Source organism: Capricornis sumatraensis, chromosome 2 (genome assembly GCF_032405125.1).
Source record: "Capricornis sumatraensis isolate serow.1 chromosome 2, serow.2, whole genome shotgun sequence".
In the NCBI taxonomy this organism is placed as follows: Eukaryota; Metazoa; Chordata; class Mammalia; order Artiodactyla; family Bovidae; genus Capricornis; species Capricornis sumatraensis.
In genome coordinates, this window is record NC_091070.1 from 158,131,099 (window position 1) to 158,203,187 (window position 72,089).

The following is a 72,089-nucleotide window of genomic DNA, read 5'->3' on the forward strand; positions in this document are numbered from 1 at the left end:
TAAATGCTTCACGGAAATAAAGGGGGGGTATAAACATGTATATAAATGAAGGAAGCTGACCTAGGCTGCAGGAATCATTTTGAGATTCCTGAGGTCAGAAATGTGTTTTGTTCTTAAAGTGATATTTATCTATAAAAAATTATGCACAGATTTGCTTCTAGCTGGAAAATTGTTTGCAGACCATTCTGTTTCACCCTTGGGTTATAATTAGATTTTAAAATATGTATTAAAATTAAAAATATATAGTAACATTTAAAATAAATATTAATTTAACTTTTGGAATAAGTACTCATTGATCTGGCTTCAATATTAACAAGTATACAAAAAGTATATAGCTAAGATTTTCCCTTACATTCTTGACCTCAGTCAACCTGTTCCTGTAGTCCCTCGGAGGGTGCCCATTTTTACTGGTTTCTTATCCTTGACAAGGATTTTTATTTATATGCATGCCAATAAGATTATATATTATTATTTTCCTTGTTCTTTTAAAGTACAGATGATAACATACTATATACATTTTACTGCTTCTTCTTTCACTTAATGTAGCTTAGAGGCCTTTTGATATAATATATTGATATAAAATATATTTTTCACACAGAACTATATGATTCCATTTTATAGATGTATTATTAGTGTACTTAATCAGTCCCCAATAGGTAAGTGTTTAGGTTGTTGTCAGTATGTTGATTCAGTGCTTAAATAGATAATATTAAACTGTCATTTTATTACTCTGTGTTTGTATCTATAGGATAAATTCCTAGCCCATTTGGGATTTATCTTAGGTTATAATTTAAGGTATAGATCAGGCCATATTTTTTCTCCACATGGCTTCCTGGTTATTTCCAGAGGATTCATTGATGGTACCTCTTTTCTTCGCTGCTTTGAGGTATCATATTTATTATAGACTAAAGCTGTATTTGTATTTAGTTCTCTTTCTGACTATATTCTCTTACATTTGTCTGTTTAACTATTCATGTGTCAGTAATTTAGTTTATTAGCACTGAGGCTTTATCTGACAAAGAAAATCTCACATTAGTATTCTTCTTTTGCAGAGATTCTTGACTTTTCTTTTGTATTTCCATATAAATGTTAAAAATCACTTATTTAGTTCTGAAAAAGTAAAACCTAGACTTTACTCTTATTCCAACCACATTAAATTTACAAATTAAACTAGGGAGGGTTGACATCCTTATGATGTTGAGTGTTCCTATTCAAAATGCCCTTCCATTAATTTAAGAATTCCTTTTGTCTTTCAAAGAATGTTTTAATACGTTTTTCTTTACAGTATTAGGTGTTGAGCATTTCTTTTAGCCCTTTTACCTGGGAATAGGGTCTTTCATTGTATTCTTAATTCCTATTGAGTATATGAACTTTTTGTATGTTAATTTTGCACCTTCTAATTTACTGAATTTTTTGTTGTTGTTTTGTGTGTCGCAGTGTTTCAGTTGACTTTCTTGGGTTTTGTAGATGTGTTGTGCGATCTACGTGTAGTGATAGTCTTATCTCCTTGTTAGTATTCACATATCTAATTTTTTTCTCTTGTGTAACTGCATTGGTTAGTACTTCTGGTAATGAGTCAAATAACAGTGGTGACAGGACCATTCTTGCTTGTTCCTATGTGAGGTGCTCTTGAGTTTCTCCCTTAAATATAGTACTGACTTTGGCTGAAATAAAAAATCTTAATATTTAAAGAAGTCTCTATTGATACTTTCTTAAGAATTTTGTCAAGAATGCATCTTGAATTTGGTCAGATGCCTTTATAGTGTATAAAAAGATTATATGATTCTCTTTATGCCTACTAACTGATGGATTGGAACAATAGACTAATAGATTTTCTGATATTGAACTTCCTTTGCAGACATAACAAATCCTGCTGGGAAATGATGCATTATTATTTTTAATGCTGGACTTTATTTAGGAGTCTTGTTCAGTATTCACACATGAGATTGGAGATAGGTTTCTCTCACATGTGCTTTGTCAGATTTCACCACCAGTGTCCTACCTGTTTCAAAACAGAATCTGAAATTCTTTTTCTGCACTCTAAAATAGTTTTAAATAGCATTGGGAATATCTGTATTTTGAAGGTTTTATAGAATTCCCATGAGAAATCATGTCTACCGGGTGTTTCAACTGGGGAAAATGGGCAATAGGCAGTAGTAGGTCTTTGAATTTCACTTTTTCTTTTATGGAAAATTTTCTATTTAGGTTGATCTCTTTTCTGAGGTCAATTCTGGTATTTTTATTTTTGAGAAAACAGTCCAATTTATTAAAATTTTGCCTTTTTTTCATTTTTGTCATTATTTCTCCCTTATCACTTAGTTTATTAGCCCATTAAAAGTTCTTTTCCTGACTAAGTTATTTAACAGTGTATCCTTTTAATTGACTCTTTTCAAAGCACCAGGTTTTTAGTTCTCATTCTCCAACTTCTTAAGTTCTGCTTTTATCTTTATTGATTCTGTCCTTTGGCTTTCATTTATTTTGTGTTGATTCTTTTCTAACTTCTTAAAATGAAGGCCAAATTTATGTATTTTCAGTCTCATATTTATAGTAGAACTATTTTAAGGCTGTGGTTTTCCTCTCAAAATTGCATTAGTAATGTATGGTTTTATGTTTTTAGATGTTCTCCAATTTTAGCTTCAAATTTTCCTCTTGGATTCAAGAATATTTTAAGGGAATTTTTAAAAATTCCAGTAGATACAGGCTTTCTATCTTCTGATTTTATTGTTAATTTGTAGATTTGCATATTGATCAGAGAATTATTCCTTCTGTTTAAGTGCCCATGAGACATTCACAGAAACTGAGGACATAGTAATCAAAAAAAATTTTCAGTACATTTCAAAAAGTGGAAACAGTACAAATAACATTCTCTGCTGCAGTCCATGGGACTGCAAAGAGTCAGACATGACTGAGTGACTGAGCTGAACTGAGTTGAGAGTTTCTATATCATATTCCTAATTTTTTCCTCTTTTGATCAATCATGGCCTGAGAGAGGTGAATTAAAGTTTCCTATTGTTAATAAGGTTTTTTCCTCCTTGTGTATCCTCTAATTACTTGTTACATGCTGCTGCTGCTGCTAAGTCGCTTCAGTCATGTCTGACTCTATGCAACCCCATGGACGGCAGCCCACCAGGCTCCCCCGTCCCTGGGATTCTCCAAGCAAGAATACTAGAGTTGGTTGCCATTTCCTTCTCCAATGCATGAAAGTGAAAAGTGAAAGTGAAGTCGCTCAGTCATGTCCAACTCTTTGCAACCCCCAAGCCTACCAGGCTCCTCCATCCATGGGATTTTCCAGGCAAGAGTACTGGAGTGGGTTGCCATTGCCTTCTCCGACTTGTTACATAAGTAGTCATAAATGTTATGTCTTTACTGTGAATTACCCTTGGTTTTATAAAGTTATAAAGTTTCCTTCTTTGCCTTATTTAGTGCTTTTTAACCTAAGTGTTCTACCTTGTCTGATTTTAGATTGAATCTTTTCTTTTCTTCCCTTCCTTCCTCTCCTCTCCCCTACCCTTCATTTCTCAGAGTGTATCAGTCTTCTGTTGTATTTTCTCCGGCCCCAGCAATGTGTCTTCACCCAGCTTGTGCTATAACTGAGTCTTCAAAAGCTTATTCCACCCTTTTATCAGGCCAGCTGCTTTAGGATGGTGGGGAACATAGTTAAGAATAGTGGATTTCATGAGCATGTTTCCATTGCTTCACTTCTTTTGCTGTGAAATGAGTTTCTTGATCAGAAGCAGTGCTGTGCGCAATACCGTGGATTGTAGTTTTGGCAGAAGTATTGCATGCAGGAAAGGCAAATCCATATCAAGAATAAATATCTATTCCAGTGAGAACAAAACACTATCCCTTCAGAAGGGATGTCATACAGTGTAATCAACCTGCCACCAAATAGCGGGCTCATCACCCCAGGAAGTGGTACCATTTTGGGGAGCTCAGGGTTAGTCTCTGCTGCCAACTAATGGGGTAATCAGCAGTGGCCATAGCCAGGTTGGCCTTGGTGAGTAGAAGTCTGTGATGCTGAGCGGATGCATAACCTCCATCCTTGCCACCACTGCCACCTTGCTCCTGAGTCCACTGGGCAGTGGCACTAGTGGCTGGGGAAAGAGATTGGTGTCTGTAAAATGGGTCCTCTTATCCACTTGATTATTATAATTTTTCTCTGCTGAGGTCTCCCTTTGGTAAGTGTTCACATGGGACACAACTATTATCATGGGGATTTTTGTTCCTTTAGAGAGATCTATCCATATACCCTTTCCACCAGCTTTCCTTGTTTCCTGTTTTCCAGTCATGTTCTTATCAAGTTTCTGACCAATCAGCCAGCCCATGAATTTGTGTGCAATTGCACATCTGACCATTTCCCCTTCCAAGGAACATGAACAACCAGAGGCACAGCTCAAAGTTCCGCTCCCTGGGAAGATTTCTATTTACTGCTGTCCTTCAGGGATGTCTCAGAGAAGGGCTGTATTGCTGTAACTGTCCACTTTTAGGTGGTGCTTGTGTAATATTCAGAACCATCTTTCTGCCGGGCCTGAGGTTTCTCATCCTCTGTCCGCTGATTGTAGGGAAGCATAGGTACAGGCTGGGGAGAGAGAAAGCAGTGGAGCAGGAGGCTTGTTTTCTGTTTCCTTCATTTTGCTTTCTCTGTGTGATTTAGCTGGGATTAAGAAAGGTTTGCTGTTATGTTTTATGATAATACTTTGGTGATGATAGCTTCATATCTTATTTTTGGTTCCTCATAAACGTAGACATCGTTTATTAGTCCTGTTTTATGAGCAATGATAAAATTAAAATCTTTCCTATTTTTCCTTCTTTCCCTAGCCTGTCTCTGTACCTCGCTTTAAAATTTACCTTTGTATTCTTAAATATTAGTATAGATATTGCATAACATGTCATCTTTAAATGATATCCGTTCACAACAGATACTACACGACAGAATATATGCACCTTTTCTCCCATTGTGTGCTGTCACTTCAGTCATGTCTTTCACTCAAGTGAGCCAAGCTGCTTCACTCTTTGTGACCCTATGGACAGTACCCTGCGGGCTCCTCTGTCCATGGGATTCTCAAGGCAAGGATGCTGGAGTGGGTTTCCATGCCCTTCGGGGATCTTCCTGACCCAGGGATTGAACCTGTGTCTCTTACATCTTCTGCATTGGCAGGCAGGTTCTTGACCACTAGCACCATCTGGGAAGCCCTTTCCTCCCACATTTTCCTCCATTTTCTTCCAATTTTTTGTTGTTGTTCAGTTGCTAAATCATGTCTGACCCCATGGATTGTAGCCTGCCAGGCTCCTCTGTTAAGACCTACAGTATCCAAGTTCTCTTCTGTCACCCTAATCTTTCCACACTTGTTTGAGTTCTACAGTTCTCTGGGTTAAAACTCATGGCCAGTCCTTTGTCTTTAGAAGTTTATGCAAGAAACGATGGGAACAGTATTCTCTAAATTCTTTCATGTTATAATTTGTTGTCTGTAAAGTTAAAGCCCAATCTGATTTGATATTAAATTCTCAGTTCTTTCCTTCTTTCCTTCAGTATTTTCTAGGCTTTGTTACATTTTCTGGTGATAAATATTGCTCTGAAGAAATTTAAGATCACTCTGATGTTTTAATTCTATATAATCTATTTGATCTTTTTGCCAAAAGAATTCTTTCTTCATCTTTGAAGACAGGTAAATATACTAGATTATGTCTCTACGTTTACTATTTTGGATAAATTAACACAAAATGGTGCAGGCACAGTCTGCGGCCTTTCATTGTGTAGTGTTTACTTGAATTATGTCTTTAACTGTTTGTTCGGTCCCATCATTTAGATTTTCCATAGGGATTGCAGTTATGTGTATGTTGGGTCTCCCATACCTGGCATCTATAGCTCTCATTTTCTCTCAGTCCTTCTCAAGTCTTCCTTTATTTTTATTTTTCTCTATTTCCTCTTTTTATCTTCTATATCCCTTTTATATTTCCTATAATATGCTGCTCTTCACCTTTTCTTAAAGTCTTATTCTAATTTCTGTGGTGGTTTTATTTTCTTTCTTTACTTCCCCCCTCAGTTCTTACAGCTCATGCTTCGTCCTTTTCAACATTTCTTTCTTAAGATCTTTCAGTTTTGTTTTGGGGCTATTTCTCATAGAGGGGATTGTTTTTATTAACTCATAGCAACCCTTTACTATGTGGAGCACAACAAACTGGAAAATTCTTAAACAGATGAGAATACCAGACCACCTGACCTGCCTCCTGAGAAATCTGTATGCAGGTCAGGAAGCAACAGTTAGAACTGGACATGGAACAGCAGACTGGTTCCAAATTGGGAAAGGAGTATGTCAAGGCTGTATATTGTCACCCTGCTTATTTAACTTTTATGCAGAGTACATCATGAGAAACGCTGGGCTGGAGGAAGCACAAGCTGGAATCAAGATTGCTGCAAGACATATCAATAAACCTCAGATATGCAGATGACACCACACTTATGCCAGAAGGTGAAGAACTAAAGAGCCTCTTGATGAAAGTGAAAGAGGAGAGTGAAAAAGTTGGCTTAAAGCTCAACATTCAGAAAACGAAGACCATGGCATCCAATCCCATCACTTCACGGCAAGTAGATGGGGAAACAGTGACAGACTTTATATTTTTGGGCTCCAAAATCACTGCAGATGAAGACTTCAGCCATGAAATTAAAAGATGCTTGCTCCTTGGAAGAAAAGCTATGATCAACCTAGCCAGCATATTAAAAAGCAGAGACATTACTTTGCCAACAAAGGTCTGTCTAGTCAAGGCTATGGTTTTTTCAGTAGTCATGTATGGATGTGAGAGTTGGACTATAAAGAAGCTGAGCACCAAAGAATTGATGCTTTTGAACTGTGGTGTTGGAGAAGACTCTTGAGAGTCCCTTGGACTGCAAAGGAGATCAAACCAGTCCATGCTAAAGGAAATTAGTCCTGAGCATTCATTAGAAGGACTGATGCTGAAGCTGAAACTCCAATACTTTGGCCACCAGATGCGAAGCACTGACTCATTTGAAAAGACCCTGATGCTGGGAAAGATTGAAGGCAGGAGGAGAAGGGGACAACAGAGGATGAGATGGTTGGATGGCATCACCAACTCAATGGACATGGGTTTGAGTAAACTCTGGGAGTTGGTGATGGACAGGGAGGCCTGGCATGCTGCAGTCAATTGGGTTGCAAAGAGTTGGACATGACTGAGCAGCTGAACTGAACTGAAACCTTTGCATTCACTTTACCTGTTCTGTGGCAGTGTTGCTCTGGTGAGTGGCTTTCTCTGTTAATAAATTTGCCACTTAATCCCTTGTTTGTATAGCATCTTTGTATTGATGCTGTGTTTTTTATTAAATTTTCCTATTGAATGTATTGAATTTTGATTCATACACATACGAAGTTTTGTATTGTACAAGGATACATTCTTCATGAATTTTCTTGTATCAGCTCTTTGTAGAACTTTCCTAAGGTGGAAAGAAACCAAGGTGATCTTCAACACTAAATGATTTTAACAAAAGAGTCTTCACTTATTAGCTGACAGTGTTTCCTGCAAATATAGCTTATCTGTATGGCTTGTAGCTCTTCTTGATTCCTCCATTTCTCTGAATCAATCAGGTTCAAGGGGGCTTCTTTCAATATTCAATTCATCTCTGTTCTTGCATCTTCTGGGTTCAGACAAAGGATATAGTTCCTGCCTCTTAGAATGTATCTCTGAACTTCAGGAACTGTTTTTGTTTGTTTATTGTAAATTTCTGATATTTGCCACTGCTGTGCTGTCTGTCTCCTGGGCTTTATTCTGCTTCCCTCCTTGCGGTTTCTCTGCAAACTCAGTTGCTTTTGGCAGAATTTACAAATATTTTGGAGTCTAACTTCCCAGTTCCTTCAAATATAGATTTGAATTTTGTTTCCTGTTCTTTCTGCTGCCTTTGCATGTGTTACAGGAATAAAAAGGGACCTCTGAGTATATGCAACTCTATTCCTATAGGATCTCAGAATTCCTTTTTAAATTGCTCTGGAATCTAGTGATTTTGACATCAATTGGAGATTTTTTATATAAACCTATTTTCCTGCCATGTATTGAGTCATTTATGGATGAGGTTATGAGAATAATTTGTAGGCATCCAGTTATATGTGCTTTAAGCAAAATTAAGTAAAAACATCAGGAAATTATAAAGTCAATAAAAGAAGACTGAGCTCATGAATCCAATGTTTTCAAAAGAAAGATGAATTAAAACATTTTTTTGGCACTAGCTCTTTTCATTTGGTCTTTCATGTTCTCTTTCCAGAATGCAAAAAAAAAAAAAAAGAGCAACCAAGAAATCAAAAAACAGCTATACAGTATCATCAAATCCATGTTAAATCCACATATGGTTTGGAAGTATTTGAGACCTATAAGCAAAGGCAGATGCTGAACTTTTTTTTTCCCTTAGTTGACAGTATGAGCATTATTAACTTTGTTGGATGATATTAGAAGTACTCCTGGTTCCAGCCACTAGAATATATCCTTGTACTTTAATCCAGTGCCCCAGAATTGACATTCAATTTTCCTTTCAGATCCCAAGAATTAGCCCACAGTCCACTGGTCTTGAGGAGTGGGCTTCTGAAGCTCATTCCAATTCAGATCTTGTTCCTTGGTACCTCTGCAGCTGGTCTGGCAATCAGTGGTGTGAGCCAAAGGTCTCCAGATGTTTGTTGAGTCCCAGAGTGGCCCTAATTTTGTGGCTGTTCTGATATTGGGGCACTTCAAGAGGAAGTTCTGGGTGTATTTCTATGTGTTAACCACTACATTTTTGTATAGGTCACTTTACCTTTCTCACCTCTTAAAATATGAAGAGTAATGCTTTTCTTGCTATTTTCGCAAATTCCATTTTATGTGGATGTGAGGGTTAAATGAGCAATGCATGTGAAAGTACTTTGTAAACTTTACGATTTAGACAATCAGGAATAGCATTATCTGATTTTGTTTGGCAGTAGGTAGAAGTGGGGAGGTGGGGCTTCCCAGGTGACGGTAGTGGTAAAGAATCTGCCTGCCACAGCAGGAGACGCAACAGACGCGAGTTCCATTCCTGGGTCCAGGGGAAGAGCCCCTAGAGGAGGAAATGGCAACCCCCTCCAGTATTCTTGCCTGGAAAATTCCATGGACAGAGGATCCTGGTGGGCTACAGTCCATGGAGTCACAAAGAGTCAGACACGGTTGAAGCGACTGAGCAGACACATGCAGACGTAAGGGGGAAGGTAGCACAAAACCACGTGTCCTGTAATGTCGGTGATGGAAGCCAGTGGAAGGGAGCACGTGATAAGCTTCTAAAAATTGTGCTTAATTGTTTTTTACTCAATTATGTGCTTCCAAGTGCTAAATCTCCTAGTCTCTCCTAATTATGCATCAGAACTGGCAGTGTTGCTTGACATTTGATCTGCACACCTGGCCTGAAGAGAATATCAATCCCAACTATATTCTTAGACTTGCTTTCCTGAATGATTTTTTGTCAACACATTTGCACCAGCTGTGGCTACAAAACCATATAAAACAGCCATATTTAAATGCTTTAAACTCTAGTGAATAGAGTTTTTATTGGACCTAATAAAAACTTGCCAAATGGGATGTGTGATAACAAGACAAACTTCTGAACTAATTTTTGAATGGAATGTGTGGTAGAAGCTTTTTTTTATCTTGTGAATTTTAATAATTTGATCAGTGTGTCCTTGGCATCTTGATTCTGATTTTCAGAACCAACTGTGTTATAATTCAAATAAGCCTAACATGTGGGTAAAATGTTCCTTTGGCACCAGACTTGGGCTACACTGATTTGGCTTTGAATCTCCCCTAAGTTTCTGAGAAGATGCTTCTAATAGACAGGCCTCTATTCCCTGTTAAGGGTGTGTGTGTATTTGCACGCTCAGTCATGTCCGACTCTTTGCTACCCTGTGGACTGTAGCCACCAGGTTCCCAAGTCCATAGCATTTTCCAGGCAAGAATACTGGAGTGGGCTGCCATTTCTTTCTCCAGAGGATCTTCCCAACCCAGGAATCGAACCCATGACTCCTGTGTCTCCTGAATTGCAGGCAGATTCTTTACCACTGAGCTATCGGGGAAGCCATTAAAGGTACTCTGCAACATGTTTTAGAAACAGCGTTGACTTTCTCAAATTAGGACACAAGCAGAATCCTAAACTTGTAAGTTTCTCCTGAGATCATGGGGTGAGATGAGAGTGGACCAATAAATCTCGTTTTCAAGACATGCAAGGCTTTAAACTACCAGAAATCCCCTCGAATCACACACAAAGGTGACAAAAACCACTCAAACTGAGTATTCAGTCATTCATTTTCTAGAATTAAAATTATTGATAAGGATTTTTGATAACACTACATTTACTATGATGAGTCAAGCAGTGTACTAAGTACTTGGCTTATGTTATCTTATATAACAACCCTGTGAAGTAATTATCCCAAAGCTTAGGCGACTGTTAAGGTCTAGCCACAGAACTGATTTTCTTAATCATGATGTTCCCCTGTTCTTTCATCTAAGCATACCACCTATTATATTCATTTAGGCTTTGTAATATTGTGTCACGGCAGGGATTCATTACTTTTCTTTCAAAAATTTAAGAAGTATAAAATTTTAAGTAAATACGTATGAACGATGTGGACATTTGGAGAACAAATGTTGACTTTTAAACTGTTGGTATTTAACTTGAACAATTCATCTGAGATATATATATATATATATAAATGTACATTCTAATGTTCTCTTCTGAGAGATATATATATATATATGATGTTAGGCCAATGTTGATATCTCTTAACTCCCGGTGGATGACAACATTTCACAAACATCCGTTTGACACACAAACATCCGTTTGACACACAAACAAGCTGAACTCAGGATAATATCTAAGACAAAATAAATGTGTACAAGAGCCACCCTAGGTTAGTGCTTATGCAAGGCTGTTGTTTATTGTCATCTCATCTAATGAAACTCATTGCTTGTGGAAATGCAATCAGTTCTTTAGGTGAAAAGAATTTCAGAATCCTGTATTTGCACAGCAGCAGCCTCTCAAGGATAGAAATCTCAGTTTGCTTACAACTCATGCAGTGGTGGTTCCGTCTCTGAATGAGCTTAGCCACTTCCCGTCTTGGTATATTGAGGGTAACTTGCGTTTGAAAACCAGTCAGCTTTAATGATTTTATATTTGAAAGGAGCATGAGCTGGTTATAAATGTTTTATTAATTTTTTAATCTTAAAGAGTTGATATGGTCCTGCATGTAATCTAGTTGACTTGAAATAATATTTCCTGTATGTGTTGGGTTGGCCATAGAGTTCATTAGGGTTTTTCTATAACATTTTATTAACCCAATATTTAATTTTATTTGATATACTGTTTATTTTCAGTTTAACGTGGACATCTGTTGAAAGTCACTAGTCACATGGGTATATGCAGACATATTCTTGCCTAGAGCTGGGCATATGTGAAAGTCAGGGAGTGGCTTAATAAACTGTGGTGCAAACCACCAGGTGACTTCTTTCCTGAAGTGGATTTGTGAGGGCATTTCTGTGTTCTATTACTACATACATGTTAAATGTAAGGCTCGTATGACATGGAGACAAAAGGTCTTACTAACAAACTGTGATTGCATGTCAATGGATATTTTCTATTCTCTTTGTCATAAATAATATTTTTGATTACACATTTGATAGGAATTATCCATTTGCCTCCATAACTGACTTGGGAAATGTAAGGGATTGGGTCATTTAAAAATATAGGGGGAATAACTGAACTCCTATGTGTTTAAAAAGTTACAGTGTTTTTGTCTTAGGCAAAACATACACACTTTTGTATGTGAGAAGCAGTTCTTACAATATGCAGTGTCTGTATATTCCAAAGGCAATACAGGAATACCTTGTTTTATCATGCTTCACTTTATTTCACTTTTCAGATACTACATTTTTTACATATTAAATTTTGTAGCAATCCTGTATCAAGCAAGCTTGTCGGTGTCATTTTCCCAGCAGCATTTTCTTAATGTGTCTGTATCACATTTTGGTGACACAGTATTTTTTTTTTATTTTTATGTAAAATCATTATTATATTTGTTAGGATTTTCTGTGATCAGTGATCTTCAATATTACTACTATAATTGTTTTGGGATGCCATGAGCCACTATACTCATAAAGGTGGCGAACTTAATCATGTGTTCTATCCGCTCCACCGATGGGCTATTTTCTTATCTCTCTCCCTCTTCTTGGGCCTCCCTATTCCCTGAGATATGATAATATTGAAAATTAGACCAATTAATAGCCCTAAAATCACCTCTGAGTGTTCAAGTGAAAGGAAGAGTCACAAATCTCTTACTCTAAGTCAAAGCCAAAAATGATTAAGCTTAGTGAGGAAGGCATGTCAAAAGCTGAAACAGGCCAAAAGCTAGGCCTCTTGCACTGAACAGATAACCAAGTTTTGAATGCAAAGGAAACATTTTTGAGAAAAATGAAAAGTGCTACTGCAGTAAATGTGCAAAAATTATAAGAGAATAAAAGAGTCTTACTACTGCTATGGAAAAAGTTTCAGTGGTCTGCAAAGAGGACCAAACCAGCTAGGATATTCCCTTAGTCTAAAGTCTCATCCAAAACCAGACCCTAACTCTCTTCGGTCCTGTGATGGCTGAGACAAGTGTGGAAGCTGCAGAAAAAAGTTGAAGCTAGCAGAGGTTGGTTCATGAGATTTAAGGGAAACGGCCACCTCCATTACACAGCATGCAAGGTGAAGCAGCAAGTGCTGATGTAGAAGCTACAGTAAGTTATCCTAATTTCTAGTTCAGATAATTAATGATTTTGGCTTCATTAAACAACAGAATTTCAGTGTATATGAAGCAGCCTTGTATTAGTAGAAGATACCATCTGAGACTCATAGCTGGCTAGGATAAAGTCAATGCCTGGCTTCAAAGTTTCAAACTACAAGTTGACTCTCTTTTTAGGGGCTAAAGCAGCTGGTGACTTTCAGTTGAAGCCAATGCTCATTTGCCATTCCAAAAGTCTTAGGATCCTTAAGAAGTAGGCTAAATCTGCTCTGCCCATAATCTATAAATGGAACAGCAAGTGCTGTCCTGGATGATATGACATTACAACATGATTTACAGAATATTTTAAGCCCCCTGTTGTGGGAATTCCCTGTCAGTCCAGTGGTTAGGATTTGATGCTTTCACTGCCATGGCTGAAGTGTTTCAATCCCTGCTCAGGGAACTAAGATCCTGAAAGCCAACTGGTGTGGCAAAACACAAATTAACAAAAGACAAGGCCCCCCAAAGCCAACTCACTGTTGAGACCTACTGCTCAGAAGAAAAAAAAAAGATTCCTTTCAAAATATCGTTAAATATTTTGAATATTCAACATGCACCTCATCACCTAAGACCTCTAATGGAGATGTAAATGAAATTAATGTTGTTTTCATGCCTGCTAACATAGCATCCATTCTGCAGCCCATGGATTAAGGGATTTCGACTGCGAAGTTTTATATTGAAGAAATATGTTTCATAAGGCTTTGGCTACCGTAGATGATGACTCCTGCGATGGATCTAAGCAAAGTAAATTGAAAACCTCCTGGAAAGGATTCACCATTCTAGATGCCATCAAGAATACTTGTGACTAATGGGAAGAGGTCAAAATATCAATGTGAATAGGAGTCTGGAAGAAGTTAATTTCAGTCCTCATGGATGATTTTGAGGGATTCAAGACTTCAGGAGAGGAAGTAACTGCCGAAGTGGTAGAAAGAGCAGGAGACCTAGAATCAGAAGTGGAGCCTGAAGAGGTGACTGAATTACTGCAGTCTTATGCTATACCTAAGAGACGAGGAGGTGCTTTTTATGGGTGAGCAAAGAAACTGGTTTCTTTAGATAAAATCTGCTCCTATTGAAGATGCCATGAAGATGAAATGACAACAGAGAATTTAGAATATTATATAAACTGAGTTGACCAAGCAGCAGGAGAGAATTTACTCCAATATTGAAAGAAGTTCTACTGTGGGTAAAATGCTCTCAGCTCTGCATACCACAGACAAACTGTTCATGAAAGGAAGAGTCAATTGATGTGGCAAATTTCACTGTTGTCTTATTTTAAGAAATTGCTGCCAAGACCCCAACCTTCAGGAACCACCACCCTGATCAGTAAGCAGCCATTAACATGGAGGTAGAGCCCTCCACTGGCAAAAAGATTATGAAGGCTCTGATGTCAGTGTTTTTTAGCAATAAGATATTCTTAAGATATGTACATTGTTTTTTAAGATATAATGCTGTTACACACTGAAATATGCTACAGTATAGCATAAACAAAAATTTTATATGCACTTGGAAACCAAAAATTTCATGTGATTTGTTTTATCTCAGTATGTTTTACTGGGTGGTATAGAAGCAAATCCACATATCTTCAAGTTTCATGAAACCAGGATTTTTGTTGCTGTTAAAAGACTTATCCCAATAAATTATTAATATCTGCAACTTTCCCTGCACCTCATACCCTTTTCAGAGGTTTAGGGGATTAGGAAGTGGGGCCTGTTAAGTAGGAAGCTGGCTACTTCCTAGAACTCAGGGGCATTGTAAGGAGTCTTGGTGCCAAGTACTGCCACCTGTTGAGAAGAACACTATCAACTAGCATTCTTTCTGAGCAAGACAAGGATGAGTTAAAACTATAGAAGCCCCATAGACCAGGCTTCTGTCCCTAGAATGTTTCAGAGAATTCCAGCTCAGATCAGTAGATCCTACTGGGAAGAACATTTCTAATCCTCAATAATTGTAAGAAGTTGTTGTTTAGTCACTAAGTCATGTCCAACTCTTTTGTGACCCCACGGATGGTAACCCTCTAGGATCTTCTCTCCTGGGGATTCTCCAGGCAAGAATACTGGGAGTGGATTACAATTTCTTTCTCCAGGAGACCTTCCTGACTCAGGGATTGAACCTGTGTCTCCTGCGATGGCAGGCAGGTTCTTTACTACTGAGCCACCTGGGAAGCCCTCTGTAAGAAGTATTAGAGGAGAAGAGCTTGGTGTCATTGACTGATTTAGAGCAAATTAAGCTCTAAGCCTCTGTTTCCTCTTCCAAATAATGATGTAGATGATACATAGGTATCATAGGACTGTTTGAGAGTTGAATGGAAAAAACATGCAGATACTTACCACAATGCCTAACATATATTAAGCCTTCACTAAATGACAACAATTCCTTGTATTTTACATAAAAACATACTTTGAATCAGCCATTTGTTGGTTTGTGAAATTCTTGTTCTTGCCAGAAGCAGTCAAACGGGAGTAATAATTTATTTCATTGAGTGTTAAATTTGCTGTAGGAAAAAAGTTTCAGAACACTGTACCAGTGCATCAGCAACCCCCCAGGCCAGAATACTGGAGTGGGTAGCCTTTCCCTTCTCCAGGGGATCTTCTCAACCCAGGGATCAAACCCAGGTCTCCTGTGTTGAGGGTGGATTCTTTACCAGCTGAGCCACAAGGGAAGCCCAAGACTACTGGAGTGGGTAGCCGAACCAGGGTCTCCTGCATTGCAGGCGGATTCTTTACCAACTGAGCTACCAGGGAAGGCCCTAAAAACAACCCAAAGAAGCAAAATGCACAAAATTTTCATTATCATGTTCATACTACCCTTGGAAAGTTTTTGCTCATATGGCCTATCTCCAATATTAGTTGAATTAATGTCATCTGTGCTGGAAAAAAATCATCTGTTTGCTATCCATAAATGTATTCATGATTTATCTTACTCTTCATTGCATTTTCTCTAGAGAATAGCTTCAGCAAATTGTTTTTTCTTTACAGTTCAGTTTCAGTTTATACTCTAAAACTGTTAACAGAGATACAAATGAAATAGTAAAGGTCCACAGCCCTACTCAGTGTATTTGGGTAAAAGAAACAATTGAGCAGTGGTAGCTGTGGTAATAATGAGGCAATGTGAAATGTATTTCTGTTTGCTTAAAGTCCACAGATTGCCAAGAATTTATGAGGAAACCAATAGTATTAATCTCTTTACTAATATTTCCTGAATTTTCAAGGGAGGTCTTCCATAATATATTATACCATGAAATCAATAGTTCTTTGTTAAGTATGGTACCTAATTTCACAGCACTGATTTCTGCTTACCTAAAATCTCAGACCACACTGAGGAGCAAGTCTCTAGAGCACTGTTTTTCAAATCGGCTTCATACAAATTGCCTGTGGAACTTCAAAAAATCTTGATGCCTCTGTCCTCCTTTTCTGGTGGGAAATTCCCATCCCACACAAGAATTTGGGAGCTTTTATTGTCATCCTCAGCCTTCCTGGCCTCAATCAGTAGGTGTCAGGAGAGACCCACATGCTTGGAATAAGACCACTCCTCTCCAGGGTTGGGGATTTCACGTGTTGCCTGAAACATGACGAAAAGCAAAGATGAAAGACAAGAATACGTGTGTCATCAGAATCATGCAGCCACTCCAGAAATATTCCAAGTATCCCTCCAAGTCACAAAATAAACCAAGATTCTGTGGTGTTTCCTAAGTATTTTTGAACAGCTTAAAAGAACTGAGTCTGTCTGCATTTTCCATACTGGATTATTATGTCTGTTTGTAACAATCTCTTCCTGGCACAGTGATATGTCTTAATTAATGTTAAGAATTATATTCACAAAAGATAAATATTGGAATGGGGAAGGAGGGAAATGAAAGCATGTCGATGACTTGTATCCCAGCTACTAAGATACTAACATAGAAGAGACAAAGGCCGATAATTGTCTGTAATCACATTTTTCCTTTTACATTTCATTTTGAAAAAATACAACTCTTCAGAAAAGTTGAAAAATTGGTGCAGTAGAACCCATATGCCTTTCATATACGGTCATCACTTTTACATATTTTGTTTCCTCCTCCCATTTGTTGTTGCTGCTGAATCACTTGCAAGAAGAAGCCATCATGGCACTCCACCCCAAAATACTTCGGTACGTGTCATCTCAGAGTCGACATTCTTCTAAGAATAACTGAATAGCATTATCAATGAACAAAATTTTAATATATAAAGCATATTTGAATTTTCCCTACTAAATTCAGTCTTTTGTAGCTCTCAATATTTGTAAATTTTAATCTTTTCCATTTTTTGCATTATTTATTTTGAAACTGAAGTATAGTTTATTTACAATATAACGTTAGTTCCATGTGTACAGCATGGTGATTCCATATTTTTATAGATTATATTCATTTAAAGTTATTTCAAAATAATGGCTGTATTTCCCTGAGCTGTGCTATGTTATTATCTTGACAGATTTTTAAAGAGACTCCTGTTTAGTTGTGAGAATAGATTTTATCATTCAAATTAGTTAAATATCAGTAAGTCACATATGTTGACAAGTCTTAAGTATTTCTTCTATTTGCGGAATGGAGTTAAAAGCTTTGTGTTTTTTCCCTCAAATTTAGCAAAAAAAAGAAAATACTGCAGTTAAGATAACTTTGTTTTGCATCAAGGAGTATTTATTTAGGGATTTCTTATCTTGGGCTGATTTATCAGACCCATGGAAGACAGGAAATTATGTCTGTGGAGTATTGAACAGTTAATATGTAGTAGTCGACTTCTGCTGTATTAGTAGCCTCTAACTTTACCTGAAGATCTGAAATTATGTATGAATATTGCTGATGAAGTCAAATAAGATAGATGTCTCTCTTTTTCTAAGTAGAGTTTTCTTTTATGATAAATTTATATGAATTGATTCATATATCTCCATGGCTACATGTAAAATATTTTTAATGCTACTCCACCAAGACTTTTCAACAACTTCTTTTTACTTGATGAATGATCTTTTAATGATATTAAACTATATATGAAAATGTAATCTTAGATACTGAAGTGACATGGATGGACCTAGAGATTGCCATGCTGAATAAAGTAAGTCACACACAAATGTCATGTGATATCACTTATTGGAGGAGGAAATGGCAACCCGCTCCAGTATTCTTGCCTGGAGAAAACCCATGAACAGAGGAGCCTGGCGGGCTACAGTCCACAGGGTTGCAAAGAGCTGGATACAACTTAGTGACTAAATAACAACAACAGAAAAAACAGAAATAGGGTCCAGAAGTAGAAAACAAATTTATGGTTACCAAGTGGGAAGGAGTTGGGGGAAGGATAAATTGGGAGATTGGGACTAACGTGTGTGTGTGCTCCGTCTCACAGCTGTATCTGACTCTTTACGACTCTATAGGCTGTGGTCCTTCAGGCTCCTCTGTCCATGGAATTTTCCAGGCAAGAAGAGTAGAGTGGGTTTCCATTTCCTCTTCCAGGGGGTCTTTCTGATCCAAGGATCAAACCCGAGTCTCCTGTGTCTCCTATATTGCAGGTGGATTCTTTGCTTGGGCCGTAGGGGAACCCCAAGGGATTGATATATACATACTGCTGTATATAAAATAGATGATTAAATAAGAGCCTACTGTATAGTACAGGAATGCTCAATAGTCTGTAATGACCTAAATGTGAATATAATCTAAAAAAGAATGGCTATATGTATTGTACATGGTTGTCCAGAAGTTCCCTTCAGACTTAGAGTGTTCCTAGTGATAACTGAGTCTTCTGAATAAAGTTTGGTTTCTCCATTTCATCTTAGCAACACTCCAGTATTTACCCTAGTCAGGTCTCCTAGTTTGATTCCAGGATTTCCTACTCAGACTATATGGAGTGCTTCCACTTAACTTGTCTCAGCACCATGGTTAGCAGTTAGATAGTGGGATCTTGACATTATTCTTATATATTTGTTGCAAATATAGTTCCCATTGATCCTTTTTATATATTTGAGTTCATTTTTCCATAACTAATTCCATGGTTTGTACTGTTTTTATCAGGTTTTAAGATTATAGTTATGCTAACTCGCTAAAATGAATCGGAGTTTATAAGCTTTTTCTGTGACTTGGAATGACATGAATAATATAAGTATTACCTGTTTTGACAGATTAAATAGAATTCAATTTCAAAACTATCTGGTCTTAGTACATACTTCTGTGGCATGTCTTTTTTGTCTTTTGGGAAGTCTTTGTCTCTCTAATCTAGTGGTATATGGTTATGGGTCTATCAGGGTTTTTTTTTTTTTTTCCACTTTTTAGAACAACTTTGGCACTTTATATTTTTTTACAGAAAGTCATATGATTCTTCCAGACTTTCAAATTGATTGTTAAATAGTCACACATAATATTCTTTTATAGTTTTTAAAATCTATTCAGTATCTATGGTGTATTTCTCACTGCTAATCTTGTGTTTTGTTTTGTCTTTTTAATGAGACTGGGTCCTTTCATTTTTTAATATTTTCTTTTTGTTATTTTCTGTGTTGTTATTTTAATATTTTAATTTATGTTTCCTGCTTTCCATTGGTTTATTTTGGTATTTTTCTAATATTTAAAATTAAGCTATTTAATTAGAGTCTTTATTTTGATAATAAAATTATTGAAGGAATAAGTTTCAGATGAAATTTTCAAGTTTCCATCTGAATTTAGCTTTAGACATATCTCATAAATTTTAATATGAAGTGATTCTTTGTTACTGTCTAAGTGACTTGTTTTTACTTTGGCTTAAGATTAATGGCAACCCATTCCAGTATTCTTGCCTAGAGAATCCCGTGGACAGAGGAGCCTGGTGGGCTGCTGTCCATAGGGTCGCACAGAGTCAGACACGACTGAAGCGACTTAGCAGCAGCAGCAAGATTACTGAAATATTTCTAGTAGTTAAGTGTTTATCCTTTTTTTTAAAATTGTTGGTTTCTACTTTATTGGACTATAATCAGGAAGTAAGGCCTAGAAAAAATTTTTTCAGTGATGTATTCAGGTTATTGTAGTCAAGCACACAATTAAATATCACAATTGGAAGAATGTGTATTCTTTGTTATGTAGCTATTTCTCTGTGTTTATCTGTCAGATATATATCTATACTACTATGTTTCTCAAGTAGCCCTTATTTTCAATATTTTGGGAAAAATATTGTATTCTGGTTGTGAATGTTACTTTCCATTTCATAATGTGCTTTTTCTTCTTGAATTCTTTAGTCTAATATTAATATTGTAGCTATGTTTTTTCTTTGTGCATAGTTTGCCAGTGTATTTTTAGCGGTCACTTATACTTGCCTTTTCCTTTCTTTTCTTCAGGGATGTTTCTTGTTAGTAACACTGAGTAGTGGGGAAGCAGTTGTGCTGCTTCTGGGGAACCTGCTAGTGACTACTGCCCTAGTGTTTGTACCAAGCTATAGTCTGTGTCTTGGGTTTCACAAAAGGCAGGTCTTTCCTGTGGCTGAGTCCACAGAGAATGAACTGAACCTGATCAGTCCCTGAAGATATCTGGGAAATGTGAGTTCTCAGACCCATTCTGAGTCACCAGGAAGCCTTTTGTAAGGAGCCATATTATAGTTATATTGAGACTCTGCCACTAATTTCACTAGCTGTGTAACCTTGGTTAATGTCTGTGAGACTGAGGTTCCTTATTTGAAAAATGCAGATAACCACACTTTACAAGGCTGCCATGTGGATTAGATGAGAAGATATATCTAACAGTGCCCACAGTATAATAGGCATTCCCTGTTTCCCTTTTCACTTCTCAGGAGGATGTGAACCATGGTAGGAACTCTGGGAACAGAGGGGCTTCAAATTCTTCTAGGCCAGGGAGCAGATTACAGAACTGTAGTGTAGGTTTGTTAGAATACTGCCACCCTAATATTTGTAGGAAGTATCTAGTGGCTTGAAAAGGAAGAAAAAACAGCAGACTGTGTCCTTCAGAAGGCTGTAGCATCCAACCAAAATCGTGTTGCTGGTGGTCAGACTATCTGACTTATGAGGCCTCTTCTCTCCTGAAGTCTTGTTAGCCATGTGGCTCTCCTCTTTCCTTCAAGTTGATTCGCTGTCCGTGTCTCCTGAGTCCTGTATATCTGACAGTTTTTTCAGGCCTCAGAGTTGCAGAAACGTGAATTATTTCATGCAGGTCATCTGAAAAAAGCAGAGTATCAACTGTTCTTTCTTAGTTTTCCTTGTAAATCTGTCTCAAATTTATCTACTTTTCTTCTATCCAGTTGGTGCGTGGGTCCTACCATAGATTCTTTGGGAATAAAGAAGTAAAAGGCTATCTGTAATGGTTTTGTCAAAATGAGCATTAAAATTTTTTTCTATTATAAAAGAAGATTCACATGTTCTCTCAAAGCCTCAATTCATAAAAATCATCCCCTAAGAGTTATTCTTATCCCTTCTATTTCAAGATCAAACCAGTCAATCCTAAAGGAAATCAGTCCTGAATGTTCATTGGAAGGACTGATGCTGAAGCTGAAGCACCAATACTTTGGCCACCTGATGCGAAGAACTGACTCATTGTAAAAGACCCTGATGCTGGGAAGGCTTGAAGGCAGGAGAAGAAGGGGACAACAGAGGATGAGATGGTTGGATGGCATCACTGACTTGATAGACATGAGTCTGAGCAAACTCTGGGACTTGGTGATGGACAGGGAAGCCTGGCATACTGCAGTCCATGGGGTCACAAAAAGCTGGATATGACTGAACTGAACTGAAGAGTTATTCTACCAAGTAGTGCTATTTAATGATATTTATCTAATCTTAAATGAACAGAAGCTTTTTACTTAGCCGTGACTGAATTTGTGCACACTAGATAAAATAGCACACTCTTCTGAACCTGGCCTGTACAGTCCTTTACACTGAATATGACTTCATTTTTCTTTTTTTTTTTTTTTTTGGTCTGTTATCTTTTGGTTTAAATGTTTAATGGGCTGTCATTGAGGTTTTTTTTTTTTTTTCCCCTTTCATAAAGTCATTGAGACCTACGCCAAATATACCATCTCAGATAAAAATTTTATTTTGAACTAAACCATGTTGAAAGAACAAATCTGAATAAAAGTAGGCAGTGTTAGACTAAATTAAAAGTGCACTGGATTACTGACTGTTGGAAATTTTTCTAAACTGCATGATGTAACCAAACAAAATCATTAGCTCTCTTTTTTCAAAGTAAACACTCTGTACGTATAAATTACACTGAGCATTGTATGTGATTATGAAGTATAAATAGAATTTCATGGCATTTACACAGGCACTCAAAAATACCCATATACAAATGTAGGTGGTACCCAATGCCCTTTCATTTAGCAGTTGGAAATTGAGACTGTTAAGGGTGATACCTACTGGAGTTAGGGTCTTGCTGGCAGATCGTGTCGATGGTTCATCTTCTGTTTGGGATCTGAACTGCAATCAAGCTGAGTCATGCTTCAGTCTACAGGCTGATGCTCACTCTCTGCTGTTGCATGTTGTTCCTCCAAAGTGGAGACAGCAGCAGCCTCATTGCCACCTTCAGGAATGAAGGCAACATAGTGGGGCAATTTTCATGCTGGCAAAGGGCAAGACTGGTGACTTGGCCCTTGAAAGGGCAGGCCTGGTGTGATATCTCAAATATATGGACAGCACTAAAAAGGACACTGGGTTCTACATGAAAATAATTTATATCAAAATGCCTTCTGATGAGTATTTGGCTTCTGATTTTAGCCTCTTTCATTTATTTCAAAGAACTTTTAAAAAATGTGTCTGAACTTTATACTTACTAGAGTATCCAGAGGCAGGCAAGTCACAAAGACCAACTCTACAGAAGGCACATGCATGATGCCAGGCATATGGAAGCGCTCATTAACAGTAGTGCTTATATTATGGGAGAAAAGGGCAGATGTGGAAGTGATCTATAGGCTTGGTGCCAAGCTAAGATTTCTATTTCATAGTAGAATTAGTTTTATTGATCGAATTCTCCTGGATAGAGGTGAAATCTACACTGCTGCTTGGATTCTACCAAATAAGTCTATCAGAAATGTCAACCATTCACCTCTCTGGACTTTATTCACTACAGTTCCCCACACAGTTATCCTCTCTCATTGTTTCCAGTTCTTTACCATCCACTCTGCCTCTTCTCTACCTCTACTGCCCTTGCCTGTGTCTAACTATTGTCACATTCTCATCTTCCTTGATGTCTTTGTAGAAGTTGACAGAGCAGATACTCCCTTCATCTTGAAACTCTGTCTTGGTCTCCATGACAGCACATTACTGTCTTTCTAACTCCTCCAGAGGTTTCTCCTCCTCCTTTTGATTCTTAAATGTCTCTCCTAGCTTTCTTCTCATTCTGTACTCACTCTGTTAGCAATCTTTTTCATTTCCATGACTTCAGCTGCCACATATACGCATGCTGATAACTCACAGATCTTTGGCATCAAGACAACTCTCAATCTGCACACTGAAGCTTTTATTCAACATCTATACTCAGTGTTTTTTACAGTCACTTCAAGCTTACATGTTCAAAATGGAACTCATCATCAATGCAAACCCACTCTTCTTCCAATCAGTTCCCCAAGCCGAAGTCTTATACCTCTTTCTCTGTGTCCTTTAGCACTTTGCATATAATTTTTATACTGTACTGTGATTGTCTTTTTTCTTATCCATGACAGTATTTTTTTTCATTGTTTCTTTAAGATGTAGCATAATGCCCATGGCAGAAGAAATCACTAAATGACTTCAGAATTAGGAATGCTGGAAAATGTTTCAAATTACCTGGGTTCTATTCAGTTTAAATTGAAACACTCAAAATACCGTCTTGAAATGGAAAGTTATGCTTAAATTCATTTAGCAAACTCTATTTGTAAAAAAAATATACAACCCAATAATTTATATGTATATTTGGCATTTACTTTGATTAAACATTGTTTCTTGGACTAGAGTGACTTCAGTGCCTCCGGGTTCCTTGTCGTTGTCTCAGAGAGACCTGTTCTGATCTCCAAGAAGAGTTAGTTCAGCCTGCCACCAACTCCATTACCCTTACTTTCTTCGAGCATCAAACTATGTTTGATATTTTGTATTTATTTAATAATACTAAATGCATTAAAATATTGAGTTTACTTATAAAAATATTTTATTGTCTGGATCCTCACTTTTGGAATGTAAACTTCAGGAGAGCTAGTACCTGTTCTGTCTTGCTCATTGTCATATCTTTGGCACTCAATCGATTGTTGGTGCTGAAGCCACAGTCATGTCCAGGTGTTCAGTAAATACCTGATGAGTGAATAATCAGTTGATACCTCAGTTAATAAATACAACAGGAATGAGGTCACAAGATATGAAACATTATAGCCTATTCCAGGAACTGCAAGTTATTTAATGTAAGGGCTATTGCTGAGGGCTGTGTACAAAGATAATAGCATTCATTTAGCACTTCTGTGTCTGCCATTATCTTAGGCTTCACTTACCTTATCTCATTGAACCCCTGTGACAGCCTTGGAGATCAGTACCATTATTATACTCATTTATGGATGAGGAGGCTGAGGCTCGAAGAGATAAAGGACATACACCAGTCAATGACAGAACCCAGACAGATAAATTCCCAGACCATCAAAGGCTCTTGGAAGGAGTTTGAACTTTATCCTGTGATCAGTGACAGATCGGAGCTTGTAAGGCATGAGCTGATTTGTGTTTTTAGAGGGGTCATTATGGGGCAGCGTAGAGAGTAGAATGGAAGAAAACAAAAGGGAAGTTGGGGAACTCAGCGAGGAGGCTATGAAACACTCCTTGCAAGAGACCATGGTAGTGGCTCCAAGTAAGGCAAGGGAGGGTAAGACTTAAAGGATTTCCTGGGAGGTAGATAGAGTTTAGCAACCAAGTAGTTGTGGGTGGGAGGGAGGGAGGCACTGAGCATGGCTCAGGGGACAGATTGTGATTTGGATGTCTGTTACCATGTATTCCCAGTGCTAATGTTTGGCAGAGCCAAAGCCATATTACTCATGCCTGCAGTTCCTATGTCGGAGAAGGCAATGGCACCCCACTCCAGTACTCTTGCCTGGAAAATCCCATGGACGTTGGAGCCTGGTGGGCTGCAGTCCATGGGGTCACTGAGAGTTGGACACGACTCAGTGACTTCACTTTCACTTTTCACTTTCATGCATTGGAGAAGGAAATGGCAACCCACTCCAGTGTTGTTGCCTGGAGAATCCCAGGGACGACGGAGCCTGGTGGGTTACCGTCTATGGGGTCACACAGAGTCGGACACGATTGAAGCAACTTAGCAGCAGCAGCAGCAGTTCCTATGTAAGCTGGGAAGCTAAAAAAAATCAGCACACGAAGTGTTTGGGCCATTGGTAGTTAACGAGATCATGCTATACTGTGTAAATAAATGGGAGACAAATAGCTTCCTTCCATAATATTTCCACTTTGTAAATTTAATCACGTTTTCACTGGTGTTGCAAAAGTAGCATTTAAAGTCTTACTCCTCTGCCATGAAACCAAGGCAGAGGTTGGTGTGTGTGTGTGGCTTTATTTTCAAAGAATTTTGTTGGTAGATTATTTTTTAAAGCTGCACTAGAAGTTCAACTAGTTCATTTCCCTTTAATGATTTACTCATTCTACACAGTCTATATTTCAAACAGACAGACCTCTGAGAAGGAACCAAGCCCTTTCAAGGGTCTGTGTTGTGGTGTGCTCAACAAACTTCTGGCAGCCCCGCGATAGGAGTCAGTGCTCAATTCCTCACAGCTGTGACCTCCCTTGCACTCCACACAGAGCAGTACTACCTTGTTGCCTGGAAGACTTTCTTTAGAGATACTTCAGAGGCTCTGCTCAACCACAGAGGTGTTCTTGATTCCTGAATGTGAATCAAGGCAAGCTCCCACCGTCAAACCAGACTAGCCTAGGACACCACTCACAGTACACATTCTGGGCAAGTAAATTGAACTCTCCACTCTTTAAGTTGTTTTTACTGTCTCCAGCCAGTTAGATGGCTGAAGGGAAATGCTAACCAACAAATAATGGTTTCCAAAGGAAACCTCCCAGTTCAATGAAAGAGTATGTCTTCCTTATTATGGGAGATGTCATGTCACAAGTGGGTGTTTTGTGTTCAGTTAAATTAAAAAAAAAAAAAAAAGATTGGTCTTAAAAACTGTTAATGATAGAACACATGGCATAAATTATACCGTAAACTCCAAACAACTCTGAAATTATAAACATTGCTTAGTCAAGGCTCTTCTTATAATGATGCCCTGATGTCTCTGGCATAGCCCAGTGATTTCAGTCAATATTATTTTACTTGAAAGGAGGAATTTCTTTTCCAAAAACAGTCTCTCTAAGAAAAACTGTCTTCTCGGCTGACTTTATGAAACATCTTCCTCCAGTGGCCTGTATCGTGTCTTGCTTGTCCAGGACCACAGGGTGTGAGATAGTATAGAAAGCTAGTGGAAGAGAGTCATATGATGAGGAGAAACTACAAGCTTGGTCCTGACCTAGAGACCAGAGGCTGACTCAAATCAGTAGGAGCTATGACTAAATAAAGACTGTCAGGACTCTGAACCAGCATACTTGAGACCTGGTGCAGAGTAAGTACTTGATTCAGAAGGTCTTCCTTGGTTTGCCTATCAGAACAACTCTCCAGGGCAGCAGAAACAGGGAGATGTCTTTTAAATAAGAATAATATTTACATCGTTTACAAGGGTCTATTATTAAGTACTTATTATAGACCAGGCACTTGTCCAAATACTTTATGTACAATATCTTATTTAATCTTAGTCGCCTTTGAGATAGGTACTATTATTACCTCTTTATCAAGATGGTAACTGGGGCTCAGGGGGGTTAAATTTCTCCTAAGATCATGTAGCAAGTACAAGGAAGCCTAGATTCTAACCTAGGTCAAAGTCTATATAATGAATTATTAACAAATATGTTATACCTCTTTCCTGAGGATTAATTAACAAAATGTGTGCAGAAGTGTTTTGGAAGCAGCACATGCTATACAAATGCTAGTAAAAGCGCTAGTCAGAAGAGAGACCCATTCCACCTCTTGATAGCTCTACGTTTTGTCAGTACTTGCAGAGCAGCCCTATGTACTAGAGACCAAGTTGGAGGCCAGAGACTCATCTTTGGTCATCGTGGTGAAAGCCTTCTCTTTTGACACTGGTCTGTAACAAGTGTTCCACTTTCCTTCAGCCTAACTAGAGCCCCCTTCATCATAGTATTTTCTCAAATGCTCACCCCAAATGATATTTTCATTTGATACTTGTCAACCTGTAAATCACACAACTGGTTAGCAGAAGAAAGGTAAGAGGTCATGAATGGTTTGATTCAGCGCATTCCACTGCTGGAAAGGGATGTGTGCCTGCTGTCTATTTTATGGAAAGGCAGCACCATATTTGGGCTTCCCTGGTGGCTCAGGGGTAAAGAATCCGTCTGCCAATGCAGGAGACTCGGGTTCAATCCCTGGGTCGGCAAGATCCCCTAGAGAAGGAAATGGCAACCCATTCCAAATTCTTGCCTGGGAAATCCCATGGACGGAGGAGCCTGACGGGGTCACAAAAGAGTCAGGTATGACTTAGAGACTAAAACAAACAACAGCACCATATTTATAAACAAAGGTGTGCTGTGATATGAGGAACATTTAAATGAACAAGAATGGTATTTTTCTAATTTCAGAACATTTTTTTTCCTGGCCAGAAATGGATTAGGGAATCAATCTAGCCAGTGCACCTCTTCAGTCAGCCAGGTCCCTGCCATGTGGGTGTGCTTTAGCACAAATGTTCCATGAGTCTCTGAGTTCATTCATAAGGCAGATCTCCCTAATGTCATATTCATTCACTCAGTGAATGATCATTAAACCTGTATAGGTGCTGTACTATTTAGATTATAAACAATCCTGGCTCAGAAGGGGTCACAATATAGTGGGAAATTACAGGAGACACAGGTTCAATCCCTGGGTTGGGAAGATCCCCTGGAGAAGGAAATGCCTACCTGCTGAAGTATTCCTGTCTGGGCAGAGGAGCCCGGTGAGCTACAGTCTATAGGGTCACAAGAATTGGACCCAACTTAGTGAATTAAACCACCACCACATAGTATAAATAAAAATCATAATAAAACATGATTATGATACAAGAAAATTGTGAATTAACTGCTAAAGTGATGCAAGAGAGGGAGCCTGTAATTGCCTCTGACTCAGGCAAGATAGGGTAGCGTCAGCCTAGCTCCTTTCTGTGTAAGTCCTACAGCAGGCCTCAGAGAAACAGGAGGTAATTTTGGTTCCTAATTTCTGGTTCATTTCTCAGTAACAAACTGAGACATGTTGAAAGCTATAGAAATAGATGTTTAAATAAAATCCAGTCTTGTCACCCATTTGAATTTTAGTGAATGATGAATTGGCAGTCACAGGGCCAATCCCAGGTTTCGTGGCCTCAAGAAAATACCTGCACTCCACCTTATATGTGGTACCAAGTCCAGCTCTGAGCAGATTCAGAAGCTTTTATTCCAGTGGTACTTCACAGTCACATAACATAGTGAGAGGCTTTTATTTTTCTAAAAAATTACTTGTGAGAAGTATGGATATGTCACAAATATACATTCTCCTGAGTCAATTCCATTGCTTAAGAGCTATGTGAAAAGTTGAGCAAGGTACTTAGCTGAGCCTCAACTCCCCTGTTTGTAACAAGGATAATAAGACACTTACGTCTAAATATAGCATACAGAGGGAAAATATTTTTCAAACTTCAAAATGTTACACAAGCAATAATTAATATACAGTATTTCTTTCAGCTAGTGGTCACTATTCACGTTCCCAAGAGACTTTTGTACGCAAAATCCCACTAAGGAGACCAATGGTGGATAAATTGGTCTTTAGAAGATGTTTTGGAAATTTATGTCCGATACGGAAGCTCTGAAATGGGAGCTTGTTTTCTGCCCATTTCACATTTTCAGCAGATTCCAGAGTAGCACTTCCTAATGTCATTCTGATAGTTGATTAGTATTAGATCCTTTAGAACAATGACTGTTGAAAAAAAGGTGCTTACGATCATCACCAATAGTAATTTGTAATAATTTGGATTTCAGACTTTTTCCTCTTTCTACTTGAAAAGGTGAAAAAAAGCCTTTGTGGAGAATTTTTTTTTTCCTTTTGAATATGAGACTTGTGGCTCAAAACTCAATCCAAACCAAATTTCAAATGTGGAATTATAACCCCTACTTCTGAATGGAAACCGTGGAGCCCCTTAGCCAGAGTGGCAATTGGCAGCTCTGCCTTGTTCTCTAGGACACACACAGTGGGATGCCAACCAAGAAAAAGAACAGGCAAGGAGCACGGGGGGAAATGCTAAAACCATCTGTACAGAGTTGGATTTTATATGCTGCTGGTACAGCAGGGTCCTTGTTATCTTCACTAGAGTCCATCCCCCTCCCCTGACTACGATAAAAAGAAGAATCAATAAACCTCTCTTACCATGTTGATTTCAGAGAGTTAATGTGGTTCAGGGGAGGGACCATCAGAGTGGGGATCAGGAGACAGGGTTCTAGCCTGGCTCTGTCATTAATGCACCCTTTGCATTTATGAAAATCCTATTAAAACCCTTTGCAGTAGGCCCCTGGTCCTCTCTGAGACTCAGAGGCATCATCTGTAAATGTGGATGTTTATAGTTATAGTACTTCAGATATCATGGTGAGGAGAACACACTGCAATGTATACAATATTACTTCAGACTTTCTGCAGTAGAAAGAGCCACCCAGGCCTGGCCTCTCCAGATACTTGACCTCCTGGGTGCTGGGGAAGAGAGAACACAGTTGTCCTGGAGCCCATGGTTATGACCGGTCTCCCTTTCCTCTTTCCCTGGGCTATGTCTAGAGTAGGGGAGAATTACCTTGCAATGAGGGCACTAACATAATTCTCCTGTGTTCTGTGCCCACTACCCTTGCCTTCAGATGGGCCAGGCAATGGCAGAAAGACAAACCTGTCACTGCTTCTGTCCCATCCATCCTCCTACAGAAGCCATGGTGCTGTGGGCACGGCCCTGGGCCTGCAGGCTGGATGCTTTTTGCCACTGTCAAACCTGCGGTCTTGGTCATGGACCAATTCCTATAACTCTGGTCCACAGTCTCAATGATTATTTTTATTTTCCAACAGTAGTTGTGTTTGTTCACTTTGAAATTCCTGTTCTCTGAAACAGACAAAAGGATGTTCAAAAGTTAGTTATAATGAACGTTAAAGAGAGAGATAAATAGGAAAATAGAGGCAAGTGGAAAAATCATCTGATAATTTAAGAATTATCTGATAAATAAAGTTAAATTTAAAAGATAAAATAATAAAGCAAAAACTAACAAGTATGTCTTCTGAGTATGAAAGATTTAAGTCTCTGGCTGCAGCTGTGTTACAGTATGATCATTTGGTTTGTTGGTTTATTGTCCCTTTAAGTGGCCACTAATACGCTCTTCTGTGGGGCCTGGGTCACCACGTGGTGGTCTGAGCTGAAGATGTGCTTTAGCAACAGCTGCTCGGTGAAATGGCTTCCATTTCCTATTATACCGTCCTCTGGTCATGGTTTCTTTGTTTTACTTTTCCTCTAAAATGCATTATGCCTCACTTGTGTGTAGTCTTCGAAAGAGCTTGACTTCTACCAGTACAGGCATAGGTACAAATAGAAACTGCCCTGGTATTTACTTGTGGATTATTTTCTACATTTTTTCCATTTCTAAATTCTCCCAATAGACCAACTTTCTTTGGTAACAGAGAATACAGTTCTCTTTAAGTTTTTAAAAGGAGCTACATAAAACTCTCCAGACACATGTTTAAAATGTGTGGTCAAACTGGCATCTGCCCTTGGAAATGGCCAGTGGTAGAGAATTTTTAAGTTTGTCTGATGATACCTCAAAGAGATTTTTTAATGGAATATTAAGCCCTCGATTATGAATTGTTCCCACATTTCAGATCTGCCCAGTGGACCCTTCAACTTTATGCTGTTTTTGTTGTTAATGAAAAACTCCATTATGCATTTATGAAGCCTGTTTCTTCTTAGTGTTTTGACTTGAGAGAAGGATTTAATTTAGAAAGTTAACCTGTGGAATAAACTGTCTCATGTGAAACCATTTAGAGACAAATGCATTTTTATAATATGCACTGAGATCAATTTATATTTCTCCAAAGAGTTGCCATATTCAATAGACTCAAAAGACCTACTGTTAATGCAAAATTTAAGCTATGGAAAACTTGCTTTTTCAAACACTGAGAAGGAATTTCCCCTCATAGCCAGGAGTCCTCTACCTTGTTGATCTAAGATGTCAAGTACTGCTGCAGTTACCTGATGCAAGTTAAAATTAAAATACAGCTGAAACACAGCTGAAGATTGAAAAATACTGAACCACCATAAATGACGGTAAAGTGAATGACTGAGGCAAGAAGGAGGAAAATAAACTCACATTTCTGTGACGTTATCAAAGGAAGGAATAGTGGGGAGTTAGATAGTCTATTCACATAGCATACTAAGCCAGAGTTACTTTGCTTAGAAGTCCATCATTTCAGTTCAGTTCAGTCGCTCAGTTGTGTCTGACTCTTTGTGCCCCATGAACAGCAGCACGCCAGGCCTCCCTGTCCATCACCAACTCCCGGAGCCTACCCAAACTCATGTCCATTGAGTTGGTGATGCCATCTAACCAACTCATCCTCTGTTGTCCCCTTCTCCTCCTGCCCTCAATCTTTCCCAGCATCAGGGTCTTTTCAAATGAATCAGCTCTTTGCATCAGGTGGCCAAAGTATTGGAGCTTCAGCTTCAACATCAGTCCTTCCAATGAACACCCAGCACTGATCTCCTTTAGGATGGACTGGTTCAATCTCCTTGTAGTCCAAGGGACTCTCAAGAGTCTTCTCCAACACCACAGTTCAAAAGCATCAATTCTTCTGTGCTCAGCTTTCTTTGTAGTCCAACTCTCGCATCCATACATGACTACTGGAAAAACCATAGCCTTGACTAGATGGACCTTTGTTGACAAAGTAATGTCTCTGCTTTTTAATAAGCTGTCTAGGTTGGTCATAACTTTCCTTCCAAGAAGCAAGCGTCTTTTAATTTCATGGCTGCAATCATCATCTGCAGTGATTTTGGAGCCCCCCAAAATAAACTTAGCCACTGTTTCCCTATCTATTTGCCAAGAAATGATGGGACCAGATGCCATGATCTTCGTTTTCTGAATGTTGCGCTTTAAGCCAACTTTTTCTCTCTCCACTTTCACTTTCATCAAGAGGCTTTTTAGTTCCTCTTCACTTTCTGCCATAAGGGTGGTGTCATCTGCATATCTGAGGTGACTGATATTTCTCCTGGCAATCTTGATTCCAGCTTGTGCTACTTCCAGCCCAGCATTTCTCATGATGTACTCTGCGTACTCTGCACGATGTACTCTGCAGTGTGACAATATACAGCCTTGACGTATTCCTTTTCCTATTTGGAACCAGTCTGTTGTTCCATGTCCAGTTCTAACTGTTGCTTCCTGACCTGCATACAAGTTTCTCAAGAGGCAGGTCAGATGGTCTGGTATTCCCATCTCTTTCAGAATTTTCCACAGTTTATTGTGATCCACACAGTCAAAGGCTTTGGCATAGTCAATAAAACAGAAATAGATGTTTTTTTGGAACTCTCTTGCTTTTTTGATGATCCATTGGATGTTGGCGATTTGATCTCTGGTTCCTCTGCCTTTCTAAAACCAGCTTGAACATCTAGAAGTTCACAGTTCATGTATTGCTGAAGCCTGGCTTGGAGAATTTTGAGCATTACTTTACTAGCATGTGAGATGAGTGCAACTCTGGTAGACACTAAGGTGCAATGGTTATGAGCCTGGCCCTTGACAGGCTACCAGACAAATACAGATCAGATCTCTTTCCCTGAGTGACCCTGGGTTTTTACCTATTTTCTCTGTGGCTTTTTTCTTATATGTAAAATGGGAAAATAATTCTTATTTTAGAATTATGGTAATAGTTAAATTAAAATGATCTTCATAGAGCTCTTAATACACTTGACTCTTGTTTCTTGCTTAGTAATAAGAAGTCCAGAAATTTTACCATAGTTAAGAACTATAGAACAGTTAACCCTTTACTCCTTTTTTAAGCAGTGTTATGTTGAGACATTATTTACATACCATAAAATTTATCCACTGTTAAGTATTTAATTCATTTATTTTTGGGGAGGTAATTTTATAGAGTCATACAGTCAACAGTACAATCCAAATCCAGTTTGCAAATGTTTTCATCACCACAAAAACTCCCTCAGATTTGTTTAAAGTTGATCTCTGCCTAGGCAACCACTGATCTGCTTCCTATCCCTATGTGTTTGCCTTTGCAGAACATTTTGTGTTATTATAAATACAGTTATACAATAGGTAGTCATTTGCATGTGGGTTCTTCTGCTTAGTCTAATTTTTCTTGTTTTGAGACTCACGCATGTTGTGGCATGTGTCAGTCCCTTATTTCCTCTTATTGCTGAATAGAATTCTATCACAGGCATTCCTGCTTCCTACGCTGTGCTTTACTTCAATTTTATTTTACAGAAGACCCACATTATTACCTGTTTTTGCTAACCAAAACAAATCCTAAGAGAATTTTCACTTTTGCAAAAAGAGGGTTCAGAATTTGCTTTGCAGGGAGCCATTATACAATCAGCACTACCCCAGGCAGCAAGAATGGCACCGCCAAGCTCCTTTCCCAGGAACTACACTCAGCACCAAGCCCCCAGAGCTTTGAACTGTGTCTGTAAGCATTTGTACTTTCGGTTAGTCAGTTCAGTCGCTCAGTTGTGTTTGACTCTTTGCGGTCCCATGGACTTCAGCATGCCAGGCTTCTCTCCTGGAGCTTGCTCAAACTCATGCCATTGAGTCAGTGATGCCATCCAATCATCTCATCCACTGTCGTCCCCTTCTCCCTCTGCCTTCAGTCTTTCCCAGCATCAGGGTCTTTTCCATGGAGTCAGTTCTTTGCATCAGGTAGCCAAAATATTGGAGTTTCAGCTTCAGCATCAGTCCTTCCAATGAATATTCAAGACTGATTTCCTTTAGGATGGACTGATTTGTACTTTATCTTGATTTATTTTATGCATTCGGTTAATAGGATGTGCCCTAAGATTGTTGCTTCTTTGTTTTAAACCAGTTTTGCTTATAAAAGGTTTTTAGAAACTCATGACTTTAAGATAGCAGAGGAAACCCATATAAACACATAATAGATTTTGTGTATCCATTCACCAGTTCTTGGATTGTTTGCAGTCAATTTGGATTATTTCTGGTTTTTAGCTATTACAAATAATGCTTCTGTGTATGTTTACATACATGTCTTTGTGTGGACATATGTTTTCTTTTCTCTTGGGTAGGTTCTTAGGTGTGTAATTTCTGGGCTGTATGAAAAGTTTTTATTTAACAATTTAATAAACTGCCGAAATGTTTTCCAAGTTTCTGCACCATTTTCTATTCCCACTATGTTAGAAGATTCTGTTTTCTCTACATCACCAGTGGTTGGAATTGTCTGTCTTTTTCTTGCTATAGTAATTCTAGTAGGTATGTAATAGTGTCTCATTGTGGTTTTAATTTACATTTCTTTACTGAATAATGGAGCATGTTTGCATGTTTTTTAATGTACTTATTAGCAGTCTATATATCTTCACTAGTAAAATATATTTTAAAGTATTTTTCCATTTTTTAATTGGGTTGTTTTTATTACTGAGTTGTAAAAGTTCTTTATACATCCTGAATATATATCCTTTATTAGATGAAGATATTTGCAAATATTTTCTCCCAGTTGGTGGCTTATTTTTTGAGCTTGAAAATATACTATTAAGAAAATGAGAAGTTTTAAATTTTGAAAGGAAGAATTAAAATTTGTCTACTTTTATCAATTTTGGTGGACTTAATGGATTGTGCTTTTGGTGTCATATCTAAAAACTCTTTGTTTACTCCAATGCCATAAAGATCTTCTACTATTTTCCCCAGAAATTGTTTCAGTTCTAGCTCTTAACTTTAGTTCTATGATCTGTTTTGAGTTAATTTTCATATAAGATGTGAGAATCTAAGATAATATTTTTGTATATGGCACCCATTTGCACTTACACTATTTATTGAGAAGACTAGCATTTCCTTTGTTAAATTATCATAGCACGCTTGCTGAAAATCAAATGAGCATACATGTAAGGGGTTATTTTTAGACTTTGAATTCTGTTCCATTGATCTAAATGCATATCCTTGCAAGTGTCCTGATTACTGTGCAAAGAGTCTACTCTTGTATCGGTACCACCGTATCTTGATTACTTTGTTGAGATCAAGTAGTAAGTCACTTGAAGCCTTCTAACTTTGTTTTTTTTTCCTATTATTTTTATCAGTAGTAGGTTTTTTGTACTTCTGCAAACATTTAGGATCAGCTAGACAAATTCTATTAAAACGTCAAGTGGTATTTTGATAGGGGTTACTTTGAACCTATAGATCAATTTGGAGAGAACTGTCATCTGAGAATGTGGTCTTACAATTCATGAATAGAAGTTATCTCTCCATTTATTTACATTTTCTTTAATTTTTCTCAGCACTATTTAGTAGTTTTGGTGTACAAGTCCTTCATTTATTTTATTAAATTTAGTTCTGAATAATTTTCTCTATTTCCTAAGAGTTTATGAATGACTGGCCTTGTATCTCCGTATGAATGACTGGCATTGTATTTTCTTTAAATATTTGATAGAATTCACCAATGAAGCCACAGGGACCAGACTCTTTTTGTGGGAAGATTATTAACTGCTAATCCAATTTATTTACTTCATATAGTTCTACTCATATTTTCTATTTTTCTTGAGTCAGTTTGTAATTTGTGTCTTTCTATAAATTTTTCTACTTCAAGTTACCTGCTTTGCTGGCATGAAGTTACTACTTTTAATTTCTGTAGGGTCAGGAGTGACCCTATGATATGGCTAATTCTTTTACTTGAAGGAAGCCTTCTAAAGGTTTGCAAATTTTAATTTACAATAAATAAAATAAAATAATTTAATTTTATTATTAAATAATTATTTAATACATAAACAATATTTTGTTTAATATATTTATATATTATATATTTATATATGTGAATAAATGTATATTATACATATGTAAATATACATTTATATTTACATATATAAATATACAGTATTTTAAAAATAAATTTAAAAACAAGTTTAGAAAGGTTGATCTTTTTAAAGAACCAGCTGCTGGTTTTATTGATTGTCTCTTTTGTTTTCTGTTTTCTATTTCTTTCATTTATGCTCAAATCCCTCAGAACTCACCACAGTATTACAAGTTTCACCTTTGTTCCATTCAGATCATTTTTAACCTATAGTTTCTGAAATTGAACCAAAGAAGAACCTGGAATGTGGTGTTTGTCTTTGAGAGTATAAAGATGTCTTCAGGCCTTTTCCAAAGGGCTTTTAAAATCCCTAAATCTCCAAATTACTCTCCTGCCATGTGCAAAACTTTCAAGTCATTTAACCTCTATACTTAACACATTTGCTCAGACCACCTCCTCCAAACATATTTTCCATAAATATCCCAAATATATCTCCTCTTACAGTTCTGTTTTCAGAAGTCCTTTCCTTAGAGAGTGAATGAAAAAAAATAATTTAGCAAAGATAAAAATAATTATAGTTGACAAAAAGGATTTTTGTCTTCAACTTTTTGCCTTTTTCTACAATCTCATAAATCCACTCAAGACAGAAAGTGAATAAATGAAAGTGATCTCATCCCTCAGTGTACAAACTTTTGAAGGAAGCCTGTGATCCTGTTTGGAGGATCTGTTGAGAAATGCTGATGAAGTTAATTTCTTCAAGGGCTTCTGCTTGAGGCTGAAGAAGGTAGAAAAGGATTGGCACTTTTCAAAGTGTAGTAACTTGAAAACCGGTACCAGTAATTTGACGACATAAACAGGATGATTACATGTCTGCAGGTTGCAAGTATAATTTTTTTCAGCAAGCCTTCAAAAGAGTTGAGTTTTCCCAAGGAAAACATAAAGGAAACAGAGAAAATTACTTAGGAAACTACTTAGGAAAGTTTCAAAATCAGAGACTTAGACTGCCCTCTGAAAACATGGCTTCACGTCAACTGAAAAATTTTAGTCTAGCCAGTTAAAACGCTTGATGACCACCTGGGCAATTTCTCCTCCCTGCTTTGGCTTCAAAATTAATTTCTTAATGATCTGGATGTATTTACAGTTTGATCAATGATGCAGCCAAATCCTGCCTGTGCAAATCTTATCTTATGATGATGATGAAAGGTCTGCGTGCTGTGAACCAAGTCTAGCAGGTTATAAGGGACAACTTCTAGACCTGAAAAGGGGTTCTAGAATTAGGGTGGTATGAATCTGCGGGTGCCTGGGAGCCTGCTGAGCTGTCCTGTGTAGTCACCTGAGTTTCTGCTCAGTTTCCTGCTTTGTTTTCCCTGTCTTAACTAGCTTACTCCTTCCAGTCTCCCTTTCCTAAGAGTTAGCTTAAGTTTCCTGCTTCAGTGGGGACACTTTGATTAATGCTAAGACTCTGTCACTCACAGGAAGATGAGTGAGTCCTGCCCAAAGGGTCTTGGAATATCACCACCAGTCTAAATCAGACTGGTGACCTTCCTTATGATCTGGATTGCAAGTGTCCCAACTCTCTTCCCTAATTATCAGTGGTTACTCCCTTCTCCCTGGCAGCCCACAGTGTAGTGTGGAACTCATTGTTGAGGCCACACAGAACATGACTACATCCAGAGAGAGTTTTAAGAATCTATAAAGCAGAGATTTGCTGACTCTGTGACAGAGAATGTGCTGGTTTTGGGGAAAATCAGTGGGTTTAACAGTCTTTGCTTTCTTGCTTCAGGTTTTCGGAGCAAAGCAAAGAAGCCCTTCAAGCTGTAATAGGAGGAAAAAAAAAAGGTCTTAGTTGAGAGGTCATCATCTTCTTCTCTGCCTAGTCAGTCCACAGAAGAGAAAGCCAATGCCGCATCCAGGCATCCTACTGTGCACTCTTAGGTTTCACTAGTAGCTGCACATGTGTAACCAGGCTAGGCACCGGCCCAGCAAATGAATCCAAGAATGTAATCAGGGAGGTAGGATTTGCTTGGAGCAGAAGCTGGAAGGAATTAATGACAACTCATGGTAAAGGAGGCAATGCCAGGGAGACTGGAATATAGCATAGGAATAGGGCATTAGGTGCCAGAATGCCTACCCTCTTTGCTGCTCTTCAACCCTGCCCTACCCAGCGCTTTACTTGTGGAAGCTTGGCACGCGATGGAGTGCCTCAGTAGCTTTCAAAATGAAAGAGGCATGGCTGCAATCTGAACTGAAATGTCCATGACAGCAATCATATGAAACAGCCACTTAAGAAAAATTTGTGGTGAATTTTCCAAAGAGGAATTTGTGAGTCTGCCTGTCTCTTAATGAATCTGTCTGCTTCTTTCTTGAGTGCGAACCAAGGGAACATCTGCCTGACAGAAAACCGAACATGATCCTTAGTGGAAATTCTCAAGGGATTTCTGTTAAATGAAAGTGTCTTTGCCTTCTTTAAAAGAAATAAGTCAGAGTTAACAAAAGGTTTGTTTTGGTGGTAGTAAGGGACTCAGCCATATGGGCAGCAGGTCTCCCCCACTGAAGATATCCTGAGAACATTCTTTGTGTGGCATTCCAAAAGCCATTTTCTTCCAGTTCCTGTTACAGTATTGCAAGGGATGCCATGTCCTGTCTGCCACCAGGGCTGTCCCTCTGCTCATTCCTCCGTGAACTGCTGGCATTTTGTTGTCGTTTGCGTTCACCTGCAGGTGTGTGAGACCAGTGTCTTACCTCTCAGAGTTTATCTCTTTATACTACTTAATGATTTGAGCAAGTGAAGGACAGGGAAGCCTGGCATGCTGCAGTTCATAGGGTCACAGAGTCGGTCACAACTTAGCAATTGAAAACTACTTAATGAAGGTCTCATTTGAAATTAAACAAATTACTAAAAAATTCTTCCTGTTTTACAAAACAGGCATTAATATTAGGCAAATGCTTGATACAAATTTCCACCACATAGTAGACAGAGATGAAGTTTTGTTTCATTTGGAGAAGACTCTTGAGAGTCCCTTGGGCTGCAAGGAGATCCAACCGGTCCATTCTAAAGGAGATAGCTCTGGGTATTCTTTGGAAGGAATGACACTAAAGCTGAAACTCCAATACTTTGGCCACCTCATGCGAAGAGTTGACTCATTGGAAAAGACTCTGATGCTGGGAGGGATTGGGGGCAGGAGAAGAAGGGGACGACAGAGCATGAGATGGCTGGATGGCATCACCTACTTGATGGACGTGAGTTTGAGTGAACTCCGGGAGATGGTGATGGACAGGGAGGCCTGGCGTGCTGCGATTCATGGGGTCGCAAAGAGTTGGACACGACTGAGCGACTGAACTGAACTGACCTGAACCCTGTTAGAAATTGAAAGGGACCTAGTAGGCCATGTAATCCAGTCCTTGCCATGGAACCCCACTATACCTGGGAGAATACTTCCAGTTTAAGTCCACCAGGGAAAGATTTTTTGCAGGATTTGGGATGTTTCAAATCAGCTGTGCATACTCAAGGAAGGACAATGTAAACGTCTCCCCTTCTTTTCAGTGGTTACCAATCTGCAGGTTTCCATCACAGCTAAAAGGGTGCATGCTCTCTTTCTCTCTTTCTGTCTCTCTTGCTCTCTCCCCTATGTGCCTGCAAGTCTTATTGTGTTTAACACTAATCTGGCATTCATTTTATGTGGTCTTGACTGTAGGATTTTACAGGTATGTATATGATCCTTCTAATTAATTTGAAGATATAGTTACATGAACTCTGGCTGCATTGGTGCCCCGCCCCCCCACTACTTCATATGGTCAGATTTGTGGAAAGCTTTTAAATCTAATTTTTGACTCCTGAACAGATCATAATTTCTCCAGCTACTTCTGAAAAGACCCTGATGCTGGGAAAGATTGAAGGTGAGAGGAAAAGGTGACATCAGAGGATGAGACGGTTGGATGGCATCACCGACTCAATGGACGTGAGTTTGAGTAAACTCTGGGAATTGATGATGGACAGGAGGCATGGTGTGCTCCAGTCCATGGGGTTGCAAGAGTTGGACACGACTGAGCAACTGAACTGAACTGATTTCTGAAAAAGTAGGCCTTAGGATACCTCATGAAGAGTTATTCTCTATCTAGTGCTGACCTCAGATAAATCTCATAAAGAATCTGTGCCTGAGTTTCTTCATCTGCAATGTGAAGACTCCTTTAGATTCATTTCATGCTTCTCAAATGTCTTCACTTTGGAACCCTTGATAAGAGAATGAGTACCTAATCCCTGAGTCTGAGGCTATCTGCTGCAAGTGTGAATTTTGTTTTAAATCAATCTCACTTTTTAGAATTAGAAATACAGGTAATCTTGCATTGTATTTTGCAACTATCTACTTGTACAACAAAATAACTTTTGCTCCAATCTTCAAAACAAATTAAGATTCAGGGAGGTTTCACAATGTTTATTCAATGGCTTTATGAACTACTGGTGCTGAGAAATGTCCTTCAGTTTGAGATGCATGAGTCATCACTCTGTGATCTTATACTTTGTATAGCCCCTCATATGTAGAATGTCTACTGTACACAAGGCACATGGCCAGGCTCTAGTCTTGGACTCGGGCATTATATCCCACCACCACCCTGAGGCTGATGGCTGTCTATGCTCATGATATAACTGCCACACAGAATGGGATCTCGATCACTATTTATTGGTAACTTGGTTCCATGGTTCCCCATGGCCTGGAAGGATGATTTTCAAATCACAACCTCTGGACACTCAGAGTTTCACAGCAGTGCCCTCAGGTCCACATGATGAGAGGACTGAGGGTGGGAGGCTGAGTTCTTCCCCAGTAAAGACAGCTTTGCTTTTGTTTGTTTGATGTAGTAGAGTTTTTACATATGGCATTTTTTTCATAGATGTCTTTTATTCAGTTAAGAAGTAATCTATATTCCTAGATTTCTGAGAGTTTGACCAATAATTGATGTTTGACATTATAAAATGCTCTTTAACAAACTATTGAGATTATTATATAGTTTTTCCTTTTTTGTTAGTTAATAAGGCAATCTACACTGTTTTTTTTTTTTTAATGTTAAACCGAACTTGTATTCCTAGGAAATTTGTATTACCCTTTTTATATATTATTGGACTCAATTTGCTAAAATATTTTTGTTGTTTTTTTAGTTTTCTTATAATGTCTTTGTCTCCTTTTTGTTATCAGTGTAGCACTGACTTCATAGAATGGATTGGTATGTATTCCCTCCCTTTCAATTTTCTGGACAACATCATGCAGAACTGGTATTATTTCTTCCTTAAATATTTGGCAAAATTTACTAGTGAAGTCATCTGGGCTTGGTGATTATTTTGTGGGAAGCTTTTTAACTACAAAGTCAACTTATTTAATAAGTACAGGACTAAACAAGTCTGCAGCTGAAGTGACTTAGCACAGCACAGCACAATCAAGTTATCTGTTTCTTCTGGAGTAAAGTTTAACAGTTTTGTCTTTGAAGAAACTTACCCATTTCACCTAAGTTGGCAGATTTATTGGTATAAAGTTATCATAACGGTCCCTTATTATACTCTTTGAACATTTGTCAAATCTATAGTGATATCACCTTTCTGTTCCTTGAAGTTGGTAATTGTGTCTTTCTTTTATTCTGATCAGTTTAGCTACCTAGATTTATAGTGACTTCCTTGGTGGCTCAAATGGTAAAGCGTCTGTCTACAATGCAGGAAACCCGGGTTCAATCCCTGGGTTGGGAAGATCCCCTGGAGAAGGAAATGGCAATCCACTCCAGGACTATTGCCTGGAAAATCCCATGGACAGAGGAGCCTGGCAGGCTACAAACCATCTAGGTTTATATATTTTATAGATCTTCTCAAAGAACAAGTGCTTTGTTTAACTCATTTTTTTCTATTCTGTATCTTATATTTTATTGATTTCTGTATTGCTCTTCATTAGTTTCTTTCTTTTATGATTATCTTGCACTTTTTCTAGTTAGTTCAAGGTAAGAGAAATGCCCAAGGTAAGAGAAACCCAAGTAAGATGGTAGGTGTTGCAAGAGGGCATCAGAGGGCAGACACACTGAAACCATACTATCAGAAAACTAGTCATTCTAATCACACTAGGACCACAGCCTTGTCTAACTCAATGAAACTAAGCCATGCCCGTGGGGCAATCCAAGACGGGTGGGTCATGGTGGAGAGGTCTGACAGAATGTGGTCCACTGGAGAAGGGAATGGCAAACCACTTCAGTATTCCTGCCTTGAGAACCCCATGAACAGTATGAAAAGGCAAAATGGTAGGATAGTGAAAGAGGAACTCCCCAGGTCAATAGATGCCCAATATGCTACTGGAGGTAAGTGGAGAAATAACTCCAGACAGAATGAAGGGATGGAGCCAAAGCGAAAACAATACCCAGGTGTGCATGTGACTGGTGATAGAAGCAAGGTCTGATGCTGTAAAGAGCAATATTGCATAGGAACCTGGAATGTCAGGTCGATGAATCAAGAAAAATTCGGAGTGGTCAAACAGGAGATAGCAAGAGTGAACGTTGACATTCTAGGAATCAGCGAACTAAAATGGACTAGAATGGGTGAATTTAACTCAGATGACCATTATATCTACTACTGCAGGCAGGAATCCCTCAGAAGAAATGGAGTAGCCATCATGGTCAACAAAGGAGTCCAAAATGCAGTACTTGGATGCAGTCTCAAAAACGACAGAATGATCTCTGTTTGTTTCCAAGGCAGACCATTCAATATCACAGTAATCCAAGTCTATGCCCCAACCAGTAATGCTGAAGAAGCTGAGGTTGAATGGTTCTATGAAGACCTACAAGACCTTTTAGAACTAACACCCCAAAAAGATGTCCTTTTCATTATAGGGGACTGGAATGCAAAAGTAGGAAGTCAAGAAACACCTGGAGTAATAGGCAAATTTGGCCTTGGAATGCGGAATGAAGCAGGGCAAAGACTAATAGAGTTTTGCCAAGAAAATGCACTGGTCATAGCAAACACCCTCTTCCAACAACACAAGAGAAGACTCTACACATGGACATCACCAGATGGTCAACACCGAAATCAGATTGATTATATTCTTTGCAGCCAAAGATGGAGAAGCTCTATACAGTCAACAAAAATAAGACCAGGAGCTGACTGTGGCTCAGATCATGAACTCCTTATTAACAAATTCAGACTGAAATTGAAGAAAGTAGGGAAAACCGCTAGACCATTCAGGTATGACCTAAATCAAATCCCTTATGATTATACAATAGAAGTGAGAAATAGATTTAAGGGCCTAGATCTGATAGATAGAGTGCCTGATGAACTATGGAATGAGGTTCATGACATTGTACAGGAGACAGGGATCAAGACGATCCCCATGGAAAAGAAATGCAAAAAAGCAAAATGGCTGTCTGGGGAAGCCTTACAAATAGCTGTGAAAAGAAGAGAAGCGAAAAGCCAAGGAGAAAAGGAAAGATATAAGCATCTGAATGCAGAGTTCCAAAGAATAGCAAGAAGAGCTAAGAAAGCCTTCCTCAGTGATCAATGCAAAGAAATAGAGGAAAACAACAGAATGGGAAAGACTAGAGATCTCTTCAAGAAAATTAGAGATACCAAAGGAACATTTCATACAAAGATGCACTCGATAAAGGACAGAAATGGTATGGACCTAACAGAAGGAGAAGATATTAAGAAGAGATGGCAAGAATACACAGAAGAACTGTACAAAAAAGATCTTCATGACCCGGATAATCACGACGGTGTGATCACTCATCTAGAGCCAGACATCCTGGAATGTGAAGTCAAGTGGGCCTTAGAAAGCATCACTACGAACAAAGCTAGTGGAGGTGATGGAATTCCAGTAGAGCTATTTCAAATCCTGAAAGATGATGCTGTGAAAGTGCTGCACTCAATATGCCAACAAATTTGGAAAACTCAGCAGTGGCCACAGGACTGGAAAAGGTCAGTTTTCATTACAATCCCAAAGAAAGGCAATGCCAAAGAATGCTCAAACTACCACACAATTGCACTCATCTCACATGCTAGTAAAGTAATGCCCCAAATTCTCCAAGTCAGGCTTCAGCAATACGTGAACCGTGAACTTCCTGATGTTCAAGCTGGTTTTAGAAAAAGCAGAGGAACCAGAGATCAAATTGCCAACATCCGCTGGATCATGGAAAAAGCAAGAGAGTTCCAGAAAAACATCTATTTCTGCTTTATTGACTATGTCAAAGCCTTTGACTGTGTGCATCACAATAAACTGTGGAAAATTCTGAAAGAGATCGGAATACCAGATCACCTGACCCACCTCCTGAGAAATCTGTATGCAGGCCAGGAAGCAACAGTTAGAACTGGACATGGAACAACAGACTGGTTCCAAAGAGGAAAAGGAGTACGTCAAGGCTGTATATTGTCACCCTGCTTATTTAACTTACATGCAGAGTACATCATGAGAAACTCTGGACTGGAAGAAGCACAAGCTGGAATCAAGATTGCCGGGAGAAATATCAATAACCTCAGATATGCAGATGACACCACCCTTATGACAGAAAGTGAAGAAGAACTAAAAAGCCTCTTGATGAAAGTGAAAGAGGAGAGTGAAAAAGTTGGCTTAAAGCTCAACATTCAGAAAACGAAGATCATGACATCTTGTCCCATCAGTTCATGGGAAATAGATGGGGAAACAGTGGAAACAGTGTCAGACTTTATTTTGGGGGGCTCCAAAATCACTGCAGATGGTGATTGCAGCCATGAAATTAAAAGACGCTTACTCCTTGGAAGGAAAGTTATGACCAACCTAGATAATATATTCAAAAGCAGAGACATTACTTTGCCGACTAAGGTCCTTCTAGTCAAGGCTATGGTTTTTCCTGTGGTCATGTATGGATGTGAGAGTTGGACTGTGAAGAAGGCTGAGTGCCAAAGAATTGATGCATTTGAACTATGGTGTTGGAGAAGACTCTTGAGAGTCCCTTAGACTGCAAGGAGATCCAACCAGTCCATTCTGAAGGAGATCAGCCCTGGGATTTCTTTGGAAGGAATGATGCTAAAGCTGAAACTCCAGTACTTTGGCCACCTCATGTGAAGTGTTGACTCATTGGAAAAGACTCTGATGCTGGGAGGGATTGGGGGCAGGAGAAAAAGGGGACGACCGAGGATGAGATGGCTGGATAGCATCACTGACTCGATGGACGCGAGTCTGAGTGAACTCCGGGAGTTGGTGATGGACAGGGAGGCCTGGCGTGCTGCAATTTATGGGGTCGCAAAGAGTCGGACACGACTGAGCAACTGAACTGAACTGAACTGAGATCATTGATTTGAGCCTTCTCTTCTTCATATAAACTATAATATAATATAAACTTTATTTTTCTAATGTAATTTTTTTAATAGTAAACTTCTCTCTTAATACTTCTTTAATAGCATCCTACAAATTTTGATATGTTTGTTTCCATTTTCATTCAGTTCAGAGTATTTTCTAATTTCTTTTTTGAGTTATTTGACCCCTAGTTTATTTTGAAGTATGTTACTTTACTTTCCAAGTATTTTTGGATTCTCCAGATATCTTTCTGTTATTGATTTCTTAACACATGTGCACTGATAAGTGTTCCATTGTTACTCAAGGGGAAATCTCTGCAGATTTCAAGTTTCTCTCTGTGCAGCTATCTCCTCTATAGTACTTTGCCCTATGAATTCTCACTGCCTTGATCACCCTAGGCACTAGCTATATCTCCTTAGCTTAGGATGTCCTTTGGGTGCCTCCTGGGTTTCCCCTCCCTGTACCACACCCTGGTAACTCTCAGAGTTTAAAACTGGAATACTTGTAGGGCTCACCTTGTTTTCTGCCCATCTTCGGAGACCAGTGTTCTTCATTTCTGATACCTAGTGTCTTGAAAATGTTGTTTTATACATTCTGTTGGATTTCTGGTTGTTTTAGACAGGTGTTCAGTTCAGTTAGTTCAGTCACTCAGTCATGTCCGACTCTTTGTGACCCCATGAATTGCAGCACCCCGGGCCTCCCTGTCCATCACCAACTCCCGGAGTTCACTCAGACTCACGTCCATCGAGTCTGTGATGCCATCCAGCCATCTCATTCTTTGCCGTCCCCTTCTCCTCCTGCCCCCAATCCCTCCCAGCATCAGAGTCTTTTCCAATGAGTCAACTCTTCGCATGAAGTGGCCAAAGTACTGGAGCTTCAGCTTTAGCATCATTCCTTCCAAAGAAATCCCAGGGCTGATCTCCTTCAGAATGGACTGGTTGGATCTCCTTGCAGTCCAAGGAACTCTCAGGAGTCTTCTCCAACATCACAGTTCAAATGCATCAATTCTTTGGCGCTCAGCCTTCTTCACAGTCCAACTCTCACATCCATACATGACCACAGGAAAAACCATAGCCTTGACTAGATGGACCTTAGTCGGCAAAGTAATGTCTCTGCTTTTGAATATACTGTCTAGGTTGGTCATAACTTCTCTTCCAAGGAGTAAGCATCTTTTAATTTCATGGCTGCAATCACCATCTGCAGTGATTTTAGAGCCCCCAAAAATAAAGTCTGGCACTGTTTCCCCATCTATTTCCCATGAACTGATGGGACCAGATGTCATGATCTTTGTTTTCCGAATGTTGAGCTTTAAGCCAACTTTTTCACTCTCCTCTTTCACTTTCATCAAGAGGCTTTTTAGTTCCTTTTCACTTTCTGCCATAAGGGTGGTGTCATCTGCATATCTGAGGTTATTGACAGGTGAGTAAATCTAATACCTGTGCCTTCACCTTGCCTTGATGGAAGTCTGAACTGTGGAAGTCTGGACTATGATTTTTAACATTTGTATTCACCCCTTGCATATAGTACCATTTGCATGGGGAAAAACTCCATGTACACAGATAAAATATACAGGGTTAGAAGGCAGAAAGCCTAGGGTCTAGTCCCTGGTGCTTCGAACAGCTGATTATATGCCCTTGAACATTCATTTAATCCCTCTTGAATGTGGTTACCTACCTTTCCCAGTCTAATAATAGTAAGAATTACCATTTAATGAACATGTGCCATATGACAGGCAATGTGCAAAGAGCTTTACGTAATTCTTTAATACTCATAAGATAATTTAGCAAAGATTATATCACTTAATCCTTACAGCATTCTTATGAGGTAACTTTTATTAACCCACACATCATGATCAAGAAACTTAGCCTTTGGACCAGTTAAATGTCTTGCCCTGGGTCCCTCATCTGGTCAGTTCTGTAGCAGGGTTCAAACGCATCTATGACCTATATCCCTTTGCTACACAATTGACAGGTTTGTGAAAATTAAGAGAGGTAGTGGATGCAAACATGCTGTGCAAAATGTAAAGCTTGGTGAAAAAAATGATAAAAATTTAGTAATAATAATTCACTATCAGTGAATTAATCTCATTCTTGACTATTTCTGTGTATACTTCCAAGAGAAAAGAAACAGCATTCTCAATTTTGAGATGAGCACCTCAAAGAATTTGACATACTTTATTATTCAACATGTCTATAACTCATCGTCCATGTGTGTTTGTGCTAAATCAAGTTCGACTCTTTGTGGCCTCATGAACTGTAGCCTGCCAACTCCTCAGTCCATGGGATTTCCCAGGCAAGAATACTGGAGCAGATTGCCATTTCCTGCTCCAGGGCATCCGCCCAGTCTTGGGACTGAGCCTGCATCTCTTACGTCTCCTGCGTTGGCTGGTGGGTTCTTCACCACTAGCACTGCTGGAAGGCCCACACTCATTGCAGTTGTAAACAAAAAGAATTAGAAGTGTGCATCACAGGTTTGCTACAAGTGAAGAGCATTTCTCCATATTGCCTTTTATCAAGATCTGATGGATACAGGGCCCAGTTCAACGGGGTTTTTGATTTTCTACCCTGGGCTGGTTAGTGAAGAACTCCAACGAAAGGAGTATTTTATCTTGTCATATGCTCGTCAGACACAGCTGGAGTCCACAGCAAGTCCACTGCTTGCCAAGCCAGACTTCAGGCCAGTTAGGGCCTCCGCTCCAAGTGGGGAAGAAGACGATTTAACATGATCCGGGTGAGGTGGATGTGGACTGGCTTATAGACAATTTCACATTTTGTTGCAAAGAGCTAAGGAATCTACAGTCTCATCTGAGGTTATGTATGAAAAAAAAAGTGTGTTTTTCTTTTGTTGTTGACTGACTCATGCAAATAAAAAGAGGGAATTGGTTGGCCCACTCCTTTCTCTCTATGTAAGAATGCTGTCTTCCCAATTTTTAACAAAGGGATCTCAGACTTTTCCTTCTTAAATGACCCAAGACACATGGTTGAGGTCACTAGAAGGAGAAAACAATGATGGACTTTATAGAGCGTAAACAAATAGAAAAGTCTTATATGACTGATGGCTCTTTAGCTTTTAAGGGCGTGTTCTCAAGTCAAAGAGCTGGTGGCACCAGTCGGTGCAGTGATTTCAATGTGTTCATGCAGAAAGCTGCTGAACCCCCAAATTCTGCTCATCTGAAAGGACCCCAGTGACAGACTGCTGCTCCCTCTGCTAAGTCGCTTCAATCGTGTCTGACTCTGTGCAACCCCAGAGACGGCAGCCCACTAGGCTCCCCCGTCCCTGGGTTGCCATTTCCTTCTCCAATGCAGGAAAGTGAAAAGTGAAAGTGAAGTCTAGAATGTTGCCTATTTTTCACTGTGGAAAGGAGAACCTGCTTATTTGCCTTTACTTTACTGTATTGTTTTTAATTCTGTCTGGCAGAAGAACTTGTGCATGGAGCAGATTCCTATCTAACAAGTACCTCTGGCCCTTTATAAGCTATTTCATGATAAGACTTTGTCTCAGAATAAAAAAGTCAGGCAAGTGGAATTCTATTTTTCAACCAGGAACTACCGACACACAGATTAAGAGGTCAATACTGCCACACTTGACCAACCAATAAAAATGTTTCTGTTGAAATAACCCAGAGTCATAATATCTTCATTCATTCATTCATTCCACTCTTTTGAAAATAATTTTTCTCTTCAGCTAGTATAATAGAATTCTTTAACTAAGCCGTCACTAGAAACTCTGGGCCAATCACACAGTCTTTTCCCACTGAGAAAAGTTTCACATTTTTTATTCTGTTTGGAGAGTTTGGGCGGGCATGCTAAGGCAGTTCAGCAAGTAGCTGGTTGCAGCAGTGTGTTTGTTAAATCATCCATGAACCAGTAAAAGTGACACATACCTCATACATCTTGAAATTCTGCATATTCAGTTCAGTGCCTGCACAGAGCATGCACTCAATAAAGGTTTGTTGTGAGAATAAGTAATGAAGACTTCCCTGTCTGATGTCCAGTGAAATATGATGAAAGAATCAGGAAATTATTTGCATGTTCCTTGAGGGAAAGAGATATTTTGTGGATTCAGTGATGATTGAAGTTGGAATTCTAAGGTCTCTCCCATTAGAATCTCTATGATTCTATTATTCTTTTTAACATTGAGATTTTAACATTTCATTGGATGTAAGTTGAAGCATTTCTCAACCTTTTCACTGAATAAAAAATTTCCTGATCTTGATACTAATCTGCTTAAGAGCGAGACCCCGAAAGTTACGGCAAGGTTTTCTCATGTTAGGCTTTCATCAGTTCATTATTAGCAGAGCCCAGCTGTCTGAGACCATATAAGAAACTGATTGTAAAGTGATAGTAATAGTTGCCAAAAACATCTGAACCCTAGAATCTCTGTAAAGACATGTGAAGTCATTATTCATCACCAGCATGCCAGGCCTTATCCTTAAAGCTTTGTCTATTGGGACTTCGGTCAGATTTTATAAGCTTGCTGCTGCTAAGTCACTTCAGCTGTGTCCGACTCTGTGCGACCCCATAGACGGCAGCCCACCAGGCTCCCCTGTTCCTGGGATTCTCAGTAGGGATGTTTAAAACAGGCACTGATGTGATGTGAAATATGTGTGTGTGCTCGGCTGTATCCGACTCTTTGTGGCCCCATGGACTGTAGCCTGCCAGGCTCCTCTGTCCATGGAATTGTCCAGGCAAGAATACTGCTGTGCCCTCCTCCAGGGGATTTTCCCAATCCAGCAATCAAACCTGCCTCTCTTGCATCTCCTGCATTGGCAGGCAGATTCTTAACCACTAGAGCCATCTGGGAAACCCTGCTGAGAAATGCCCTACTGGTTAATTCAGCTACATATTTTTCTTTTGCCTCTTTTCACAGTTCTTCACAGTTGATGGTTGAGAAAGAATTTTGTAAAAAGTCACATGAGTGGCATACTTACAGATAACAAGAACAGAGAAATAAAACATAGGACCTCAGCCCAGCCTTGCAAGAAATTGCCAAATACATCTTTTCTGTGGGCTGGCTGTACCTCTGTTCTCACCCTCATGCCCTTCTCTCTGTCTTGCTCTGCTCTACTTCTCTCTTTTCCTTTTTATATTATTAGTCAGTGGACCATAAGCACCAGCATGTTATAAATGTTTTAGATCCAGGCTTCTCTGACAATAATATGTATATGCTATTAAAATGCAGATTCTGATTCAATACCCCAGGGGTGGCAGGGTGGGGAGAGATTCTACTTTTCTACTGAGTTCCCAGATGACACCCAGTGCTGAAATCTGCACTTTGAGTACTGAGTTTTAGGCTGGAGCCGTTGTACTTAGTTGTGTGCTTGAATCCCCTTGTTGTTGTTGTTCAGTTGCTAAGTTGTGTCTAACCCTTTGCGACCTCACAGCTTGCAGCACACCATACTTCTCTATCCTTCACTACCTCCTGGAGTTTGCTCAAATGTATATGCATTGAATCCTCTAGGGGAGTTTTAAAACACCTGATTCCCAAACTGTAAATCAGAATCTTTGAGAGTGGACCCAGGCATTGGCTGCCAGTAGATGCTAGCCATCAGCTCTTCTGGATTTGTAGCACTGGCCAGTTTCCATGATGTCTTTTTGTTGTTCAGTCTCTGACAACAACTCGTGTCTGACTCTTTGTGACCCCCTGAACTGCAGCATGCCAGGCTTCCCTGTCCTTCACTATCTCCATGGTATAAATACTCCCATCATTTCGAGCAACAAACATGATGCTGTGGAACATGAAGTTGGGAAGAAGTGCTAACATTCGGCCTGTGAGCGAGCATACAGCTGGACCCAGGCATCCGCATTTTTATAGCTCCCCAAGTGGGTGAGCTGTAACTGATTACCTTTTGAGGCCAAAATGGAGAACTGCTGTTTTTTTGTTTGTTGCTTTGTTAGTATTTTTTAATTTATTTTTAACTGGAGGATAATTGCTTTGCAATGTTGTGTTGGTTTCTTCCATAGAGCAATATGGATCAGCCATAAGTATACACAGGTCCCCTTCCTTTTGAACCTCCCTGCCACCCCCCAACCCTATCCCACCCCTCTAGATTGTCTCAGAGCACCAGGCTGAGCTCCCTGCATTATACAGCAACTTCCCACTAGCTATCTGTTTTACACATGGTAATGTGTACTTTCCAATGCTGCTCTCTCAATTGAACTCCTGTTTTAAAGTTAAACTGTCTCTGTTATTTAAAGATATAGATGTTTCTTTGCTCAGCCTTGGTGCCCTGGACTTTTGTATCTGCCCTTTACTCTCCTGTCTCATTAGCCCACTTTCATTCTCATAACCATGCTAGGATCTGCCCAATGTCACACCTCCTTTTGTGCATTACTCAGGTAACTGCTGAGAACTGCCAATGTAAGACTACTCCTACTCAGTCACACCCCACCAGTTCAGTTCAGTTCAGTTCAGTCGCTCAGTCATGTCTGAGTCTTTGTGACCCCATGAATCGCAGCACGCCAGGCCTCCCTGTCCATCACCAACTCCCGGAGTTCACTCAGACTCATTTCCATCGAGTCAGTGATGCCATCCAGCCATCTCATCCTCTGTCATCCCCTTCTCCTCCTGCCCCCAATCCCTCCCAGCATCAGAGTCTTTTCCAATGAGTCAACTCTTCGCATGAAGTGGCCAAAGTATTGAAGCTTCAGCTTTAGCATCATTCCTTCCAAAGAAATCCCAGGGCTGATCTCCTTCAGAATGGACTGGTTGGATCTCTTTGCAGTTCAAGGAACTCTCAAGAGTCTTCTCCAACACCACAGTTCAAAAGCATCAATTCTTTGGCACTCAGCCTTCTTCACAGTCCAACTCTCACATCCATACATGACTACTGGAAAAACCATAGCCTTGACTAGACAGACCTTAGTCGGCAAAGTAATGTCTCACCAACATTAGTGTTATTACACTCAAAGGTACCTGTTTTGTGTATTGTTTTGAAATCCAAATTGAGAATTCTTCAAAAGTCAGAGTCAAATCCTTGGGAATAATGGCAGCTTCTCCTTCCAAGTTTAACTTTCAGCACCTCCACTCACTTTAATCAGATAACATGTGGAGCAGGGAATGAATATCCTGAAGATTCAAATTCCGGTTGAATCAAATTGCTACTGATTGTTCAGTGACCCTGGGCAGGTAACTTATCCTTTCTGAGATTCAGTTTTGTCACAGCAAAATGCAGATAATAGTTGTACTTACTTCATAGGATGCCCAGGTGGTGCTAGTGGTAAAGAACCAGTGCAAGAGACATAGGAGACATGGGTTCAATCCCTGGGTGGGGAAGATCCGTTGCAGAAGGGAATGGCTACCCATTCCACTATTCTGGCCTGGAAAATTCCATAGAGGAAGGAGCCTGGTGGGCTACAAACATGGGGTTGCAAACAGTCGGACATGACTGAGCGACTAACACTTTTCACTTTCACAGGATTATTGTCAGAATTTTATTAGGTATATAAAGACACAGTCGCAGTGCCTGGAATAGAGTAGGCTCTCAATAAATGTTAATTATCATTACAACTCTTACTACTAGTATAATTTTACTGGTGATTATAACTTCCTGTTCTGAGTACTCAGGGTACACAGATGTGTATCAGAAGCAAAAAGCTAGGCTAAAAAAAAAAAAAAAAAAAGCTAGCCTAGTCCAGGCTCAAGCCTCACCAGCTCTGGGATACTCCCAAGCACAAGGGATACCAAAACACACTGCACAGCACAGCACCATTAGTTTTTGTCTTTCATCTAACCCTGGCTCATGCCCTCAGCATTCCTTTCTTAACTTCCTCACTCTTCTTTCATGGATTGAAACAAAAACATGCTTCTTTCAGCCTGCTAGTACAGAAGCCTTTGTGTGATAATTTTTAGTGGGAAGGTGAATGAGAATGAGGGAAAAAAACCTAATTTTCATATCCTTTGTTATAATTACAGTGGTGTCTTGGTTTCAGTGTCCATCTGTGGCTCCCAGGCTTACTCAGGATACTATTTTAAAGGATAGACAGAATATTTGTACTCAGGAATAATCTATGTTTAGCAAGAAAAGTATGGACAAATGACAACTGCCCACTTGGAAACTTCTTTTCCCAATTTGGAACCAGTCTGTTGTTCCATGTCCAGTTCCAACTGTTGCTTCTTGACCTGCATACAGATGTCTCAGGAGGCAGGTCAGATGGACTGGTATTCCCATCTCTTTAACAAATGACAAATGACAACTGTTCACTTCCTTAAACAGAAGCCACTTCCTTTGCATTGTAGGGTGTTACTTTTCTTTTGAAATACATCCTTGCTTCATGGTTTATGACTGCTGTACATAAGAAAAAGTTTGTTTCAGAGAGAAATACAGCATAATGTCCTTCCGTTCAGTTCAGTCACTCCCTCGTGTCTGGCTGTTTGTCACCCCATAGACTGCAGCATGCCAGGATTCCTTGTCCATCACCAACTCCTGGAGTTTACTCAAACTCATGTCCATTGAGTTAGTGATGACATCCAACCATCTCATCCTCTGTTGTCCCCTTCTCCTACCACCTTCAATCTTTCCCAGCATCAGGGTCTTTTCAAAGGAGTCAGCTCTTTGCATCAGGTGGCCAAAGTATTGGAGTTTCAGCTTCAGCATCAGTTCTTCCAATTAATATTCAGGATTGATTTCCTTTAGGATGGACTAGTTGGATCTCCTTGCTGTCCGAGGGACTCTCAAAAGTCTTCTCCAACACCGCAGTTTAAACGCATCAATTCTTCGGCCCTCAGCTTTCTTTATAGTCCAATTCTCACATCCATATATGACTACTGGAAAAACCATAGCTTTGATTAGACAGACCTTTATTGGCAAAGTAATGTCTCTGGTTTTTAACATGCTGTCTAGGTTGGTCATAACTTTTCTTCCACAGAGCAAGTGTCTTAATTTCATGGCTACAGTCACCATCTGCAGTGATTTTGGAGCCAAAGAAAATATAATCTGTAGCTGTTTCCATTGTTTCCCCATCTATTTGCCATGAAGTAATGTGACCAGATGCCATGATCTTCGTTTTCTGAATGCTGAGTTTTAAGCCAACTTATTCACTCTCCTCTTTCACTTTCATCAAGAGGCTCTTTAGTTCTTCTTCGTTTTCTGCCATAAGGGTAGTGTCATCTGCATATCTGAGGTTATTGATATTTCTCCCTGAAACCTTGATTCCAGCTTGTGCTTCATCCAGCCCAGCATTTCGTATGATGTACTATGCATATAAGTTACATAAGCAGGGTGACAATATACAGCCTAGACATACTCTTTTCCCAATTTGAAACCAGTCTGTTGTTCCATGTCCAGTTCCAACTGTTGCTTCTTGACCTGCATGCAGATTTCTCAGGAGGCAGGTCAGATGGACTGGTATTCCCATCGCTTTAAGAATTTTCCTCAGTTTTGATCCACACAGTCAAAGGCTTTGGCTTAGTCAATAAAGCAGATGTAGATGTTTTTCTGGAACTCTCCTGCTTTTTCGATGATCCAGTGGATGTTGGCAATTTGGTCTCTGGTTCCTCTGCCTTTTCTAAATCCAGCTTGAACATCTGGAAGTTCACTGTCCATGCACTGTTGAAGCCTGGCTTGCAGAATTTTGAGCATTACTTTGCTAGTGTGTGAGATGAGCACAATTGTGCGGTAGTTTTAGCATTCTTTGTCACTGCCTTTCTTTGGGATTGGAATGAAAACTGACCTTTTCCAGTCCTGTGGCCACTGCTGAGTTTTCCAAATTTGCTGGCATACTGCATGCAGCACTTTCACAGCATCATCTTTTAGAATTTGAAATAGCTCAGCTGGAATTCCATCACCTACACTAGCTTTGTTCATAGTGATGCTACCTAAGGCCCTCTTGATTTCTCATTCCAGGATGTCTGGCTCTAGGTGAGCGATCATACTATCGAGATTATCTGCGTCATGAAGATCTGTTTTGTACAGTTGTTCTGTGTATCCTTGCCACCTCTTCTTAATATCTTCTGCTTCTGTTAGGTCCATACAGTTTTTGTCCTTTATTGTTCCCATTTTTGCATGAAATCTTCCCTTGGTATCTCTGAATTTCTTGAAGAGATCTCTGGTCTTTCCCATTCTATTGTTTTCCTCTATTTCTTTGCACTGATCACTGAGAAAGGCCTTCTATTTCTCCTTGCTATTCTTTGGAACTCTGCATTCAACTAGGTAAGTCTTTCCTTTTCTCCTTTGCCTTTTGCTTGTCGTCTTTTCACAGCTATGAGTAAGGCCTCATCAGACAACCATTTTGCCTTTTTGCATTTCTTTTTCTGGGGGATGGTCTTGATTTCCTCCTGTACAATGTCATGAATCTCTGTCTATAGTTCTTCAGGCACTCTAGCAGATCTAACCTCTTGAATCTATTTGTCACTTCCACTATATAATTTCAGGTCAGGAAGCAACAGTTAGAACTGGACATTGAACAACAGGCTGGTTCCAAATAGGAAAAGGAGTACGTCAAGGCTGTATATTGTCACCCTGCTTTTTTAACTTATATGCAGAGTACATCATGAGAAATGCTGGACTGGAAGAAGCACAAGCTGGAATCAAGATTTCTGGGAGAAATATCAATAACCTCAGATATGCAGATGATACCACCCTTATGGCAGAAAGTGAAGAGGAACTAAAAAGCCTCTTGATGAAAGTGAAAGAGGAGAGTGAAAAAGTTGGCTTAAAGCCCAACATTCAGAAAATGAAGATCATGGCATCTGGTCCCATCACTTCATGGGAAATAGATGGGGAAATAGTGGACACAGTATCAGACTTTATTTTTTTGGGCTCCAAAATCAGTGCAGATGATGACTGCAGCCATGAAATTAAAAGATGCTTACTCCTTGGAAGAAAAGTTATGACCAACCTAGATAGCATATTCAAAAGCAGAGACATTACTTTGCCGACTAAGGTCCATCTAGTCGCTATGGTTTTTCCAGTGGTCACGTATGGATGTGAGAGTTGGACTGTGAAGAAAGCTGAGCACTGAAGAATTGATGCTTTTGAAATGTGGTGTTGGAGAAAACTCTTGAGAGTCCCTTGGACTGTAAGGAGGTCCAACCAGTCCATCCTAAAGGAGATCAGTCATGGGTGTTCATTGGAAGGACTGATGTTGAAGCTGAAACTCCAGTACTTTGGTAACCTCATGTGAAGAGTTTAATCACTGGAAAAGACCCTGATGCTGGGAGGGATTGGGGGCAGGAGGAGAAGGGGACAACAGAGGATGAGATGGCTGGATGGGACGACAGAGGATGAGATGGCTGGATGGCATCACCGACTCAATGGACATGAGTTTGGGTAAACTCCGGGAGTTGGTGATGGACGGGGAGGCCTGGTGTGCTGCAATTCATGGGGTCACAAAAAGTTGGACATGACTGATCGACTGAACTGAATTGAACTGAACTATATAATTGTAAGGGATCTGATTTAGGCCATACCTGAATGGTCTAATGGTTTTCTCCACTTTCTTTAATTTAAGTCTGAATTTGTTAATAAGGAGTTCATGATCTGAACCGCAGTCAGCTCCTGGTCTTGTTTTTCCTGACTGTATAGAGCTTCTCCATCTTTGGCTGCAAAGAATATAATCATTCTAATTTCGGTGTTGACCATCTGGTGATGTCCATGTGTAGAGTCCTCTCTTGTGTTGTAGGAAGTTTGCTATGGCCAGTGTGTTCTCTTGGGAAAACTCTATTACACTTTGCCTCACTTCATTCTGTAGTCCAAGGCTAAATTTGCCTATTACTCCAGGTGTTTCTTGACTTCCTATTTTGCATTCCAGTCCCCTATAATGAGAAGGATATACTTGTTTTAAGTGACATTAATATCATCTTGATTTTGATTAATAATTCCCCTCTACTGCCTTCTAATTAAACCATCAACCATCTAGACTGACTAAGGATAGGAAATTAGGCAGTAAAATTTGTCCAGAAAGAACATGAAATATTCTCAATGCCTTAGCTTGAAACTAAGACGTTTGTTCACTCACATTTCTTGAGCACTGACTCAGTGGCAGTTGCTGAGCCTGCATAGATGTGTGGGACTCACTGCCTGTCCTGGTGAAGCTCTTCAGTCTGGAGAGACAGATGTGCAAATGATTAACTGTGGTGAGATGTGATAAATCCTATGATAGAGATACATGATAGGTAGGGGCAAGGCACTCTTAATATCTACCCACAGGTCTAGACAAGATGGTGCCACACCCACCAGTGGACCTATTTATAGTGTAAAAGACCTGATCCTTGATTGTAAACACCCTCATCATACCCCTTTATAGTCATGTGAGGAAGAGAAGCTGAGAGGCCTTATTAAACTTTGGAGTTATGCAAATCTGAGTTCCATGCCCTGATTCATACTTGTTACCTGTGTGACCTCAAGCAAGGTCAGGAGGAAACGTCAGTTTCCTCATTTGTAAAATGGGGATGACTACTACTTTATCAGATTATTGTGAAAATAAAACCTGTTAAGATATGTTAAACATATGGTAGGTATTCAAGAAATGTTAATTCTGAGACTGTATTTCCATTTTCACTAATGGTTTATATAGTATCATCCAGAAGGAATAAAATTCTATGGACGAATACTTAATCAAACTCTAAAAAGTTTCGTGTAAAATCAGTTGGGCTAGAGTCAGCACATTGGATCCAAGCAGTGTGTATATCTCCAGTAAGTAGTTAAACCTTCAGAAGAGCCTGTTACACTACCTGCCAATTTTTTACTCATCTCCAAGCCTGGACTTTTCTCTCTCCAGGCCCCAGAAGTCAGTTCAGTCACTCAGTCGTTTCTGACTCTTTCTGACCCCATGGACTGCAACATGCCAGGCTTCCCTGTCCATCACCAACTCCCAGAGCTTGCTCAGACTCATGTCTATCAAGTCAGTGATGCCATCCAACCATTTCATCCTCTGTTGTCCCCTTCTTCTCCCGCCTTCAATCTTTCCCAGCATCAGGGTCTTTTCCAATGAGTCACTCCTTCACATCAGGTGGCCTAAGTATTGAAGCTTCAGCTTCAGCATCAGTCCTGAATATTCAGGACTGATTTCCTTTAGGATGGACTGGTTTGATATCCTTGCAGTCTAAGGGACTCTCCAGAGTCTTCTCCAATACCACAGTTCAAAAGCATCAATTTTTTAGCACTCAGCTTTCTTTATGGTCCAACTCTTACTGCCATACATGACTACTGGAAAAACTATATCTTTGACTAGATGGACCTTTATTGGCAAAGTAACATCTCTGCTTTTTAATATACTGTCTAGGTTGGTTATAACTTTTCTTTCAAGGAGCAAGCATCTTTTAATTTCATGGCTGCAGTCACCATCTGCAGTGATTTTGGAGCCCAAGAAAATAAATTCTGTCACTGTTTCCATTGTTCCCCCACCTATTTGTCATGATGTGATGGAACGGGATGCCATGATCTTTGTTTTTTGAATGTTGAGTTTTAAGCCAGCTTTTTCACTCTCCTCTTTCACCTTCATCAAGAGGCTCTTTAGTTCTTCACTCTCTGCCATAAGGGTGGAGTCATCTGCGTATCTGAGGTTATTGATATTTCTCCCAGCAATCTTGATTCCAGCTTGTGCTTCATCCAGCCCAGCATTTCACATGATGTACTTTGAATATAAGTTAAATAAGCAGGGTCACAGTATACAGCTTTGATGTACTCCTTTCCCAGTGTGGAACCAGCCTGTCACTTCATGTCATGGTTCTAGCCATTGCTTCTTGACCTTCAGATAGATTCCTCAGGAGGCAGGTCAGGTGGTCTGCTATTCCCATCTCTTTAAGAATTTTCCACAGTTTGTTGTAATCTACACAGTCAAAGGTTTTAGTATAGTCAATAAGGCATATTTTTTTCTGGAATTCTCTTGCTTTTTCTATGATCCAACTGGTGTTGGCAATTTGATCTCTGGTTCCTCTGCCTTTTCTAAATCCAGCTTGAACATCTGGAAGTTCTTGGTTCACATATTGTTGAAACCTGCCTTGGAGAATTTTGAGCATTACTTTGCTAGTGTGAGAGATAAGTGAAATTGTGCAGTAGTGTGAACATTCTTTAGCATTGCCTTTCTTTGAGATTGGAATGAAAGCTGACTTTTACCAGGCCTGTGGCCACTGCTGAGTTTTCCAAATTTGCTGGCATATTGAGTGCAACACTTTAACAGCATCATCTCTTAGGATTTGAAATAGCTCAACTGGAATTCCATCAACTCCACTAAACTCTCCTGTTACAAGATGTCTCATACTGGTGATATTACAATATTTCTTTTAATTTGCTTAATTGTATTATTGAATAACTTTTATTTTTATCTAAGTTGAACATGTAAGTTTAAAAATCTAACAACTCTATGAATCTTATAATGGAAATGTTCATACCCTCTCCATCCTCCACTCTAAATTTCAGTCAGCTACTTTTACCATGCTTTATTTGGGAATTTACCTCTTCAAATCTAAATAATAGCCTTAAACTGCAGTTCTTGTTTATTTTTTTAAAGTTTTAATTATTACTCATTGACTTCCCACTATGGGCAAAAAGGATTTAACACTACTCTCATAGACACACACACACACCGCTCCTCTTCAGTTCAGTTCAGTTCAGTTCAGTCACTCAGTCATGTCCGACTCTTTGTGACCCCATGAATCGCAGCACGCCAGGTCTCCCTGTCCATCACCATGTCCCGGAGTTCACCCAGACTCACATCCATCGAGTCCGTGATGCCATCCAGCCATCTCATCCTCGGTCGTCCCCTTCTCCTCCTGCCCCCAATCCCTCCCAGCATCAGAGTCTTTTCCAATAAGTCAACTCTTCGCATGAGGTGGCCAAAGTACTGGAGCTTTAGCTTTAGCATCATTCCTTCCAAAGAAATCCCAGGACTGATCTCCTTCAGAATGGACTGGTTGGATCTCCTTGCAGTCCAAGGGACTCTCAAGAGTCTTTTCCAACACCACAGTTCAAAAGCATCAATTCTTCAGCGCTCAGCCTTCTTCACAGTCCAACTCTCACATCTATACATGACTACTGGAAAAACCATAGCCTTGATAGACGGACCTTAGTTGGCAAAGTAATGTCTCTGCTTTTGAATATAATATCTAGGTTGGCCGTAACTTTTCTTCAAAGGAGTAAGCATCTTTTCATTTCATGGCTGCAGTCATCATCTGCAGTGATTTTGGAGCCCCCCAAAATAAAGTCTGACACTGTTTCCACTGTTTCCCCATCTATTTCCCATGAAGTGATAGGACCGGATCCCATGAAGTGATGGGACTGGATGCCGTGATCTTCGCTTTCTGAATGTTGAGCTTTAAGCCAACTTTTTCGCTCTCCTCTTTCACTTTCATCAAGAGCCTTTTTAGCTCCTCTTCACTTTCTGCCATAAGGGTGGTGTCATCTGCATATCTGAGGTGATTGATATTTCTCCCAGCAATCTTGATTCCAGCTTGTGCTTCTTCCAGTCCAGCGTTTCTCATAATGTACTCTGCATGTAAGTTAAATAAGCAGGGTGACAATATACAGCCTTGATGTACTCCTTTTCCTGGTTCCTTTGTAACCAGTCTGTTGTTCCATGTCCAGTTCTAACTGTTGCTTCCTGACCTGCATACAGATTTCTCAAGAGGCAGGTTAGATGGTCTGGTGTTTCCATCTCTTTCAGAATTTTCCACAGTTTATTGTGATCCACACAGTCAAAGGCTTTGGCATAGTCAATAAAGCAGAAATAGATGTTTTTCTGGAACTCTCTTGCTTTTTCCATGATCCAGCAGATGTTGGCAATTTGATCTCTGATTCCTCTGCTTTTTCTAAAACCAGCTTGAACATCAGGGAGTTCATGGTTCACGTATTGCTGAAGCCTGGCTTGGAGAATTTTGAGTATGACTTTACTAGCATGTGAGATGAGTGCAATTGTGTGGTAGTTTGAGTATTCTTTGGCATTGCCTTTCTTTGGGATTGTAATGAAAACTGACCTTTTCCAGTCCTGTGGCCACTGCTGAGTCTTCCAAATTTGCTGGCATATTGAGTGCAGCACTTTCACAGTATCATCTTTCAGGATTTGAAACAGCTCAACTGGAATTCCATCACCTCCACTGGCTTTGTTCGTAGTGATGCTTTCTAAGGCCCATTTGACTTCACATTCCAAGATGTCTGGCTCTAGATTAGTGATCACATCATCATGATTATCTGGGTAGTGAAGATCTTTTTTGTACAGTTCTTCTGTGTATTCTTGCCACCTCTTCTTAATATCTTCTGCTTCTGTTAGGTCCATACCATTTCTGTCCTTTATCGAGCCCATCTTTGCATGAAATGTTCCCTTGGTGTCTCTAATTTTCTTGAAGAGATCTCTAGTCTTTCCCATTCTGTTCTTTTCCTCTATTTCTTTGCATTGATCACTGAAGAAGGCTTTCTTATCTCTTCTTGCTATTCTTTGGAACTCTGCATTCAGATGCTTATATCTTTCCTTTTCTCCTTGGCTATTTGCGTCTCTTCTTTTCACAGCTATTTGTAAAGCTTCCCCAGACAGCCATTTTGCTTTTCTGCATTTCTTTTTCATGGGGATGGTCTTGATCCCTGTCTCCTGTACAATGTCACGAACCTCATTCCATTAAATCTATTTCTCACTTCCACTGTATAATCATAAGGATTTGATTTAGGTCATAACTGAATGGTCTAGCGGTTTTCCCTACTTTCTTCAGTTTGAGTTTGAATTTGTTAATAAGGTGCTCATGATCTGAGCCACAGTCAGCTCCTGGTCTTGTTTTTGTTGACTATATAGAGCTTCTCCATCTTTGGCTGCAAAGAATATAATCAATCTGATTTCAGTGTTGACCATCTGGTGATGTCCATGTGTAGAGTCTTCTCTTGTGTGGTTGGAAGAGGGTGTTTGCTATGACCAGTGCATTTTCTTGGCAAAACTCTATTAGTCTTTGCCCTGCTTCATTCCGCATTCCAAGGCCAAATTTGCCTGTTACTTCAGGTGTTTCTTGACTTCCTACTTTTGCATTCCAGTCCTCTATAATGAAAAGGACATCTTTTTGGGGTGTTAGTTCTAAAAGTTCTTGTAGGTCTTCATAGAACCATTCAACTTCAGCTTCTTTAGCGTTACTGGTTGGGGCATAGACTTGGATTACCGTGACATTGAATGGTTTGCCTTGGAAACGAACAGAGATCATTCTGTCGTTTTTAAGACTGCATCCAAGTACTGCATTTCAGACTCTTTTGTTGACCTTGATGGCTACTCCATTTCTTCTGAGGGATTCCTGCCTGCAGTAGTAGATATAATGGTCATCTGAGTTAAATTCACCCATTCCAGTCCATTTTAGTTCGCTGATTCCTAGCATGTCGACGTTCACCCTTGCCATCTCTTTTTGACCACTTCCAATTTGCCTTGATTCATGGACCTGACATTCCAGGTTCCTATGCAATATTGCTCTTTATAGCATCAGACCTTGCTTCTATCACCAGTCACATGCACACCTGGGTATTGTTTTTGCTTTGGCTCCATCCCTTCATTCTTTCTGGAGTTATTTCTCCACTGATCTCCAGTAGCATATTGGGTACCTAATGACCTGGCGAGTTCCTCTTTTGGTATCCTATCATTTTGCCTTTACCTACTGTTCATGGGGTTCTCAAGGCAAGAATACTGAAGTGGCTTGCCATTTCCTTCTCCAGTGGACCAATACATCCTATATAATAGATCATAAATTGTTGTTAGATATTAAAATTTTGCATTGTTATTCACAGTTAAGTCAGATACTGAATGTGCTTACATACAATTTCATTTCTTTCCTTACACAAATTTTTTATTTTCCTAAAAGAAATAATTTCATTGCTTTCCTATTTGCTTAGTTTTCCTCCTAGTATCACTGGTTCCTCCAAAATCCTTATAAAAATGTGTCCTTTCACTACATTTAAACACATATGATAATCTCTCAGTTTGTGGGAGACATTCCTCTTGAAGTCCTGCATCCTCTTGTTCTACATCAGGCTGGTTGCTTTCTAGACTTACTGTGTAATCTGATTCCTGGGGCCTCATCTTTCATGGTCTTCCTAGGGTACTCTTATCCTTGCTGTGCTAATGAGTTCCTTTTTCCTGGAGTCCATGTTTTCTTCCTACCTGTTTTACTCTCTCATTTTGTAGAAGCACATTGTCCAGTAATTTTTCTGAAAGGGAAGGAAAGACTTTTTATTAATAATTTTGTGTATTTATTTTTGGTTTGCTGGGTCTTCGTTGCTATGAAGGCTTTTTCTCTAGTTGCAGCGAGTGCGGGCTACTTTCTAATTGCCGTGCTCAGGCTTCTCATGCGGTGGCTTCTCTTGTTGCTGAGCACGGACTCTGATGGGGGGGCTTCAGTTGTTGCGGTCTCTGGGCTCCAGAGCACAGACTCAGTAGTTATGATGCATGGGCTTAGTTGCTCCAAGACATGTAGTATTTCTCAGAGTAGGGATTGAATCATGTCTCCTGCATTGACAGGTGGATTCTTTACCACTGAGCTGCCAGGGAAGCCCAGAATGGCTTTTGCTCTGGGATGTTGCATATCTGAAAATATCTTTATTCCACCTTTACATTTAATTCATAGTTTCATTTGGTATAGAATAACCAATACAAGTCAGAAATATTTTTTTTTCTCCCAGTTTTAAAGCATCACTCCATTACTGTTATAGTCAGGTGTTTTTCTGATTTTCAGTACTTTGAGGTGAAATGATTTTTTTTTAATGTATTTAATTTTTAATCACTGTAAACTTTAAACATGTTCTGTTTAAATCTAGTAAGTTGAAATTTCACAATTACATGTTCTACTGTAGGTCTATTTTCATTTATTTTCATTGGACCCTTTCAAACTAGAAAGTCATCTTTCTATTCTTAGATAGTATTATTCAAAGAATATTTTCTAATATGCTCTGAAGCCTCAAGTTCAAAAGTCACTTTCAGATTTGTTTTATTTCTTTTTTATTGAAATATAGTTGATTTACTATGCTAAATGTTTCAAGTGTACAGTATAATAATTTGATATTTTCATAGATTATGTTCCATTTAAAATTATTATAAAATATTGGTTATATACTCTGTTCTATATACAATAATATCCTTGTATATTATTTATCAGATTCTAAAAAATCTCATTAAAATTACTGCTTGACATTTTAAGTGGATGAAGAAGCTAGAGAGAGTAGGAAAGGTATTTCTCAATAAGTACTGGGACACTGAATTTTCTGTGAAAGTTTATTTACCCTGTTATAAATCAAGGTCTTTCCTAGGTGTGAAGTATAAAGAAACCACAATTTCCTGGTTTTAGTTGTGTGGTGAATAAGGTTCATCCTAGTTTCTATCACAGATATTTATAGCCAGGCAATCCCTTTACAACTAAACAAAATGGAGTATGTGTGGGTTAAATCTTTCCCAAGTGAGAACACTGTGTCTAGTAACAAAGTGTCATGGGATTTATTTCTCAGTTCTTTGGTACATTATACCATCTTAGTCATGTATGGATGTGAGAGTTGGACTGTGAAGAAAGCTGAGCGCCGAAGAATTGATGCTTTTGAACTGTGGTGTTGGAGAAGACTCTTGAGAGTCCCTTGGACTGCAAGGAGATCCAACCAGTCCATCCTAAAGGAGATCAGTCCTGGGTGTTCATTGGCAGGACTGATGCTGAAGCTGAAACTCCAATACTTTGGCCACCTCATGCGAAGAGTTGACTCATTGGAAAAGACCTTGATGCTGGGAGGGATTGGGGGCAGGAGGAGAAGGGGACGACCGAGGATGAGATGGCTGGATGGCATCACCAACTCGATGGACATGCGTGCTGCAATTCATGGGGTCGCAAAGAGTCGAACACGACTGAGCGACTGAACTGAACTGAACTGAACCATCTTAGTAATGAGTAAGCATCATTCACTCTAACATAGCAGAGTGATTACATTTGCATTCGGGATTGTAATAAATGTAATTTAAAAATTTTAAGACACTAGAGTTATAGAGAACATGTTTAAAGTTTACAGTGATTAAAAGAAAATAAAAAAAGTTTACTGAGGATTTATTGAAAAATGTGATTTTGATGTTACATTAATGCCAATTAATCATCATTGTTAATGCCAATTTTTTTTATTGTCTATGTCTAGAACTGTAAGAGAAAAAAATCCTTATAACATAATGAAAAAGACAAGTTAAAAATTAGTCTATCTGAAATATACTCTAGCTAATTGTACTTATGAGGTCAATATTGAACATTTTTAGGAAATGAATAATTCCACAGAGAGATTTATGTACGTACCTTCATTTTCATTTTATCTATATTTAATAAAATATTCCTCAAAGATATTATTTATTTGCCTAACTTAAACCAGGACTGCACTTTTAATGGATCCTACTGAATATTTATTCTTTCATTTGCTTAATCAACAAGTGCTGTGTAAATTTCTCTTGGTGAGTCAGGATCATTGTTCTACATTATTGGTTGTGTTAAACTTCAAGACAGTTTTGCCCTCAGGTGTTGTGAAGCTGTGTAGTGCAATTGGCCTCAAAGACATGCTTTGAGAAAATTATGTTTTTTTAGAAACAGCTCCTATGACTCAGTAAGGAAAAGCAAAACAATCCAAAAAAAAAAAAAAGAAATGAACAGGCATTTCACAGAAAAGGGATAACAAATGTCTCTTAAACATATGGAAAGATTCTCAGTTTCTTGAGAAACACAAATTAAAACTACAGTGAGTTACTATCATATACCACCACTAACTAAGTCGGACAAAACAAAGAGTTACTGTGGATTTGAAGCTATAGAACACTTTTATTCTGCTAGTAGAAGGATAAATTTGTGCAATTTTATTGAAAACATAGTCAATAAAATTGAACACGCATACCCCTACTGACCAGTTATTCTATTCTTAGGTGTGAACCCTAGGAAAAATCTTACACACCTATGTAGAAGGATGTATATAAGAATGTTCTGACAGTATAGTTTATGGAGAAAAACAACATAAATATACATGTGCCATAGAAAAGATAGATGGATTGAAGTGTGCTTATACACTAGAATAACATCCAGCAGTGAAAATTAGTGCATTATAACCATTTGCATCAGTACGGATGAATGTTATAAACCAGTGGTCCCCAACCTTTTTGGCACCAGGGCTTATGGAAGACAAATTTTTCACAGACTGGGGGAGGGGGATGGCTTTGGGATGATTTAAGTGCATTACATTTATTGTGCACTTCATTTCTATTACTGTTATGTCAGCTCTACCTCAGATCATCAGGCTTTAGATTCCAGATGTCGGGGACCCCTGTTATAAACAATGTTGAGAAAAAAAGAAGTCTCAGAAGGGGACATACAAGTACTATTCATTTTATGCAAAGTTAAAAAGTTGGCTTTACTGAATATACTTTGTAGTATATTCTCTTTATTTACTGAATATACTTCAATCCAACTAAAAAGAAAGCAAAAAAAAAAAAAGATTAACAAATTATCCAGAGAGTATTTACATTGGAGGAGAGTGAGTAAGGGATGTGGTTATAGAAGAACCCATAAAGAGATCAAAGACATGGTAATGTTCTATTACTTCAGTATATTTTCATTCAGCCAATATTTCCTAAATGCCTAGTACAAGCTTGGCACTGCTATAAGCACACAGAGTACAAAAGCCCTTCGTGGAGAACATATTCTACAAGACAAGACAAAAAAAACAATGAGTTAAATAAATTATTATTGTTTTAGAAGTTGATGAGTTCTATGGAAAAAAATAAGAAGGTAAGGGAGTTAAGACCTCCAGATAACCATGATTGTGTGATCACTTACCTAGAGACAGACATCCTGGAATGAGAAGTCAAGTGGGCCTTAGGAAGCATCACTATGAACAAAGCTAGTGTAGGTGATGGAATTCCAGATGAGTTATTTCAAATCCTAAAAGATGATGCTGTGAAAGTGCTACACTCAATATGCCAGCAAATTTGGAAAACTCAGCAGTGGCCACAGGACTGGAAAAGGTCAGTTTTCATTCCAATCCCAAAGAAAAGCAATGCCAAAGAATGCTCAAACTGCCACACAATTGCACTCATCTCACATGCTAGTAAAGTCATACTTAAAATTCTCCAAGCCAGGCTTCAGCAATACATGAACCATGAACTTCTAGATGTTCAAGCTGGATTTAGAAAAGGCAGAGGAACCAGAGATCAAATTGCCAACATCCGCTGGATTATAGAAAAAGCAAGAGAGTGCCAGAAAAACGTTTACTTCTGCTTTATTGACTACACCAAAGCCTTTGCTGTATGGATCACAACAAACCACAGAAAATTCTTAAAAAGATGGGAATACCAGACCATTGACTGCCTCCTGAGAAATCTGTATGCAGGTTAGGAAGCAACAGTTAGAATTGGACATGGAACAACAGACTAGTTCCAGATTGGGAAAAGAGTACGTCAAGGCTGTATATTGTCACCCGGCTTATTTAACTTATACGCAGAGTATATCATGTGAAATGCTGGGCTGGATGAAGCACAAGCTGGAATCAAGATTTCAGGGAGAAATATCAATAACCTCAGATATGCAGATGACCCCACGCTTATGGCAGAAAGTGAAGAAGAACTAATGAGCCTCCTGAAGAAAGTGAAAGAGGAGAGGGAAAAAGTTGGTTTAAAACTCAACATTCAGAAGACTAAGATCATGGCATCTGGTTGCATCACTTCATGGCAAATAGATGGGGAAACAATGGAAACATTGACAGACTTTATTTATTTGGGCTCCAAAATCACTCTAGATGGTGACTGCAGCCATGAAGTCAAAAGACACTTGCTCCTTGGAATAAAAGTTATGACCAACCTAGACAGCATGTTAAAAAGCAGAGACATTACTTTGCCAAAAAGGGTCTGTCTAGTCAAAGCTATGGTTTTTCCAGTAATCATATATGGATGTGAGATTTGGACCATAAAGGATGCTAAGTGCCAAAGAATTGATGCTTTTGAACTGTGATATTGGAGAAGACTCTTAAGAGTCCCTTGAACTGCATGGAAATCAAACCAGTCCATCCTAAAGGAAAGCAGTCCTGAATATTCATTGGAAGGACTGATGCTGATTCTGAAACTCCAATACTTTGGCCACCTGATACAAAGAACTGGCTCATTGGAAAAGATCCTGATGCTGGGAAAGATCAAAGGCAGGAGGAGAAGGGGATGACAGAGGATGAGATGACTCGATGGACATGAATTTGAGTAAGCCCTGGGGGTTGGTAATGGACAGAGAAGCCTGGTGTGCTGCAATCCATTGGTTTGTAAAGAGTCAGACACCTCTGAGCGAATGAAGTGAACTGAACTGCAGGGAGTTAAGACAGAGCAGAGTGAGTGTATGGTTTGTAGGATGAAACGAGATGATAAGGGTAGGCTTCATTGAGGTGATTTTTGAGCCAAGATTTGGAAGACATGGACTGTATAGTCCTTGGGATTGCAAAGAGTCAGACACGACTGAGTGACTAGAGAGAGTAAGTCACATGTTCCTCTGGTGAGTAACATTTTAGGTAAAGGGATTATTCACTACAATGGTCTTATTATGATGATATGTCTGATATCTTCAGGAAGATGTAAGGAGAGCACTGCAGCTGAGATAGAATAAGCAGTATGGTCAGAGGTATCAGCAGGGCATTATAGGGTGTTAGATGCTAGGTCAGAAATTGGCAAACTTCTCCAATGGGTCAGATAGGAAATATTTTAAGCTTTTGGGTCATAGAGTCTCAGCAGAAAATACTCAGCTCTACTGTTACAACATGAAAGCAGGCATAGACAATATGTAATGAATGGACATGGTTGTTTTTGTACCCCAGTAACTTTACAAAAATAGATGGTGAGTGGATTTAACTTGCAGACTATGGTTTGCTAACTCTGTGGTAGGTCTGGTAGGGGGCCATTGTAAGTTTTTGAATTGAAGAGCAGCAGATGCTAACTTAGTCAATTAAAAGGATTGTTCTGGCTGTATTTTTAAAGAGTAGATTACCTGGTGACTCAAATGGTATATAATCTGCGTGCAATGCAGGAGATCCAGGTTTGATGCCTGGATCAGGAAGATCCCCTGGAGAAGCGGATGGCCACTCACTGCAGTATTCTTGCCTGGAGAATCCCCTGGCTGGCTATAGTCCCTGGGGTCACAAAGTGTTTCACGGGACTGAATGACTAACACACATACACTCACAGATTGTAAAGAGTGCCAGGTGTAAAGAAAGGAAATATTTTTTTAAGAGTATATTTTTATTTTTTAATTTGATTTTTATTATATTTTTAAATACCAAAAGCATTTTGTATTGGGATATAGCAGATTAACAATGTTGTGATGGTTTCAAGTGAACAATGAAGGGACTCAGCCATACATATACGTGTATCCAGTCTCCCCCAAACCCTCCTCCCATCCAGGCTGGCACATAACATTCAGCAGAGTTTCATGTGCTGTACAATAGGTTTTTGTTGTCCATTTGAACTATAGCAGTGTGTACATGACCTTCCCAGAGTCCATAACTATCCCTTCTCCTGGAGAACCATGAGTTCGTTTTCTGCGAGTCTCTTTTGTTTTGTAGTAAGTTCATTTGTATCATTTCATAAGGGATGTCATATGATATTTCAAGGAGATCTTCTCTTGAAATTATCAGGCAAGAGATGATGGTGGCTTGGATCACCTTGACAGGTGATCTTTAGAGAAAAGGGGTCCATTTCTCTGCTTTTGAAAGTAGAAGTAACTGGATTTGCTAATTGATTGAATATGGATGTGAGAAGAGTCAAGAATAACTGTAAAGTTTACAGCCTGAGCATTATTTAAGGAGAGAAATATCCTTTGTAGTTGCATATTATTTTTTAAATTGTATATCATGTTTCATAAACTTTATGTCTTGTATATTTTTTAAAAGAGAGAACACGTTCCATCCAAGATCTAGTGTTTTATTCAGCAGCTTGACTAACCAGATTTTACCTTCTTATCCTGTTTCATGAACAGAAAATTCTATTTTCCCTTTCTCCCACTGTACTTTTTCTCCCAAGCATATTAGCTGCCAGAAATAATGCAAAATGACTAGCCTGACTTGGGAGAAGAAGGAAAATATCTAGAATAATTGGAAACTTAAGATTCAAGATTCTCATGAGCATTGCAGTTTTTCCCCTGTTCTCCTGAAACCAGTCCCCTGCAAGGGAACATCAACAGCACTATGTGACAGGAAGAAAGGGAAAGAAAGCCGAGTGAAGGGTAGGCATGGGAAGAGGAGGAGAATGAAAGAAGAAATGAAGGAAAACCTAGAGGATTGCTGACTCTGTTTAGATAACACCAAAGCAATATCTGTAACTGGTGAATAATTTTCATTAGATAAATTCAGTTTCTGCCAGTGTTTACTAAAAGGAAAAGAGAGAAGCTTAGGAAATGGAAGAAAACAAGATCCATCCCTGGGACTGCGTGCTGAAGTTGCTATAGTGTGTTCAATAGCACTTTTGACAATGGTAGCAAATCCATTTGCAGTGAAACAATGTCACCAGTTCAGTTCAGTTCAGTCACTCAGTCGTGTCCGACTCTTTGCGACCCCATGAATCACAGCATGCCAGGCCTCCCTGTCCATCACCATCTCCCAGAGTTCACCCAGACTCACATCCATTGAGTCGGTGATGCCATCCAGCCATCTCATCCTCTGTCGTCCCCTTCTCCTCCTGCCCCCAATCCCTCCCAGCATCGGAGTCTTTTCCAATGAGTCAACTCTTCTCATAAGGTGGCCAAAGTACTGGAGCTTCAGCTTTAGCATCATTCCTTCCAAAGAAATCCCAGGGCTGATCTCCTTCAGAATGGACTGGTTGGATCTCCTTGCAGTCCAAGGAACTCTCAAGAGTCTTTTCCAACACCACAGTTCAAAAGCATCATTTCTTTGGCACTCAGCCTTCTTCACAGTCCAACTCTCACATCCATATGTGATCACAGGAAAAACCATAGCCTTGACTAGAAGGACCTTAGTCGGCAAAGTAATGTCTCTGCTTTTTAATATGCTATCTAGGTTGGTCATAACTTTTCTTCCAAGGAGTAAGCGTCTTTTAATTTTATGGCTGCAATCATCATCTGCAGTGATTTTGGAGCCCAAAAAAATAAAGTCTGACACTGTTTCCACTGTTTCCCCATCTATTTCCCATGAAGTGATAGGACCGGATGCCATGATCTTCATTTTCTGAATGTGAGCGAGAAAGGCAAAAAATGGGATTTTCCAATATCATTCAAAAGAAGCAGAAGAGAACAATGCACTTTATAGACATTTAAAATATTTGTACAGATCTTGGAATTGTAAGAAAAGGAAACCATGGTAGGAATGAAAAGGATTCTTGCTCCAATAGGACTTTGTAATTTAGAGAGAGAAGAAAAATACAAACAAAAGCAAAGAAGTGAAGGAAGTGGGTGGGACTGTGGAACTGCCCTGGAAGTTGGCTCACATTGGAGCTTTGGTGCTCTGGTGTGGGCTGTTTCTAAATTTCAGCATTTCCTGAGGCTCCTGAGGCTGAGGGCAGAGAGAATGTTTCCGAACTATTTCTGGTCTAGAGCTTCCGTCCGTGTTTCAACTAAGTCGTGTCCATCCAATCTTAACATCAGTAATGTTCTGAGAGTCTAAGCTTGCTCTGGGTTGAGATTCCAGTTCGGATTTAGGTCTGAAAGGAAATAAAGGTGTTGTTCCCTGACGCATTTGAGACAAGGAGAGATCCCGAGGTAGAAGATTCAAACTAAAACTGAAAACACCAGGAAACCAGAGGAGAAAGCCTCCATGGAGATGCCAGTTAGAGTCCTAATCTGGGGTGCAGCGTGAGCACAGAGAGAACCAAGGGTCCAGAACTGGGTTGCTGAGAGTGAGCTCAATTAGGTAGCATCAAAAGGGAGGTGAGAGTGGGAGCCGAGAGACTGCTGAACATCTGCTAGCATTTGCAGCTTGATTTTATGCATTTGTGTGGGTGTGCTAGCCTGGCTTAAAAGTATCAGGGGTGGTGCAACCATTTGGCACAGACTGGAACCACATGGACCTCCAGTGGTGGA

General features: G+C 39.3%; 1 pseudogene; it reads right to left on the minus strand.

Moving 5' to 3' along the window:
* Positions 1-3,518: 3,518 nt before the first annotated feature.
* LOC138069836 (uncharacterized) lies at positions 3,519-30,326 on the minus strand (annotated as a pseudogene).
* Positions 30,327-72,089: the final 41,763 nt, after the last annotated feature.